The 72,089-nt window shown below is 43.6% G+C and overlaps 3 protein-coding genes across 4 annotated transcripts; 1 reads left to right on the forward strand and 2 right to left on the reverse strand.

Moving 5' to 3' along the window:
• Positions 1 to 21,461: 21,461 nt before the first annotated feature.
• Positions 21,462 to 33,817, reverse strand: LOC124662327 (putative disease resistance protein RGA1). Its single transcript, XM_047200177.1, has 7 exons — positions 33,677 to 33,817; positions 27,570 to 27,745; positions 27,362 to 27,471; positions 26,906 to 27,270; positions 25,579 to 26,718; positions 23,017 to 25,205; positions 21,462 to 21,573 (listed from the first exon to the last, which is right to left on the reverse strand). Exons 1-7 carry the CDS (start codon positions 33,815 to 33,817, stop codon positions 21,462 to 21,464), a joined length of 4,233 nt encoding a protein of 1,410 aa, XP_047056133.1.
• Positions 33,818 to 47,057: 13,240 nt separating this feature from the next.
• On the forward strand, positions 47,058 to 58,184 carry LOC124662328. The gene is made up of 5 exons (XM_047200178.1): positions 47,058 to 47,265; positions 49,904 to 49,989; positions 56,994 to 57,206; positions 57,325 to 57,471; positions 57,813 to 58,184. The coding sequence occupies exons 1-5, from the start codon at positions 47,058 to 47,060 to the stop codon at positions 58,182 to 58,184; spliced, it is 1,026 nt and encodes a 341-aa protein (XP_047056134.1).
• A 1,613-nt stretch (positions 58,185 to 59,797) lies between these two features.
• On the reverse strand, positions 59,798 to 68,213 carry LOC124660092 (PH, RCC1 and FYVE domains-containing protein 1-like). 2 transcript variants are annotated; one of them, XM_047197883.1, is made up of 10 exons: positions 68,145 to 68,213; positions 66,539 to 66,625; positions 66,363 to 66,452; positions 65,636 to 65,716; positions 65,313 to 65,507; positions 63,011 to 65,134; positions 62,549 to 62,695; positions 61,775 to 62,136; positions 61,247 to 61,652; positions 59,798 to 60,741 (listed from the first exon to the last, which is right to left on the reverse strand). In XM_047197883.1, exons 1-9 carry the CDS (start codon positions 68,211 to 68,213, stop codon positions 61,559 to 61,561), a joined length of 3,249 nt encoding a protein of 1,082 aa, XP_047053839.1. In that variant the 3' UTR covers positions 59,798 to 60,741; positions 61,247 to 61,558. The 2 variants fall into 2 exon arrangements, with proteins under 2 accessions (XP_047053839.1, XP_047053840.1); XM_047197884.1 differs by lacking the exons at positions 59,798 to 60,741; positions 61,247 to 61,652 and having other exon boundaries at positions 61,788 to 61,936; positions 62,014 to 62,136.
• Between the last annotated feature and the right edge of the window lie 3,876 nt (positions 68,214 to 72,089).

Below are 72,089 nucleotides of genomic sequence, written 5' to 3' on the forward strand. Positions count from 1 at the left end.
TTAGCCATTAAGATGGGCTCAGCAGTTTTAATGATGCACTCGCAAGAAATAGTATTTGAAGCAAAAGAGAGCATCAAGAGGCAAATTCAAAACACATTTAAGTCTAACATGCTTCCTATGCATAGGAATCTTGTAAATAAACAAGTTCATGAAGAGCAAAGTAACAAGCATAGGAAGATAAAACAAGTGTAGCATCAAAAATTTCAGCACATAGAGAGGCATTTTAGTAACATGAAAATTTCTACAACCATATTTTCCTCTCTCATAATAACTTTCAGTAGCAACATGAGCAAACTCAACAATATAACTATCACATAAAGCATTCTTATCATGAGTCTCATGCATAAAATTATTACTCTCCACATAAGCATAATCAATTTTATTAGTTGTAGTGGGAGCAAATTCAACAAAGTAGCTATCATTATTATTCTCATCAAGTGTAGGAGGCATAGTATAATCACAACAAAATTTACTCTCAGCAGTAAGTGGCATCAAAAGACCACTATCATTATAATCATCAGAAATAGGAGGCAAAGTATCATCAAAGAAAATTTTCTCCTCAATGCTTGGGGGACTAAAAATATCATGAAAACCAGCTTCCCCAAGCTTAGAACTTTCTATATCATTATCAACAATGGTGTTCAAAGCGTTCATACTAATATTACTACCAGCATGCAAAGAAGATTTCATAGGTTTTTTAATTTTCGCACCAAACAATCCATGTTTTAAATCAGGAAATAGAACAAGAAGCTCATTGTTGTCCATTATGCCAAACTAGTGTAAACAAGAAACAACAAGATGCAATTGCAGGATCTAAAGGAAATAGCTTTGAGCACACACACGACGGCGCCAGAAAAATACTTTACACGGGACCGTAGTATGAGAGCCTTTTACCTTTCCTCCCCGGCAACGGCGCCGAGAAAAGTGCTTGATGTCTACGGGAGCTTCTATTCTTGTAGACAGTGTTGGGCCTCCAAGAGCAGAGGTTTGTAGAACAGCGGCAAGTTTCCCTTAAGTGGATACCCAAGGTTTATCGAACTCAGGGAGGAAGAGGTCAAAGATATCCCTCTCATGCAACCCTGCAACCACAAAGCAAGAAGTCTCTTGTGTCCCCAACACACCAAATAGGTGCACTAGTTCGACGAAGAGATAGTGAAATACAGGTGGTATAAATAAGTATGAGCAGTAGCAACGGTGCCAGAAAAGTGCTTGGCGTGTAGTTGATGGTGGTGGTATTGCAGCAGTAGTAACGCGATAGAAACGAGTAAACAAGCGAGTAGTAACTCGAGCAGTATTTAGGAACAAGGCCTAGGGATTACACTTTCACTAGTGGACACTCTCAACATTGATCACATAACAGAATAGATAAATGCATACTCTACACTTTTGTTGGATGATGAACACATTGCGTAGGATTACACGAACCCTCAATGCCGGAGTTAACAAGCTCCACAATAATGCTCATGTTTAAGTAACCTTTAGTGTAAGATAGATCAACGCTACTAAACCAAGTACTAGCATAGCATGCACACTTGTCACCTTCATGCATATGTAGGAGGAATAGATCACATCAATATATCATAGCAATAGTTAACTCCATAATCTACAAGAGATCATGATCATAGCATAAACCAAGTACTAACACGGTGCACGCACTTGTCACCTTTGCACACATGCGGGAGGAATAAACTACTTTAATAACAAATCACTAGAGTAGCACATGGATAAATTGTGATACAACATGCTGCAATCTTAAAGAGATATAAATAAGCACCTCACTATGCCATTCAATGAGTAAGTATTCTGTGAAATATGGCCTAAGAGACCCACACGGTGCACACACTGTCACCTTTACACACGTGGCACGAGGAGTCTCCGGAGATCACATAAGTAAAACTCACTTGACTAGCATAATGACATCTAGATTACAAGCATCATCATATGAATCTCAATCATGTAAGGCAGCTCATGAGATTATTGTATTGAACTACATAGGAGAGAGATGAACCACATAGCTACGGTACAGCCCCAGAGCCTCGATGGAGAACTACTCCCTCCTCATGGGAGCAGCAGCGGTGATGAAGATGGCGGTGGAGATGGCAGCGGTGTTGATGGAGAAGCCTTCCGGGGCACTTCCCCGCTCCGGCAGGGTGCCGGAACAGAGACTCCTGTCCCCCAGATCTTGGCTTCGCGATGGCGGCGGCTCCGGAAGGTTTTCCGTATCGTGGTTCCGCCCATCGTGGTTTTCGATCCGGGGGCTTTATATAGGCGAAGAGGCGGCGCAGGAGGGCTGACAGGGGGCCACACCATAGGGCGGCGCGGCCCCCCTCCGGCCGCGCCGGCCTAGGGTTTGGTGGCCCTGTGGCCCCTCTCTGGTCCTTCCCGGGTGTTCTGGATGCTTCCGATGAAAATAGGAACTTTGGCGTTGATTTCGTCCGATTCCGAGAATATTTCGTTACTAGGATTTCTGAAACCAAAAACAGCGAGAAACAGGAACCGGCACTTCGGCATCTTGTTAATAGGTTAGTTCCGAGAAAATGCACGAATATGACATAAAGTGTGCATAAAACATGTAGATAACATCAATAATGTGGCATGGAACACAAGAAATTATCGATACGTTGGAGACGTATCAACGGGAGAGGCCAACTGTGCAAGGGCCACCACCACCCAATCCTAGCCTATGGTTAGGGAAGGGTAATGACGGGGATGACGGTGCTGCTGCACGTCGAAAGAAGGCCAGGGTAGGCAGGGGGCCGGACTGCCGGAGTACGTAGAGGAGGGAGGAAGGCGGAGGGCGGGGAGACAAAACCGCAACGACAATCCATATCTAAACGACATCCACAACCGTGTATATATAAACGTACTATGCATGCGCCCTAGCCGCAACGACAATCCATATCTAACAGAGCCTGCACGGATCGACGGATCAAATCACACCTAACTAGCAATGGTTGCAGAAAACATCGAGAACCCCGGTTCCTCCGATGGCGCCAATGGAAACCCTAATAAGGACGCAAAGGTTGCGATGGCGAAGCCCTGCCTGTTGCCCACCCAGTTTCGAAGGCACCCTGGCAAGACCTCTGTCGCGGAATACAACGATTTTACCGACAACGGTACCTACCGGTGCCAATCCAGCGTCCACTCTCCGCTTTGAGATTGGTGAGACTTTTGACATTTATCTAATATAAAACTAATAATTGAAACACAAGTAAAACGGTTTATGAAACTAAAGTGATACATGAAAAACATTGTGATAAAAAGTGAAACTGATGATGTCACTCCGGTTTATTTCACAAAAATATTCATTATGTTTTAATTGTGTTTCAGATTTGTTTCATAATTTTATGAAACAATTGATCACTGACATCACTGTTGACGTCACTCATGTAGGTGAAGTTGCCTTTAAAAAGAGGTTTTCGCTGCGTCGCGGGCCTGGGCATGGCAATCGCCATCGTCGTTTATATGGCCTCCGCGTTTCTGTTGGGTACAAACTACAATTCTCCGATCCATCAGACGCGTGCTACCGGGATCGCCATGGGGATCATTGATGTTGTTTCTGTAGGCTCTCTGATGGATATTTTCTTCACCGTATGCGATCATATACCTATCTTTAAACAGCATATGACGATATGCCTTCTTGTTTTCTAGTCCCCTCTCGCTCCACCCCCTGTAAAACAGATCTTAGATACATGAGAGTTGTACTCAAATTCAAGAAGATTTATTATTAATTTGTGTGTCTCAAGAAGAAAACGTGTACATCTACGCGGCGAATGCCGATCATTTTGAACTTGTGGATTCTACATAGTCAGCATTTTTTGATTGGCCTTTTTTCTTTATATATGGCCTCAATGTTTTCTCTATTTCTAAGTAAGAAACCAGTTGTTGTTAGAGAATGTCCAATACCTAGCGGTGATAATTTTCCTTGGCAATGTCTAATATTCTAACACAAGATACATACTCTTGCATGGTCACACCATGTTCTTCCTGGGTCACCCCAATCCTCTTGCCTCCTTAGTTCTTCCCTCATGTCCGCACCGCAAAACTAGTCTGCACAATGCTCGCATGTACTTCACCGCCTATGCCCCACACGCGCGACACCGCCCCTTGCCCGAAGGGCTAGAATTTTATTTTTCAAGCAGCATGGCTGGGATATTTTTTTCAAGCAAGAGGATCATGTGGATAACAACACTGTTTTTCATGACATATACATAGCATTACTGTACGTTGCTAAGTGCGGCTAGTTGACAATATGATTCCTCTTGTTATAAGAGGGAGTACGTGACAGGATCTAGTCTTATTGGCCTTAGAGTTGGAAAATTCAGAAGCATATACTACTTTGTACCCTTCGTATGCACTCACCTGGCTTAAAAAACATTCAACGGGCTTGCCCTGCCGCCTGCCGAGGCCCATGCTATCAAGTAGGAGTAGGAACTAACCCTCAAAAAAAAAAGTAGGAGTAGGAACTTTCTCATCTCCAGATCCGTGGCCGACGCTCACAAACTGGTCAAAAATCTTGAGAATGGAAACGAACTACGCCTATATCCCTGGGAAGCTACGGCATAGGGGGGCCCCGGCTCCTGCTGGTCTCCCCTAGCTCCACCAGTGCATCGAGCAGACACGGACACCACACCTTATTTTGCTTGCGCCGTGATTCTGCAAGAAGCACACGATACTTCTGCCAAGGGTGGCCGGCGCTGCTACGTACGAAAGTAGGCATATGTGCTACTGTCACGTTAACCTAGTTAGTCAATATACTAGATAGACTCCAAGTACTGGCATTGTACCCGCACTATACACCCGCACCCGCTTGGCTCGCACGTTGCGCGCCCCAACACCATGTTCGTCGGCCCCGTCTCCCCCACAGGCATGATGCATGCTGGACAATCTCGACCGTTAACTCTGATACTCAGCACGACAATTATATGTTTTGCCTTGCGCAAGTTGTTCCTCTCCTCCGGTCCATCTGCTCATGGGTTAAAAAAAATAGAAAATATTTAGATTTGAAAATGTTTGCATCTGAAAAAAATTCAGATTTAAGAGTTCCAATTTTATAAAATGTTCAAATTTAAGAAATATTCAAAATTTTAAAAAAATACTTAAAAAAGGAAACAAAACAAAACAGGAAAAAAAAGAAACTTGATAACAGGAAAATGTTCACATTTTTAAAAGAGCTAATTACACCCCAGATTCGTACATTAAGATGCAAATTGTGGAACCGCCGTCGGGATCAAATTAGTCCTAGCCTATCATGATGTGCCGCGTGTGATGCTATGGTGGCTAAATAAAAACTTTCAAAATTTATTAAAATATTACAAACTACAACAAGTAGAACACAATCATATTAACAATCTTTATAATCTAGCTTCCCTCGCTCCTCCGAAGTTGCGCCCAAACCATCTACTTTTGTAGGGGTTTCGTGTCTCGAAAGGAATACGGTTACCTCGGCGAGATCCTTGATATTACCAGACCACAGGGGGCTAGAAGTAGGGATGTAAACGGATCGGATCGGATCGGATCGGATTGGATCGGATAATGCTCTCTCTATATCCTTTACAATATGTTTTTGCTAGATTCGGAGTGGAGCGGATAATGACTCGATGCTGATTCGGATAAGGATTATATCATACTACGAATGCGGATGGGAAACAAGGCGAATTCGGAGTGGAAACGGCAAAATATATCGGATAGATACGCGCAGGACGACATATTTTCACCATTGCAAATATATGAACAAAAAGTCCCTCAAAAGAATAACATAGAGTGGTGAATAGTTCAAAATATCACCAATGTGAATATCTCAGTACTTATTACAAAGACGAAAGTGGTTACCAACACCTTCGTCCTTGTCCATCATATCGGCCGGATCGCCGGAGAGATGCGCAGCGGCGCTGATGTATGGATAAGGAAATGATATGTCATGTGATCATCTGATCACAACACCCTACTATTAGTAGTAATTAGGTGATGTAATCACTGGCTAGGTTATAATATACATAACCATCGGATAATAGCCATACCATATCCGCTACCACATCCGCCGGATATCTGCATGATCAATATCCGTATCCGTGTCCGCATTCGTCGGATTTGGAAAATTGCATACCATATCCTTAAACACGGATGCGAATGCGGATTTGGAGCGGAAATTATCCGTACCATTTACAACCCTAACTAGAAGCAACTTTCCAAGCTCACCACGGCCATTGCAACGTCGAAGAACGGCGATCGTAGCACGACAAAGAGGGACACGGAGTTACCCAGGTCCAGGGCCCTCGTGGTGAGGTAAAACCCCTAAATCCTACCTTGGGGTGGTATTGATATCTATCCGAGAGGGAGTATGGTGTTACAAGGTGGTTGGAGAGAGATATCCCTAAATCTAGATCCAAGTAGTCTCGTCGTAGGTGGAAGATGATGGCATCTAAAAGGGATCAAGCTAGCCTTGGAGGAAGATGGAAAGGAAGGATCCTCTCTACCAGCCCTCCTCTCCAAGAAAACTTGGTAGAGGGGTAACCACAGGCGTGCCTAAGGGGATGCCAGTTGTCCCTAACTAAGCCCATGGGCTCGGACCATGGCCACTCCAAGCGTCTTGGCCGGTCCACAGGGAGTGGTTGTGCACGATGTCGACACTCCCTGTTGTATTGCTAAGGTAAACAAAGTTGAAGTTGCTAGATTCATGATAAAGGTCAGTGGGAGGTTGGGCTTTGCCAAGTAGTTACCAATTTTCATACCACAGATCATCCGCCTCCAAAGAGCTCTCGTCTACCCCCACCCCCCCCCCCACCCCCACCGCTCTCGTCGCTAGTGAACCCTTGAGAGTCACCCTCTCTCTGCCTGACGAGGGATCACCTCACCAATGCCTACGGATTGTAGACTTGGGTTTCGAGAAATAGCGACGATGGGGATTCCGAGAGTGAGATTGGGCACACGATATACCCAGCTTCGGGTCCCTACGTGTTGCTAGTAATCTAGTATATGATCACAAGTATGTTTGCAGGGGGCCGCCGTAGGTGGAACTATGTTGTCTATATTGTTCTATCTTGCGCTCCTCTCTATCCGGTGCCCTGGCTGGCTTTATATATGCAACCAGCCTAGGGTTTTACAAGAGTCCTAGTCGACTACTTCTTCGGGTTGCCTTCTTGGACCTTCTTCATATTGGGATGAGCCGGGTATGGTAATAATTGATACCCGAAAGGTATACCTATGACAGTAGCCCCCGAGAGTCTAGGGAAGTCGAAGACTTGCGTAGAGACTCAAATCATAATCATCTCCGAAGTTGAATAAATACAAGACGAGGCTATTGATCCGGAAATACATCATGTCAATGTCGCAAATGATGTCGATGATTTTCGAAGTTATTTTTCTACCGGGTGCGCGACCAGCGCACCCGATGGGAGTAGCCCCCGAGTCTATGGGCAGGTGCTTGCACCTGGGCATAGACTCAAGTTTTACTACTCAATGAAGAACTTCACTATATTCCTGGGTGCAACCGCTCTTTTTATCGACTCCTGCCGGAGGACTTGATATAATTGTCGAGTCATGTTGGAGGAGTTGATGAAATCCATGTGCTCCCGATGGGAGTAGGCTCCACTTGAGTCGCAGAGTCAAGTTGAGTCTACAAACCTTGATTTATTTACCATGGAGATATTGGATCGTAGAATTGGGTTGAATATCTAAAACCTGACTTTTCTTCTTGGTTTTTTCTACTTCAGGCCATTGCTATTTTTATTCGATATCTATATTGTACAGGGATATTGATAAATGAGGCTGGTTCATCTGGCAGACTAGGTACCAGTTAATTTCTCTTGTGGCAAATTCAAATAATCCTACTTCAAGTTCGAGTCCTCGAACTCGAACCTGGAATACTGGCGTAATTTAGGACGTGCCGCTTTAGGACTTATCGAAAACTGAATTCCAGCTAAGTTATTGGGTACCTAACGCGTCCGCTGGGATTTCCTTCACATCTGTTGATGTGAATAAAGTGAGAGAGGCATTCGGGTGCGATGTCACGCCACACAGGACAGATCCTGGAGTCTTACCTTCGTGACCCTTTTACAAGTCACGGCATTCAGAGTTTTTACTGCGGTGGACGTGCTTTGAGAATTTATTGTCGAGTGCCTTTGTTCAGCTGACGGAACGACCCATTTTTCGGGTTCTTCTATATTGTCGAGTGCCTTCTATATTTTTCTTGAGCCGAATGTATTGGGTTCTTCTATATTGTTGTCGGGTACAACGTCGGTGCTCTCGATCGGAATAAATGACGAGTCAATGGACCTGAAAAAATTTCCACTTTTTTTTCCGGGTTCCTCGTTGAAGAAATTTTCGTCGAGTTCCTTCTTGAAGAAATTTTCGTCGGGTTCTTCGTTGATGTAGTTCTTCCTAGGTGCAGTTCTTATTTTGTCGACCTGAGATGTAAAGTGAATTTATACAACGCATCCCCCGAGTGTCGGGTGCGACGAAAGTAAATGATAATTAATTCGCTCGTAATCTTGCGCAAAACCCCCTATCACTTTCTACTATCTACCCGCCTGTCCCCGCCGCTGACCACGTCCACTCCATCCACTCCTCGCGTCCACGTTCGCATCCCCATCCACTCCTCGCAGTGGCGACGGAATCCTTCCCCGTCGCCGGCGTCCCGTCGCCGCCGCTCCCCTACCCGTCCCCTTCTCCTCCTCCTCTCCGACGCGCCTTTCCACCACGCTTCGCCGCCGCTCGCCATCCTCGTCCCCTTCTCCTCCTCTCCGCCATATCCAGAACATCTCCATCTCCACACCAAGTCTGGATCCGTGAGAAAGATCCAATTTTTTCGACATTTTCACCTCCGCCCCGTCCCGACCTTCTCTTCTCTCCTCTCGCCTAGCTCAGCTCGTCCATGGGATTCGGACCGCCTTGACTTTTCGCGTCCATGTCCATGTTGAGTGCCGCATCCGCAACCCCCGAGAGAGAAGAATCCCTCTTGTACCCGGCGCCGGCAATCTTTCGTCCTTGCTTGCCGTCTCTTCTTGCTGCCCGGCATTGGTGGAGGTGGTGGGCGATGGGGAACTCGCGCGGCCGGCGGGGAGACCACGGTGACCGCGGCCGGCGGGGACGAGGACGGCAAGAAACGGCGGAGGAGGTGGAAGGCGCCACGGGAGGACCAGCCGGGGATGGTCCCCGGCCGGATCTTCTCCAACGACGGCCGCAGCCGCACCGCCTCCGTCTTCACGCAGCAGGGCCGCAAGGGGATCAACCAGGACGCCATGCTCATCTGGGATGTAAGCTACTAACCGATTACCCGAAAACCACTCCCTCCCCTCTTCTCCTTCCCGTTTCGATGCGGTTGCCGATTGACTCGCTCCTCGGTGATTGATTCGGCCGGCGTGGTCAATGGCCTTCGTGTCGGTCGTCCCCAGGGAAGCCTTCGGCCTGGCGACTTCTTGATTTTCTTGGATTTTCGATACGAGTACAATTGCTGGACAGCAGACCGGCGCCTCAGCCTCGAGTTCGTTCCCACCGTTGTCGGGGACTTCTTGATCCAGGTTTTTGGGGATAACAGAGCCACTGCGCGATTCACCATTGTTGCTCACACTGAAGCCGGAGTTGGTCCTCTTATTCTCTTATCAACGCTTGATACATCAAACCAAATGCATAATTGTTGTTTACGGATGAATCATGTGTCTCAGCATGGTAAAGTTAAACCACACTTCTAGGATAATGTTAAAACAAATCACTCCACACTATCTAAAATTCTGAATGTAGCCTACATTATGAGTTCCCGTTGTTCTGTTTATGACCACCTTTTCTTGTGCCATCCCTCAAAGGCTCAAACACACAGTCCGTTGAACATGCTAGTGTTGGCTTAATTAATTGGTGCTTTTGGAATGTCTTACTAGTACAGTACATGTGGTGTGAGATTTCATTATCATAGTCCTTCGTGGTCCTTGTTATGCCCCACTTACACTGTCTAAAATGATTTTTTACATTCCAAGCTGAGCTTCTTCAGTTTTAGTTCATGCCCAAGATGAGCAATGTCACACTTTACAAGTTTGTTGTGTATTGATGATTCTTACGGTGCTCAAACGGTTTGACATTTATAGTTCGAGTATGAAGAAAATATTTAATTACTCAATGAGGTTCAGGTGCTAAACCCTGGCTATGCAAGCAACATTAATTTACTTTAGATGTTGGTTTTCTTAATGACAATGCATTTCTGTAAAGAGGAGTACATTTTGCCAAGATTACCCATTTATGTCTTCCCATAAACACCACAGGTTCAGACGGAGCTGCCATGGGCGAGCAAACCAAGAAGCCTCCCTAGGCGAAGCCATCAACACCCTCAGAGCCGATTGTTCCCATCAGGAGATCTTCGTTCAGCTACACACCTTCCCATCAGAAGTACAGCACGCCTCCAAAAAAGGGTGAGGGTGAGTTTCCACCTCCGATGTCCCTGGAGCAGGCAGTAGATGAACCCGCTTGTCCAGAAGATTAAATCAAGCCATATTCAGGTGCTCGTTAGTTGGCGTTGTTTTTACAGGAACATACTACTCCAGTTCAGTACTTACCACTTTGTTTTGTTGTTATGCTCCTTGTCAGGTTAAGCAAACCACAACTAGTATTGGGACTTCAGTTAATGTTAGCCAAGTTGGAAGCGACCTGCCAAGCACAACAGCACCGGCTAGCTTATCTCCACTTGGTGGGACTAAAGATTGGCAACCAACTCATCATCGTTATATTCTTAACATTCAACCCACAAATATCTGCAAACAAAATTGATGATAAAGGCCTACGGCTAGCTAGATGTATGCAAATCCGTAGATTTCTTGCGTACAACTAAAATTTTCTTATCTAATGTGCTTTTTTAATCTGTCTGATTGTCAAATTTATTCACTCTTATTTCTGCTAAGAGAATGCTTCTATCTGCCATAATACATTTCCGCATGGTATCATGTCATGTTTGGCCCATAGCTCTAGATTATGAAAAACACAAAACACACCACTAGATGCTACTCTACTCAAGATGCTTGTTGTGCTGCTTCTGCTTCTGCTTTTTCTTTTGCTCTTGCTTCTGCATCTTCTATCAACTGCTTAAGCTGCTCTGCTTTTGCTTGTTTGCTGCTTGTGCTATTCTCAATAGCTTGTGCTTCTTCTATAATTTTTAATGTCTCTGCAACTAGATCAGCCTTGCAAGTAAGAAAAATAGGGAGTCTTCCTTCCTTTATCCTTTTGTCTTTACCCATGTGTTGGATGTCACAGCAATTTCCTCCTTGCTTCTTCATAGTCTCTCTCAAGCATGTTTGCAATGTTAGAAAGCTTTTAGCTAGCTTATCCACCTCATAGTTCTCAAATTCTTCTTGCACGACTTCAATCAGTTCTCTAATATTTTTCGGCGCTCTGCAATCGGTGAGAGATTGAATAGACCGAAAGAAGCATAGATCTAGAATGTTCATATCAGGACTATTAGGTGGTTGTTGCGAGTAACACAATGTTCAGGTCAGTTTGTGCAACAACTTGTAGGAAAACAGGGTCGTTAGGCTTGATGTGTGGGGTGGCATTGTCTTGTTGTATATAGATAGTTCTCCCTGCGTCCTCATCTGGCCACTTGTCTAGTATAGCAGGGATTACTTTATTGCACATGAAATCCCTCATTACATCTCTGTTAACTTTCATTGATTTGAGTTCAAGAGTACCCTTTTCCCTGTTTTCGCTTCTTCTAACAGCCGCAGTTTCAGTGACAAATGGCCATGTGCCTATTTTTCCATCAAAAGTGCAAACCTTTTTTCCATCAACAATGGCAAACCTTGGCTTAGCGACAGCGATTAAAAACATAACCTTCCCTATCTTGTTCTTATTATGCACTGTCCGATATGGGGTAGGCTCTCCAGGGACTAGATAGTACACATTGTTTTTCTGTGTCAAGTCAAACCATTTTTCGTCGATATGAACAAAATTGTCCATTTCCTTGAAGAAAACACTCATATCTGTCATTGTGCACTCTTGGAGCATAAACATACAGAACTTCGATCTTTCAATTCGTTAGCTGGCTTTAGAGGTGGCTTCAAAGTGTTTGAGCAGCGATTTAGTTCACCCCATTCTAACCTTCTGTGCAAGGTTGTTCGGCTAACATTGAGTTCCCTTGCTAGAGCTCTGGTTGTTTTTCTTCTATTCAATGGGATTGAGGTTACCCTGGAGAGCTCTAGATCTTTTCTCTTACGTCCAACTCTGCCTTTTTTCTTCGATGAAACATCTACGTCTTGCCCTGCTGCAATTTGTTGTCGTGCATCTTTCCAGATTTTTTCAACTGTACTTAGACTTGTCTTTAATAGACTAGCAACAAGCTCCTTGTCTTTTTTATCCACCTTTCCATCTCTGGTCTGTATAAATTGCATTGCAAAGTAAGCTCCAAATCTTGCTTGGTCTGATAGGTCTTTTCCAGATGGCTGCCCAACACCTCCTGCATCATTGACTACATGGCCATTATCTTCTTCGCGTACTTCCACTTCAACCATGATGGAACTGCATGACAAGAAGAACAGATAAGTACTCCCTCCGTTCCGGAATATGCTTGTGCAAATCTGATGATGATGCTTGTGCAAATATGCTTGTGCTTATGCAAATATGATGATGATGCTTGTGCTTGTAAGAACTATGCTTGCAAATCTGCTGATGTTTGTGCTTGTAAGAACACATGTATGGATTGAGTTATCACAGTAATAGCATTGTGACCAATAAAAGAGGTCCACTTGATTAATGGCTAGAGGTTTTTCTTTTTGTTAAAACAGAAAATGGTACTGTACCCGCGCCAACACTAATCAACTTCCTGGATTAACGTGTTGTACAGATGTTTTGCTGTTGGAAGTACTGTCAGCCTTTTGGAACCAATTCTGCTATGCAATGATCTGATGTGAAATTTGGGTTGAAAATGTTGCACGAGTTATGTGCTCTGAGGTTACTTTGGTACAATAGGTTTCACTATCTTTGGCTGTTTTACTCCTTAAATATGCTTATCCAGTGCTCTTCGTGTCCAACTGATTTCTGTAACTGTGGACTAGCCATGACTAAACATAATTGTGTATGAGTAGGAAAACTCACATAATTATGCATCATTATGCTACCTATGACAATTAACAAAATATGTTTGGCTATCGTCGATAGAATTGAAGCACCAAGATCTGTAACTTGCAGCTTGCAAACAGACTCTACAAATTATATGGTTGGTGTGCTTTAATGATCTCAACTGTATGAGTAGGTTATTTGTAAATTTCCGAAATCAACCTGAACAATGCATGAGTGTCTTTGATTATTTGCATGAGTTATACACACAACTTTACACTACGGTGAGCAATATGTTTTGTACCAGTACAAAATTTCTTTACAAGATTTGAATTGGTAACCATGTGGCACTTGCAATTGTCAGAATATAACCTTGACGAGTTGCCACTGCCGGATGAAGATGAGCTGGCGCTGCTGGATGAAGACGAGCTGCCGCTGCCGCAAGACGAGCTGCCGCTGCCGCTGCCGGATGAAGGAGCGTGGCGAGCAGTGTGGCGAACCGGAGGCCGGCGAGCTTGAATAAGGGGAGGCGGGCGGCGGAGCCAATCCGAGGCAAGCGGTTCTCCAGGAGGGTGTCGACGAGGAGGAGGCGGAGGCGGGTGGCGGAGCCGTCGCTCCGGCAGCTGTCGAGCGAGAGGGGCCCGAGGAGAAGCAGGTGGAGGCCGTCGAGCAGGAGGGGGCCGAGGAGAAGCAGGCGGAGGTGGGTGGCGGTGCTGCCGAGGTGGCCGAGGAGAACCAGGCGGAGGCGCTCGGTGGAGCCGCCGCTCCAGGCAGCTGTCGAGCGAGGAGCCGGGCGAGGAGAACCGAGCATATGTGCGTGGTGGAGCTGCCGCTCCGGCAGACGATGGCGCCGGAGGCTGACGATCGATCGATCGATCGATTCCAGCTTGACGGATCGATTCCAGCTGCCGCGCATGGTGGAGCTGCCGCGCGTGGTGATGGATCGATTCCAGCTCCAGCGCGTGGTGGAGCTGATGGATCGATTCCAGCTCCAGCGTGTGGATTCCAGCTCCAGCGTGAGTATTCCAGCTGATCGATCGATCGATCCAGCGGACGGCGAATGGATCCGGGACTGACCGATCAGATCTGAGAGTATTTTTTTGTTATGTTTTGAAATATGTAGGACTGGACTGTAAAATGACATTTGTGAAACGTTTTTCTCCCCCCAAGTTAATTAAAAAGGGACGGAGGGAGTAGGAGTAGGAACTAACTCTCAAAAAAAAAAGTAGGAGTAGGAACTTTCTCATCTCCAGATCCGTGGCCGACGCTCACAAACTGGTCAAAAATCTTGAGAATGGAAACGAACTACGCCTATATCCCTGGGAAGCTACGGCATAGGGGGCCCCGGCTCCTGCTGGTCTCCCCTAGCTCCACCAGTGCATCGAGCAGACACGGACACCACACCTTATTTTGCTTGCGCCGTGATTCTGCAAAAAGCACACGATACTTCTGCCAAGGGTGGCCGGCGCTGCTACGTACGAAAGTAGGCATATGTGCTACTGTCACGTTAACCTAGTTAGTCAATATACTAAATAGACTCCAAGTACTGGCATTGTACCCGCACTATACACCCGCACCCGCTCGGCTCGCACGTTGCGCGCCCCGACACCATGTTCGTCGGCCCCGTCTCCCCCACACAGGCATGATGCATGCTGGACAATCTCGACCGTTAACTCTGATACTCAGCACGACAATTATATGTTTTGCCTTGCGCAAGTTGTTCCTCTCCTCCGGTCCATCTGCTCATGGGTTAAAAAAATAGAAAATAGAAAATATTTAGATTTGAAAATGTTTGCATTTGAAAAAAATTCAGATTTAAGAGTTCCAATTTTATAAAATGTTCAAATTTAAGAAATATTCAAAAAAATTTAAAAAAATACTTAAAAAAGGAAACAAAACAAAACAGGAAAAAAAAGAAACTTGATAACAGGAAAATGTTCACATTTTTAAAAGACCTAATTACACCCCAGATTCGTACATTAAGATGCAAATTGTGGAACCGCCGTCGGGATCAAATTAGTCCTAGCCTATCATGATGTGCCGCATGTGATGCTATGGTGGCTAAATAAAAACTTTCAAAATTTATTAAAATATTACAAACTACAACAAGTAGAACACAAGCATATTAACAATCTTTATAATCTAGCTTCCCTCGCTCCTCCGAAGTTGCGCCCAAACCATCTACTTTTGTCGGGGTTTCGTGTCTCGAAAGGAATACGGTTACCTCGGCGAGATCCTTGGATATTACCAGGCCACAGGGGACTAGAAGTAGGGATGTAAACGGATCGGATCGGATCGGATCGGATTGGATCGGATAATGCTCTCTCTATATCCTTTACAATATGTTTTTGCTAGATTCAGAGTGGAGCGGATAATGACTCGATGCGGATTCGGATAAGGATTATATCGGACTATGGATGCGGATGGGAAACAAGGCGAATTCGGAGTGGAAACGGCAAAATATATCGGATAGATCCGCAGGACGACATATTTTCACCATTGCAAATATATGAACAAAAAGTCCCTCAAAAGAATAACATAGAGTGGTGAATAGTTCAAAATATCACCAATGTGAATATCTCAGTACTTATTACAAAGACGAAAGTGGTTACCAACACCTTCGTCCTTGTCCATCATATCGGTCGGATCGCCGGAGAGATGCGCGGCGGCGCTGATGTACGGATGAGGAAATGATATGTCATGTGATCATCTGATCACAACACCCTACTATTAGTGGTAATTAGGTGATGTAATCACTGGCTAGGTTATAATATACATAACCATCGGATAATAGCCATACGATATCCGCTACCACATCCGCCGGATATCTGCATGATCAATATCCGTATCCGTGTCCGCATCCGTCGGATTTGGAAAATTGCATACCATATCCATAAAAACGGATGCGAATGCGGATTTGGAGCGGAAATTATCCATACCATTTACAACCCTAACTAGAAGCAACTTTCCAAGCTCACCACGGCCATTGCAACGTCGAAGAACGGCGATCGTAGCACGACAAAGAGGGACACGGAGTTACCCAGGTCCAGGGCCCTCGTGGTGAGGTAAAACCCCTAAATCCTACCTTGGGGTGGTATTGATATCTATCCGAGAGGGAGTATGGTGTTACAAGGTGGTTGGAGAGAGATATCCCTAAATCTAGATCCAGTAGTCTGCTATAGGTGGAAGATTATGGCATCTAAAAGGGATCAAGCTAGCCTTGGAGGAAGATGGAAAGGAAGGATCCTCTCTACCAGCCCTCCTCTCCAAGGAAACTTGGTAGAGGGGTAACCACAGGCGTGCCTAAGGGGATGCCAGTTGTCCCTAACTAAGCCCATGGGCTCGGACCATGGCCACTCCAAGCGTCTTGGCCGGTCCATAGGGAGTGGTTGTGCACGATGTCGACACTCCCTGTTGTATTGCTAAGGTAAACAAAGTTCAAGTTGCTAGATTCATGATAAAGGTCAGTGGGAGGTTGGGCTTTGCCAAGTAGTTACCAATTTTCATACCACAGATCATCCGCCTCCAAAGAGCTCTCGTCTTCCCCCCACCCCCACCCCCCACCCCGACCGCTCTCGTCGCTAGTGAACCCTTGAGAGTCACCCTCTCTCTGCCTAACGAGGGATCACCTCACCAATGCCTACGGATTGTAGACTTGGGTTTCGAGAAATAGCGATGATGGTGATTCCGGGAGTGAGATTGGGCACACGATATACCCAGCTTCGGGTCCCTACGTGTTGCTAGTAATCTAGTATATGATCACAAGTATGTTTGCAGGGGGCCGCCGTAGGTGGAACTATGTTGTCTATATTGTTCGCTCCTCTCTATCCGGTGCCCTAGCTGGCTTTATATATGCAACCAGCCTAGGGTTTTACAAGAGTCCTAGTCGACTACTTCTTCGGGTTGCCTTCTTGGACCTTCTTCATATTGGGCTGAGCCGGGTATGGTAATAATTGATACCCGAAAGGTATGCCCATGACAGTAGCCCCGAGAGTCTAGGGAAGTCGAAGACTTGCGTAGAGACTCAAATCATAATCATCTCCGAAGTTGAATAAATACAAGACGAGGCTATTGATCCGGAAATACATCATGTCAATGTCGCAAATGATGTCAATGATTTTCGAAGTTATTTTTCTACCGGGTGCGCGACCAGCGCTCCCGATGGGAGTAGCCCCCGAGTCTATGGGCAGGTGCTTGCACCTGGGCATAGACTCAAGTTTTACTACTCAATGAAGAACTTCACTATATTCCTGGGTGCAACCCCTCTTTTTATCGACTCCTGCCGGAGGACTCTATATAATTGTCGAGTCACGTTGGAGGAGTTGATGAAATCCATGTGCTCCCGATGGGAGTAGGCTCCACTTGAATCGCAGAGTCAAGTTGAGTCTACAAACCTTGATTTATTTACCATGGAGATATTGGATCGTAGAATTGGGTTGAATATCTAAAACCTGACTTTTCTTCTTGGTTTTTTCTACTTCAGGCCATTGCTATTTTTATTCGACGTCTATATTATACAGGGATATTGGTAAATGAGGCTGGTTCATCTGGCAGACTAGGTACCAGTTAATTTCTCTTGTGGCAAATTCAAATAAACCTACTTCAAGTTCGAGTCCTCGAACTCGAACCTGGAATACTGGCGTAATTCAGGACGTGCCGCTTTAGGACTTATCGAAAACTGAATTCCAGCTAAGTTATTGGGTACCTAACGCGTCCGCTGGGATTTTCTTCACATCTATTGATGTGGATAAAGTGGGAGAGGCATTCGGGTGCGATGTCACGCCACATAGGACAGATCCTGGGGTCTTACCTTCGTGACCCTTTTACAAGTCACGGCATTCAGAGTTTTTACCGCGGTGGACGTGCTCTGAGAATTTATTGTCGAGTGCCTTTGTTCGGCTGACGGAACGACCCATTTTTCAGGTTCTTCTATATTTTTCTTGAGCGTGATGAGATAGCCGAATGTATTGGGTTCTTCTATATTGTTGTCGGGTACAACGTCGGTGCTCTCGATCGGAATAAATGACGAGTCAATGGACCTGAAGATTTTTCCAATTTTTTTCTAGGTTCCCCGTTGAAGAAATTTTCGTCGAGTTCCTCCTTGAAGAAATTTTCGTCGGGTTCTTCGTTGATGTAGTTCTTCCTAGGTGCAGTTCTTATTTTGTCGACCTGAGATGTAAAGTGAATTTATACAACGCATCCCCCGAGTGTCGGGTGCGACGAAAGTAAATGATAATCAACTTTGTGTAAATTAAAGGAACACTAAGCTTATTGGGTACGGCGGAGTCGACGTGGAGGTAGGTCATGCAGCTGAGTCGATGAAGTCTTCGAGTGCAGCGAAGAAGTCGAGCCGAAGTAGAAACCACCAAATGGCGAAAGTGGATGCCGCCAAATTATTATTGAAGAAATAGCCGAGCTCCCGAGCACTGCTGGGTGATGTCATGATTGTTGCTTAGACGTCGTGTCGCAGTTGTGATCCAGGGCGAAGTCGTTGTTGAGACCCTGAGTGTTAGCCCTGACGTTGGAAGAAGTTGCGGAATCGCGGCATCATATAAGGTGAAGCCATTTAAGATGAAGCAATTGACAATAATATAATATGAATCCACTGAAAATTTACGTCATTGAAAATGAAATCGTCTGAAGATTAAACCATTGAAGATTACATCATTAAAGATGAAGTACTGAAGATGAATCCAAGATGAAGTATTTGAGATGAATTCACATTGAAGATTACGCCATTAATTAAATATGAAGCATATATTGAAGAAAAATCCGCCGATATCATAGAGGATGAATCCATTGATCCAAAGAAAATAAATCCAGTAATAATCATAGATGATAAATCCACTGATCCGGAAATACGTTGGGTAGTATTATATTAAAGGAAACCAATGATAAGAAAAATCGATAAACCGAAAAAGATAAATTCACTGAACCGACGAAGATAAATCCACTAAGCCGAAAAAAATAAATCCACTGAGTCGAAGAAGATAAATCCACTAAACGGAAGAAAATAAATCCACTGAGCCGGGGAAGATATATCCAGAGCCGAAGAAGATAAATTTATTCAATACCCAAGTAATCGAGTATATTTGTGGTAACGATGTAATGACGTAGCCCCGAGTGTCGGGTGTATTTGATGTAACGATGTAATGGTGCTCCCGAGTATTCGGGTGTGGAAAAAATAATAATCGACTCTCGAAGGATGAACACTTGGCTTTTTTTATCGGGTGCAGTGAAGTCAACGTGGAAGAAGGTCAAGTGATGGACGCAGTCGACGAAGCAGACGTAGTCGATATGGAGGACGTAGTGGATCGGCGAGTCGGTGCGGCGTATCCTAAAGTAGTCAATGCAGCGGATGTAGTCGATAAAACAAACTGGATCGTCGAGATCACAACGGGCAAGCCCCCGAGCGTGGCCGACGTGCGATGATGAAGTAACTGAAGCTTGTTCCGATCTGCAGTTGGATTGAAGTGGACAAATTCTGCGCACAAATACCGTACGAGCCAAAAAAATATTTGGCCAAATAAATTTTACGAATAATAATTAACTAAAAATATAGCACCTGATTATTTTTGTTGGCTCGAAGCATCGGCCAAAAGCTGATATTTTGGATGCGTAAAAGCTCCGATTGATTTCCATCTATGCTTCCGAATCTTTTTCATCATAAACTCATGCGAGATTAAAACCTTCAATCCCATCTGATTATCTCTATGTCGGATACCAGGAAATTCGCGAGGGACGTTCGCGTCGGCGAGTCCTTGCGGTGGATTATTCCATGTTGGGTGAGTCACTGGAAATTTTTGCCGCAACACGGTACGTGCCGGCTGTACATCACAATTTTACTGTGTCATATGGGACATGCAAACCAAGCAAATATAGGCAACCCAAGAGATAGGATTGAATAAGAAAGCACTCAAAAAATCACATGTTAGCTTCTCGACTGCCCATAAAATATGAAGGAAACTAGAAGGTCTAGTCATGTCTTATTGAGTTACGTATTAAGTATAAATACTTAGCTTGCTTGTAAAAAATATGGCTACAGTCCGTCCAATCTTGTAGCCTGCTAGTGGATTCCTCTAATGTCTTGCGCGTTGCTGCTCGTGCACTTCCGTACGAACGGATCTGATGAACGGTCTTCATGATGCTGTTTGACGATGAAATTGACGGGTGGGTCAGATTCGATCATGCTTCTCAGAGCAGTCTTCTCGGATATCGTTGATGATGAATTTGACGGATCTCGCCTGGATGATAAAATCTAGTTATCGCTATTTCCACAGACGGAGCCAATTAACAAGGATCGCCTCGCCAATCCCTACGGATTGTAGACTTGGGTTTCGGAAAATAGCAACGATGGGGATTCCGGCAGCGAGATTGGGCACACGATACACCCAGCTTCGGGTCTTCTCGGTGGAGGATCCCTACGTGAGGATCCCTACGTGTTGCTAGAAATCTAGTATATGATAACAAGTATGTTTACAGAGGACCGCCGCGCCGTAGGCGGAACTATGTTGTCTATCTTGTCTATATTGCTCTATCTTGCTCTCCTCTCTATCGGGTACCCTGGCTGGCTTTATATATGTAACCAGTCTAGGGTTTTACAAAAGTCCTAGTCGACTACTTTTTCGAGTTGCAGTCTTGAACCTTCTCCATATTGGACCAAGCCGGGTATGTAATAATGGGTACCCGAAAGGTATGCCCATGACACTGCCGGCTCCCCTCTCCCTCTCCTCCGGCGGCTTCACCGGTCGAAGTGATTGGGAGAGGGGAGTCCGATCCATCCTTGTAGATAGTAGTCTAGGTTTAGCTATTTTTTCTGTGGAGTCTTGGGGGGGAGGGGGGCATGGATGGAGCCCTTGGTGGTGTTGGCGGCCTGGTGCAGATCTTCTCCTCTCAATCCAAGAATAAGCTCGAGGTTGTTGGCATTGCTCTAGATCCAGATCTAGAGGCCATGGCCGATTCTGTTTGCAGCTTTGTGGTGGTTTCCCAAGATCTTGGTGCTCTTGCTTGCAGATCTGCGCCAAGGGAGTCTTGGAGCTGCTCCTGGGAGTTCCTCCACGGCGGTCCTGCGTCCACAGCTGTCCAAAATGGTCATCTGGTGACCACTCCCTCCTCCTTCGCCGGTGATGGTTTTATCCGGCCGGCGAGTGCAAGTCTACATCAACCTCCAGACCAAGATGTCAAGACGAAGGCCCTTCTCCAGCACCAGTGCAGTTTGCTCCCAGTACCTTGCCCCAAGTGGCTCTGTACCCGGTGGCGTGGTACCTGGCTGCGCTGAGATGCAGCGAGGAGGCAGGCCAAGGAGCCGGACCCAATTGCTTTTCCAGTTTTATCTTTAGGGTTCTTTGTGAAAAAATTTAGACTGGATTCTAATTCTCATTTTCTTTTGGTCCTCTATGTACTTTCTCATACCACCGCTGAAATGAAAGCTTCTAGGTCCCTCTGGGATAATCCCTTCTTAAAAGAAAAAGAAGATCATCCGCCTCTGACTTCATGGTTATAGAGCCTAGTGTGCGTATTGTCTCGCTCAAACTACCCACTGAACTGCAACATAAGAAAAATTATTCGATTTAGTTCAAGTTCACAAGACTGACAATTACTCTACGTAAGGAAAATAATATGTTAAGATTAAGGAAAAATGGCCCCGAGTGCAATATGCATGGCATGGGTGCTGAATGAAAAGAAAAAAAAATCCATGAGCTAATGTGCCTTTGCATTGGTGCCGGAAGACAGTCACTAATACTCATTTGTGCGTTCAGGTCAAATGAGAGAAAAAAACATAAGCCGGTCTATTGTTGGATGATTTGGTGCATGAGTTCATTCCTCCTTTTTTTTTTGGTTATCTTGTGCTTACAACTGAGGTGGCGATGGACCAACTCATTCTGTTCTGCAACACAACGTGTGGGTTAGAATTGAATTTACAGCGAACAGCCCATTCACCATCCATTTTTCAAGCAAAGCAAATCCAGAATGTCCATGGCAGCGGCTTCAACATTGTTCAATATCAGTGGATGAACTCTGCCGCTCTACATGTTTTAGTACCTTCACATTGTCCCTTTTCTGCTCCAAGGAAGAAATTGCTTATCGGTGCACTAGAATGCGACTCATCCTTTACACCACAGCTCATCATTCCTAGTTAGGAATGAAAGCTTATTGTGCTCTCAGCTACAGTTTGTGCAGGTTCAAGCCCGAGGACTTCTGACACCACAGTCCTTGCAGGCAACTCAAGGTTGATGCAGGACGTTACAAAGATCTTTGGCGGGAAGGTCCTATCCATGTTCCCTTCGGAGTCTCCTGGCGTGCTGGCCGCTGTGCAATTCTGGGCTGCGTGTGCATCAACATCAAGAGGACTTGATGGAAACAGATGGTGTCGTGCAATTTTCTTTTCTTATGGAGTCTCATTTGTGAAGGCAGCATGGCATGTAACTGATTTTCACTGTTTTAATCCAGAAGCATCGTCCCTAGTTGGGTCCTTATGGCCTTAAAAATAGAGCAAAGCTCCAACAAAGTTTCTAGCGCTGGCCACGGCCAGACACCTTACTTATTAAGAAAACAAAATGCAACCTAAGAAAAGATTTCAGGCCATCCTACTGGTACAAGGTGTTCGGCGCATCTACCAATTTGGTCAAGATTTATAGTCAATCCGTTCTGCTAGAGGTTGTTGTAATTGGTTGTTTGTAAGCTGTACTAACGCATTTCTTCGGCAGCTTCCAGTCTAGCAGTGTACGGTCTTTCTATCATATTTGATATCTCCTTTCTAAGAAAGAGTCCTATTTGAAGTTCTTCTCAACCTCCCAATACATATATTGGGCATACGTCAGGCTACTAAATCAATGCTTTACACATGACATGTTGCTGTTGGACAAGATAAAATATGTGCAGCCGTAGATGTTTTGCACCAATGGACGCTCTAGCCCTCTAGGAAATGCAAAACAGAAGGTGTACTGCAAAAATCACTACAAAATATTAGCTTGTCAGGGTAAATACCTCGACCATATGAATTCATCTTCTTCTAATTGCCAGGGTAGCCCAAGGGAGTGCAGTAGTCCTGGACAGCGCTGAATTGTCAGATATTCTAAGCTGGTAAGTTGTTCCATTTCTTCTAAGGAAGATATCATGCGTAAGCACCCCCAGATTTCAAGTTCCTTGAGATGGGTAAGTTTTCCTAACCATGGAGGCAGCCATATCATGCTGCTGCAAGAGAACAAACGTAGTGACTGTAGCTGTGTGAGTTTCCCAATGTTTGCATTCAATTCTGTTAGCGTCGGGTCTGTTATCTCAAGTTGACGAAGAGATGTGAGTTCACCCAACCATTCCGGCAGTTCTGACTGACCATTGACTCCAAAGGTTACTGATTCAAGGGAGGAAAAAACCTGCATGATATCTGGTGAGCTGGTCAGATCACTGCAATTGGCAATAGTTAAACCTGTAAGGACAGGTTGGTGGTGAAGCAATCTCCATTGGTGCAGGGGCACGTTGCAGTGTTGAACCTGCATATAAGTTACTGCACTAGAAGAGGATGAAGAACCATTGTGCGTCAAATGTTCTCCCCATGATGACATCACATTATCACTATTCGAAATTAACCAAGACACAACTCTAGGTGGATGTGGTCGCATCTTCAACTTCGGGCAGTCGCTTATTCTCAAGGTCTGAAGGTTGGGGAACATGAGCTTGTTCGCACCATCCTCTCCACTCGAAGAAGTCGTGTTCCACTCCTCCAAACTCTCCATGCCAATGAGAACTAGCGTTTGTAGATTTGGCAGCTGGCCGAGTGGTGGTAGGTTGTTGCATTTGGGCAAATTCCACATTGTAATACTCACAAGGTTAGGCAGATGGTATCTGATACTACTCATTAGCCAGGCTGGAAAGCTGACACTATCATAACCTCGTACCATGAAATGCTTTAATGTGGTTGGTGGCACTAACTCTTGCAACACGTACACGTCATCCATGAACCTCTTGGGATGCCCACTCCACTCCAAAGTCAACTCTTTCATTCTTTGTTTTTCTATTAATTGAATACGCTTCACCTCTGATATGGTTCTCAGTTCTTCGAGCCTTCTAATCCTCAGTCCATCGGGATTTGCATGCTCAAGCTCCGCAAGAGAACTGCCAGATCCACAATCATTAGCATGCACTACATATAGTGGCAAACGGGCACTTAGTTGTGCGGACATACTCAAATGAAAGCATCCATTCACATTTAGGACCTTGAGATTACCCAGTTTAACCATACTTTCTGGAAGTTGGATAAGATGGCGGTTTTGCGACAGGTTTAGTGTGTGTAGCTTCGTCAGGCTTCCAATACATTCCGGTATAGCAAACAATTCATTGCAGGACAAGTCCAAATGTTCGAGACTGGACATAGTACAGATACACTTAATGAGTCCATGCCATCCTGAGCTGTCAGATTGAGAACTGGAGCACCCTGACATATTCAAATACCGAAGTTCTTTAAGATTGCTGATGACTTCTGGTAGCTTTGTGAGACACGGGTTAATCACTCGCGAGTTACTCAATCGCGGACGTGATAAATTCAAATGTTGGAGTTTGGTAAGGCCACACAAAACATCCAGTATTCCATCAAGTTGATAGCAGTGTGACAAATTCAGATTAACCAACTCTTTGAGATCCGCAAATGAGCTTGGGAGTCTTCCATGTATGCTTGAACAATATGACAAATCAAGGTGCATCAGATTTCCCATTTTACCAATTGACTCTGGTATTGCTGAGATATTGGAAGAGCCTCTCAGGTTAAGGTAATTTAATTTTAAGAGCTTGGTAATACATTTTGGAAACATCCCATTTTGCATTCGTGGAGCATTGAGATACCTCAACTGCTTCAACTGCTCAACTGAATCTGGAAGCTTCTTTATAGAACATTCACTTAAATCCAAGACACACAAGTACTTCGCTGATAAAAAAGCAGCACCACATAGTTCAATTTTGCCGCAGTCTAGAAAACGTATTGTCCTTATTTTCTTTGGAGAAATTGTAGTTAACTTCAACGACTTACTGCAATCTGTCAGCAATGCATAGCGGCAACTGCCACCCTCCATATTTTTCTGTTTGGAAGCATCCAGAATTTCATTCACCATGACTGATCTTGCGAGGTCATGTACCAAGTCATGCATAGTGAACAATGTGACATCTTTGTCGTGCAGCCCATCAATCTGCAGAAAAACATTCATATTATGTATTTAATTAATACTCCCCTCTATTAAAAATTATAAAATGTATTTTGATTGCCAAAATTCAAGATTTGATTGTTAATTTAAAATATATGTTAGAAAAGGAGGCTAAGTCCAGGGTCTAATATGCCATTGTTTATACCTCAAAGCTCAAGTCATGGCAATGGTTTATGATTTACAGTCGACATTTTAAAATACTATGATAAAAAGTTAGTGGTCGGAAACATGCCCGCAATGTATAATCTTTTTCAAACATATGTTATTTTGATGAAAATGATGCACTATGTGCGTTGCAACAACAAGATGTTGAAGAAACAAATAAAGAATTCAATTGCAGAGGTATGGAGAAACGCACCGAAGGTGATTGTGAACGTTGAAGGAAGGACTTCCACAAAAGTTGATTGATGTAATTCTCACTAAGCTGCCTGGTGGACAGTACCGTATTCAGATCGATGAAACCAAGAGAAATCCATTGGTATATTAGATCATTTTTAACAATATTATGACCTTTTGGAAAGATTGCACAATAAGCAAAACATAACTTCAAGTATGGATGCATACTGCTGTAACTTAGCTTTAGGGAAGCAAGAACATGAGACGAGGAAGATCCATCTTCCGGAGTAGATCCGTTCCAGACATCACTATCTCTAATTGATGCCCATTCATCAGACCTCATGGATTGTAACATGTATCCAAGGGATTGAGCTGCTAAAGCCACACCTCCACACTTTTTTGCAATATCCCTTCCTATCATCTCCAGCAACTCTTTGTCCGGTCTAGTTTCAAATGAACTCTTTTGTTTTATGATTGCCCAGCACATTTCATTTGTCAAGGGTTCTATCTCATAAGAATCTCTGGTGCGAAGCTTCATTGCAATTTGTTGATCACGGGTGGTTACTACTACAACCACTTTTCCAGCATTTCTAACTGTTAGCATAGCCTTCAAATCCTCTAATTGAGATGGATCCCTCTCCCACAAGTCATCTAAAACAATAAGAATATCTTTAGCCACGAGTATTCTACCAAGGCGATTATGTATCATCTGCCTTTCAGCCAGTTGGCTTTGTTCATCTGATACTTGTGATATTATAGAGTTACCAATTTTATTCAAATCAAACTTCTGGGACACATAAACCCACACTCGAGAGTAGTCTTTGAATTGGTTATCATTGAAAACCAACTTTGCCAATGTTGTTTTCCCAATGCCTCCAATACCATGTATGGGAACAATGGTGATCTGTTCCGTGATTCTTACAGATAAAATAGCTAGCATTTTTTGTTTGTCTACACTCCGACCAATGATAAGTGTCTCTTCCATAAACGATGATGTTTCCCGTATATCACTAACTTGCCTCACAGTAGAGCTCCCGTCTGGCATGAAACTGAAATTTTGATGTTGTTTAGTGATGTTCTCAAGTCGCCCTCTCATTATCCTCATCTTATTAGCCATGACAATCTTAGGAACAAACTGAAGACAGTAGGATATGACTAGAATCTGCGAGAGATTAATTTTATTTGTTAGTTATAGCAACTATGGTTGCTATTCATCTCCAGCGGAACAAGAAACATTTTAACTCAGATGGAGAACTGGGAATGTCAAACATATATAAGCTATTTATATTGCTTAATTTGACAGCAAATTTTATTTGGTTTAGCTATTGCATACATAATTATGTACATACCTTTTGTCCAGCCGGTACTTCAGTGTTGGTTTCGAAGTCAATAACCATGTCAGAGATATCGTACATGGCCTTCTTGAGCCGTTCCAGCCAAAGGCGAACCGCTGCGTCATTGATCGACCTCTTCTCGGCGTCCTTGAGCACCGCCTCCACGGACTCCAGAGTGCTCCTCATCTCCTCCAGGTCTTTCTTAAAGTTCTTCTGCATCTTTATATTACTTCCGATGGTGGAACTCAGCTCTTGGACGACTACCTTGATAACAGCAGAGGCAAGCATGCTCCCGAATGCCGCCATGGCTGCTACTGGCGTGCGCTTGTTAGTCAAAGATGTGGGAATGTGGAACCGAGCAGTATGGATGCACGGAGGTTCTGAAGTAGGCATACATATTGGAGTTTGAGTGACACAAACAGATAAGATAGGAAGCCGGCCTATGTTCGGGAGCTAAGGCAAATTTCTCACCTGTTAAGAACTCACTTGTATTGGGCACCAAAGAAACGTCTTTAATGTTCCCTAAAAAAAGTATGTGATTTAGTTTCTTGTAAACAAGCCAGTTGGGTCCTCTTCCTAATCTGTTTTGGATCAAGAACAGTATCAAAGCTTAGGTGAACTCATAGCCCTTGTGCAAACCACACATCAACGAGGAACCTTATGGAAGAGACGAATTTACCCTGGTCCCTGAGCGGTCGAGAAGCGCCTCACCAGCAGCACGCAGAGGCCACCGAAGACGGGAAGGTCGCGAGCACCTGGATGGGGCCTAACCCTCCGCCTAGCAGGAGACGGCGAAGACCCCGGACTCCACACATCCAGCGGCGGCGGATGGCGAGATCCTGGTGATGGGACTGACTGTACCCAGATCAAGATTCAGATCGAGTTCCAGAGAATTTGGGAAGAACTATGAATATTTCTGATCTTTTCGGGGGAATTTAAGGAAGGGGCGTGCTTTGAACCAACACTGAAGTACCGGATTACCTAACCAAAACACAAGCCACGTAAAGGGTAATGAACTGATCTAAGGTGGAGATTAAAACTACGATCTAAAGGCAATGAACTGACCTGTTTACAGCATTTCTCACCTCGTTCTCCACGCCGGTCCTCCTGAGCCCGTGCGGCGGTACCGAAGTCATGGAACATGGAACTGTCGCGATTAGCGTTGTTTCTTCGGTGGCATCGCCACCCGCATGGCCGCATCTCCCCATTGCTTCGGTTTTGCAGGAGGATGTTTTGATCCACTCTGACCAGTGGCAGGATCAGAATTATTCCCGGAGAAAGAACTCTGTCCAGATCGTCAAGCTGGGTGCCTTTGATACCCCTAGACCTTTTGGCATGCATCCGGAGAGACCAAAATGGCTTATTTTTTCCCGACTTCCCGCCGTGTTGTATAAACTTGTTTTTAAAGCACCCATGAACCTTAGGAAGAACCCTGAAGGCACCTGATTTTTTAGACCCCAAAGGACCAGCGCAATTGAAAGGAACACTAACCAAATCCAACAAGATTCGCTGGAGACAAACCTCCCACATGTCATTCGACAATGCTAGGAGCATGGCCGATATGAGGAATAGAGGGTAGGACCTTATTCAATCTTCAAGGAGTCGCCACCGCCACGTCTTCCTAGTAAAACAAAAACACTAAACATACCAAGAAAAACATCAAAAAGCGAAATGTACCAGCCTCCATAGCCCTAAGGCCACATGATGCTTGGTAGATCGGGTGGTGCCATCGATGGCAGGTAGGAAGCCCTATAGGCCTGGGCTGACGGGAAGATCTTTTTTTCTTAGGGGAACCCGCACATGATCATGTGTAGGATGATTCTGCGGTAAGCATTCTTTAGGCCTTTCCGCTGAGTATAGAGCCCAAAAGCTCAACCTCAGTTGAATGGGGCGCTCCTATGCGCCGACCCGTCCGGCAGCTACGTGCTACCGCACACCTAGGCGTCCCCCGCGGTGGTCTATGAGCCGCGGCCCAACAAGACAAGTAGGTATTTTTCGGGAAAATATGCTACATGACACCGTTATTTTTGGGCATTTGTTAAAGCACCGCCCGATTGTGTCTTTAGAAGGTATCATTATAATTATGTGGCACATTTGCCAGAACACACCACCTGGCTGAAAACGGAAAGTTTTGCACTTTATCTTTAACAAAAACCAGTCATCCAAAGGAAAAGTGCGAAACTTTCCATTTCCTTTCTTAAAGTCTGAATATTTTTGAAAATAAATGAACATTTTTTCACAATGTGAACATTTTCATAATGTGAATACCTTTTATATTTGAACAATTTTAAAAAATATGAATTTTTTTGAAATTTAAATATATTTTTTAGATTGAATAATTTTTAATTAGAATTTTTTAAGTAAACATTTTTAAAATTTAAACATATTTTGAGATTTTAGCATCTTCAAAAATTAAAAACATTTTTTAAAAATCTAAATATTTTTCGAATATGAACATTTTCAAAAATTTCAATAATTATAAAATTCATTTTTAAAAAAATATTAACATTTTTATCTAAAAAAGAAACAGAAAAGGAAAACAAGAAAAGGGAATGGAAAACATGAAAAAAAAACCCACAAACTGGGTCGACCAGGCCGGCCCATACCGCAGTATTGGCTGCAGAAGACATCGAGAATCGACCCTAGCTAAAGACATATCACTAACAGCCGACCTCAATGCCATATATATACGTGCAGTTCGTGTGCCCTAGTTGGAAAATGGTCATGATTGGAAAATGTTCAAATTTAAAACAAAAAAAACAAAACAGGAAAAAAAGCAAAAGATCAACGGAAAAAAAACCAGAAGAACCAAACAAAACCGGATTAAATCAGGACACCACGGGATATGCTGTCCGGGCCGTTTAGAATGCTAGGCATGGAGGAGGTATGCCGATTCTGCGCTATACATTCTGTATCGGGCCGAGCATTTCTGCTGAACATAGGCCCGAAACTAGGTAAGCTGGACTAAATACGAGCGATCAAATCCTGGCCGGTCGACCTCGATCATGGCGTGCCATATATAAATATATACACGTACCGTACGTGCGCCCTAGCCGCAACCACAATCCATATCAAGCAGATCGATCAACGTGTTCCCTCCGAGCAATGGCTGCACAAGACGTCGAGAACCCCGGCTCCGCTGCCAGGGGCGGAGCTAGGAATGAAATGTCCCTGATGCACCTATCAAGCTTGCAACTTCGCTAGTTGAATTTTTTCCCTCCATGATGCACTTTTCTTGCTCTAACCTGATGCACTTACCTTACTAAACACACAAATAGTACTAAAATTTTCATTTTACCCTGATGCATGTGCATCAGGGTCAGCCTATACAGATCCGCCCCTGTCCGCTGCTGATGGCATCGCCGGAAACCCTAAGGACGTAAAGGCTGCGGCGGCGAAGCGCTGGCACCCTGCCATGACTTTCATCTCGTGCCTCGGCTTGGCGATAGCCTTCATCGTCTATGTTGCCTCCGTGATTCTCGTCGGGTTCATCTACGATTCTCCGAGCAATTTTACGCGTACTCTCGGGATTGTCGTGGGCGCCATTGGCATGGCTAGCGGATGGTGTCTCACGATCCTTTTCATGGCTGTATTTCATCTGTCCTATGTCTAAACAGCATATGTCAAGCGTTTGTTTTTCTTTTAGGCCTCTTCCTCGACTCTTCACCTCTATGCAGATCGATTATACAAAACAGTTGTTCTCGAGTTCAAGGCGGTTTATTTATTTATTTGGTTTTGCTGAAAATCAGGCGCAAGAGATTTAATAAATCTTAGTCATCTATAATAACTAAATTGAAGCAGCCCACTAAGAGTATTTCTTTTAACATGCAAGCTATCCACCTCACCAAGTTTCTTAAGCAATCCTAACATGCCATGTCATGCTAGCCTCCCACATCATGCACCACGTCATAATTTTGCAGACCAAGTCATTAATTTTGTTCTAACAAAATCATGCACCATCGTCTTCTCCACAATGCCTTTCATCTCTGTTAGGGCAATATGCGTGTTGTATTATCAGGGGGCCAAAGGTCACAATATATAGTACATGTACAGGTGCAAATATGCAGGAAGCCCCCCAACATATGGGGAAACTACAATATACATATATATACATCTAACACCCCCCCCCCCCTCTCAAACTCATGGTGGATCCACAACACTGAGTTTGGAGAGTAAGAAGTCATGTTGCGCTTGAGTCTGGGCCTTCGTAAATAAATCCGCCAACTGCAAATCGGAAGGCACATAATGCTTGGTCAGCTCATGTTCAGATCTGATGCATGTGCTTAGTCTGATGTGTGTGGTTAAGTATGCTTGTGCATCTGTAATCTTGATTTCGGTAATTAAACTCACACGGAAATTGCCTAATAATCCAACATTACATTTGCGTAACAATGGACATTATTTTATCAAGTTTTATTCCTTCACGGGGTCTGAAAAGGTTTACAACTTTAAAAATGTCCGTAAATTTGAATTATGTTCACGGATCTTTTTTTGTTTATTTGAAAACATTCATAAATAAAGAAAAAATATTCAACAATTTTGAAAATATATTCATGGTTCTAAAATATGCTAGTGAATTTGTAAATGAGATGGGTTGATAAGGGCCTCTTTCTTGCTACCCTCTTGTGGAGTGGGGTGGATCCTCTCAACCTCCCTCAACTCCGGATGGCAATGGGTACCCGCCACCCGTTAACCCGGTGGGTACCCGCATCAAATGGAGGAGGGTATGGTTGAAAATAAAACCCATGGGTCTCTTAATGGTAAAGAGTTTGACCCAACGGAGTGCAGGCGGAGGCGGGTATGGAGGGTGCAAACCCATACCCTTTAACCCGTGTACCCGCCTCAAACATGTGGGCTCCAATTGTCATTGGCTTAATGGAAACCCTAACCCTAACTCCCGCACCGGCCATCCCAACCCTATCGGCCCAATAATTGTTGCTGCTTGCTGCATTGCTACTTTGATGCGTTTCTGCTTGCTGATTTAAACATATACAACTTACTGCTTGCTGTTGTAATATTTGCCTCCATGAAATGTGCTAACATTTGTGTGTGGTGAAACAAGGACAAGCTGCAGTAGTAAAGCCCCAAAACTGTTGTATTGCGAGAAGCTATTGCGTGAGAAGTTATGAGAATTTGTATGGAACTATTTGTTGTATTAAAACTAGTTGCCGTCAAATTTGTATGTACATAGTTGTTATACTGCTGTGCACTAACGGGTCTCCACCGGGTCGCGGGTACCCGTCACGGGGCGGGTATGGTGGAGTTCTTGACCCGCCGGCGGGTATGGAGGCGGGTGGTGGTGACGGGGAGAGGTGGGCGGGTATGGAGGTGGCATACCCGCCTCCATACCCGGCGGGTGCCATCCGACCTCAACCCTGCTCCTACTCAAATTTGGCATCCAATGAGTTCCACCAACTTGGCGGCTCAACATAGAATCCTAAGGGATCCACAAGAGTGTAGAGGTACTCCTAGTTTGCTTTGTGATGCGTGTCCCATGTGGCCATGGGGTAAGTGGCGTGTAGGCATGTTGCGAGAGGGGCGTTGCGGCTCTCCATGACGGCTTAGTTGATGATAGTTGTTAGGGAATATGCATGTTGTATTACCGGGGGGCCAAAGGCCACAATATATAATACATGTACAGGTGCAAATATGCAGGAAGCCCCATATGGGGAAACTACAATATACAAATATATACATCTAACACCTCCCCCCCTCAAACTCATGGTGGATCCACAACACTGAGTTTGGAGAGTAAGAAGTCATGATGCGCTCGAGTCTGGGCCTTCGTAAAGAAATCCGCCAACTGCAAATCGGAAGGCACATAATGAACCGCAACAACCTCATCCTGCACCTGAGCACGTCTATAAAAAGCATCAACACCAATATGCTTGGTCAGCTCATGCTTGACCGGATCACGTGCAATACTGATAGCACCTGTCTTGTCGGACAAAAGTGGAGTGGGTGTCGTAACAGTGACCCCAAAATCTGCAAGCAACCACCGTAACCAGATCACCTCAGCAATCAACAAAGCCATAGCCCGCAACTCAGCCTCAACACTCGAACGGGAAACTGCTACCTGTTTCTTCGTCTTCCAAGCAACAAGCGAACCAACAAGAAATACACGGTAAGCAGAAAGTGAACGACGATCCGTAGGATCACTCGCCCACGTAGCATCCAAGTAGCACTGGAGCTGGAGAGAGCTGGAACGGGGAAAGAAAAGGCGACGAGTGATCGTGCCACAAAGATAACGAAGAACACGGAGGAGATGACTGTAGTGAACAGTGGTAGGAGCTGAGACAAACTGACTCAGAATATGAATAGGATAAGAAATATCAGGACGAGTGACAGCAAGATAAACAAGACCCCCAACAAGATGGCGATAATGAGTGGGATCAGGGAGAGGCCATCATGGGTATTTATTTGGGAAACCCAAAAATCATTTCCCAAAGCTTTATCTACTGTGCATTTCTTCTTTTTTGAACGAGCAAAGAGAAGCGGAGCCAAATCTTTGGGTCTCATTCCATCAAGCCAAGCCGCCTCCCAAAAGAGGGCCTTCTTTCCATCTCCAATAGTTACTTTAGTAGCCGCTGCAAAGAGATCATGGTCATGAGGAGTGCACGGGTTCCCAAGCCCAACCCAAGGCTTTTCCTCGTTCTTCCATTCGTGCCATAGCCACCTCAACCTAAGAGCTGCGGCAAACTTCTTGAGGTTAAGGATCCCAAGACCTCCCTTCTCTTTGGGTCTACACACCATCTCCCAATTCACTTTACATTTCCCTCCGGATACCTTGTCACATGCCGACCATAGGAAAGCCCTTCTTAAGCTATCAATCTTCATGAGAAGCTCCATTGGCACATCAAGCACGGTGATGAAGTAGATGACCACGCTTGTCAAGACCGCCTTGACAAGGGTGGTTCGGCCAGCCATGGTGACGTGCTTTCCAAGCCAAGGAACAAATTTAGAGGCAACCTTGTCTTCCAAGAGTTGGAAATGAATTCTCCTTAGGCGAGTGACCGACAAGGGTAGGCCAATGTACCTCATAGGGAAAGAAGTGCGAGTAGCCGGGAAGGCTTGGAGGATGTCGTCAAGGTCTATGTCATCGCAACAAATGGGAGCCACTTGGATTTTGGCACAATTGGTGACAAGACCGGTTACATCCCCAAAGTGATGAAGCGTAGCGGCCAAGAAGTCAATGTCATTTTTATTGGGAGTGACAAAGATGGCCACGTCATCGGCAAATGAGGTTCTAATCGTGGGCACTCTTCCCCGGAGTCTATGGAGGTGGCCTTGCTCGGTTGCTTTACAGAGAATGTGGTGGAGAGGGTCAATGGCCATCACGAAGAGGAGCGGTGAAAGTGGATCCCCTTGCCGGAGGCCTCTACCATGCTTGATTGGGTCACCGACAACACCATTGAGAAGCACCCTTGAGGTTGAGGAGGATAAAAGAGCCACAATCCATTCCCGAAACTTTTGTGGGAAACCCATGTGTTGCAACATGTCCACCAAGTAGTCCCATCGCACGGAGTCATGATGCATTTGGATGCCTAAGCCATAGCAGATGGCTGTTCATTCCTTGCTTGGTGTCTATTATCATAATGTATACGATTCTAAAGGTGTTTTGGCTAGTTATATAAAATACTCACTAGCTTACTTATTACTTTCAGTTGCCTCACATTTCCAAAGATCAAGCGTGATCAAAATGTGGGGAATCTCTTGTGCTTTTCATTGTAGTTCACCTGGCTAAACGTTGTGGCATTCATTTTCTATGCGACAAACAAGGAGAACTGGTTGTTGGTCGGCATAAATGGCGTCACAGCGCTGGCCGAGACCTATTACTGTGTCCGGTACTACCTCTACTCAACTGGCTGGAGGAGGACCGTGGCATGGGTGATGGGGATCGTGCAGGTTGCATTTCTCATCACCCTGCTCATACTCCAGTTCACGGTCCTCAAGGACGGGAAAAACTCCAACGTTAGGGACAATGTCCACTAGTAGAGAAACCCCCTTTAGTACCGGTACTAAAACCTCTCACTTTTAGTACCGGTTCCTTACGAATCGGTACTAAAGGTGCCTCCACGTGGACACAGAGGAGCTCGCTGGGCTGGAGGCCTTTAGAACCGGTACTAAAGGCTATTTCGTTTAACTTTTTTATCCATTTTTTCCTAATTATTTTCACTCCCTTTTTTTTTAGAATTTCTAATATTTCCGTTAGTCTAACTACACTTAATCCTTAGTCAAATTAGTTATCCGTGGTCAAACTTCCCGGTCGGTCACCCATCCTCACACTACTCCAACACTAGCACGTTTAACTTCCGAGTTCCCTTCCGTCCCACTTCCAAGTGCTTCGCGCGCATGTTGTTGATAGTAGTATCATATCAATCATATTAATATGTTGGTCGATGTCACACTTTTTTATTATTTGTATTGCAAATAATTCTTTTAATAAACAAAAGTAATTATGTAATAATAATGTTGAATAAATAAATAAAATTAACTTTTTAATTTGTATTATTTTTAATTATTTTTTAAAAATTTAAATTATTTTTTTGCCAAACCTAAAACCTGAAAATTTGAAAATCTTATAATTTGCTAAAAGTAATAGTAGTAATATTCAGGGATTCAAAAAATCTTATAATTATTAATTTTAATTTTTAAAAAAATAAAAATTCTAAATATTTGGAAAAAACCTAAAATCTTCCTGCTTTCATATTTTCATTTGGAATTTTGATAATCTAAAAATTGGCTAACCGGATAAACTCAGGTGAATTCGGATGTAACTTTTTCCCACGATGATTTTGATATATTATACGTTTTTTCCGACGTCATATGCAAAAGTTAATGCGGTTTTACCATTTTTCAAACTTTTTTTGCAAAAAAAGTCAAAATTCGAATTTCTTAATTTCGCCGAATAGTAGATTGCATAACATACAACAATCTGAAAACATTTTATTTTTTGAATTTTCTATCATTTTCATTTGTATTTTACAAAGCAAAAAAAGGCGATCCACGAAGGGGGGGGGGGGGTTGGAGGTGCGTGGGGAGCAGGAAAGTCACGAACCGGTACGAAAGGTCTACCGTGTCACGAACCGGTACTGAAGGTTTTCCGGCTGACGCCAACCCTTTAATACCGGTTCGTGACACGAACCGGTACTAAAGGGTGCAGGCGGTCTGGGCAGTGCAACCGGTACTAATGCACCCTTTAGTACCGGTTCGTAAGGAAACCGTTACTAAAGGGTTGGATGGAAGCCCCTTTTTCTACTAGTGGTCTATGGCGTCATTGGAGCTATTACAGCCTTTCTCATGTACACCTCCACCTTCAACCAAGTTGTGAGTACTGGTTAAACTGCTAAGCATTTATCTGATGTAATGCTTTTATTCTTAACTCACTTGCAATGCAGGTGTCTGCGTTCACTACATATGATGTGGCCGGTCTTGAGCTCGCATGGGGATTCCTTGCAAATGCGGCGATATGGACATTGTACTCAAGGCTGAGCCCTATGGACCTTTTCCTCCTTGTAAGTAGTCTCATATTCTCAGATATGTACGTCCAGCTCATTATTATCACCTTAGAATATTCAACTGCTGCTATATTTTAGTTTGAGGTGGAAAACTGAATCTTTACTTTTGCCGCTGAACTGGGACCATAACAATTATCAGTATGGTTGTGATATATATGTATTACTCCCTCCATTCCTTTATATAGTGCCTATAGATTTTTTTATCTATTTCGTCCCATCAAAGTATTTTTTTTTTGTCCATCAATTCTTGAATTCCTTTGCTAGCTTGCTTTTTTTTTTCTTTTTCTCGAAATGGGGAAAAAGCCCCAGCCTCTGCATCAATCGATGCATACAGCTTTTTATTGCATTATTAAAGTACGGACATGCACAAAAGTTTTACACATCACGGGTCACTCAAGGTTTCCATAAAAACTAGCCAAAAGAAAAAAGAATGAAAGCACAAGGCGCCACAAGATCTTCATGTGAGTCGCCTATCAGAACGCCAGCCGCACTGGTTGTATATATCCCGTGCTACCATTGCCAAACGGTTGCACCCAATATCCATGTCGTTGCGCACATCCTCTGGCTGTAGATAGGACCACGTATGGATCCAGTGGGTAGCCAAGGGAATAACCTGCATAAAAGATGGAAAATTCTTTCTGTTAAAGATAAAATCATTGCGGACCGTCCATATAACCCAGAATAAGGCGCACACCCCAACTCTAATATGTTCCTTATCTTTCTTTGGAACTCCATTTAGCCAATTACCAAACGTATTCGTGACATTGGTTGGTGGAGGAATATTAAAAGTCATGTAAACAATACGCCATACCATTTTAATAAAAGGACATGAAAAGAAAAGATGTTGTATTGTCTCATCTTGATCACAAAAACAACATTTAGAGCAACCCTGCCAATTTCTTTTTTTCAGATTATCCTTAGTAAGAATTACCTTCTTGTGAAGGAACCACATAAAAATTCTGATTTTAAGTGGAACCTTAATCTTCCAAATATATTTCTTTAAGAAAACAGTATGACCATCAAGTAAATCAAGGTACATAGACTTGACAGTAAAAGCGCCAGATGAAGTGAGTTTCCATCGAAATTTATCATCTCTATCGCACAACTGGATACTCATAAGTCTCATAACTAGATGAGCCCATCTATCCCATTGATCCCCCGATAAAGACCTCCTAAACCCAATATTTAACGGAGTTGAGGCCATAACATGAGCCACTGTCAAGTTAGTATGATTAACTATACGATATAATGATGGGTATTGATCACAAAGCGGCCTATCTCCCAGCCAAGAATCTTCCCAAAAACGAGTAATCTGTCCATTTCCTATCTCCATCGATCCTCTCATAAAAAATACATCTTTGACATTCATCAATCCTTTCCAAAATGGAGAGTCCGTCGGTTTTGCTGAAACCTGGGATAAGGTTTTTGATTTTAAATACTTATTTTGTAGGAGTTCTTGCCACACCCCTTGTTCATTCATAAGTTTAAACAACCATTTGCTAAGTAAACTCTTATTCTTTAATTCCAACACCTCAATTCCTAGACCACCTTGATCCTTCGGTCTGCAAATGATGTCCCATTTCGTGAGTCTATACTTCTTTTTATGACCATCACTTTGCCAGAAAAAACGGGATCTGAAAAAATCTAATCTTTTTCTAACCCCCACTGGAATTTCTAAGAATGATAACATAAACATTGGCAAACTCGTGAGTATGGAATTTATGAGAATTAAACGGTCACCATAGGATAGCATCTTGCCAATCCAGCTACTAAGCTTTTTCTCAAACCTATCTTCAATTGGTTTCCACTCTCCATTTTTCAGCTTTCGAAAATGGATTGGAATCCCAAGGTACCTAAACGGCAGTGCTCCTGAATCACAGCCAAAGAGAATTTTATAATCATCCTCCATCTCTTTAGCCTTCCCGAAACAAAAAAATTTCACTCTTATGAAAATTTATTTTGAGCCCGGACAGCTGTTCAAAAATGCACAGGACCAACTTCATGTTAAGTGCTTTATCTAAATCATGCTCCATGAAAAGAATGGTGTCATCAGCATACTGCAATATAGATATCCCTCCATCAACTAAATGTGGAATAAGGCCACCAACTTGACCATCATTTTTTGCTCGTTCAATCATTATGGCTAACATATCCGCAACAATGTTAAAAAGAATAGGAGAAAGCGGATCGCCTCGGCGAAGCCCTTTTTGGTCTGGAAATAATGGCCTATGTCGTCATTTACCCTAATACCTACACTCCCCTTCTCAATATATCTCTGGACCCAATCACACCAAGTCGGATCAAAGCCTTTCATGCGCATTGTTTGTTGCAAAAAATTTCAATTCACTTTATCGTAAGCCTTTTCGAAGTCTATCTTAAAAAGAACACCATCCAATTTCTTCCTATGAAGTTCATGAATGGTCTCATGGAGAATCACTACACCCTCTAATATATGTCTTCCTGGCATGAACGCGGTTTGTGTTGGCTGAACAACTCTCTCCGCAATGCCAGTTGCACGATTTGTCCCAACTTTTGTGAACACTTTAAAGCTAACATTAAGGAGACAAATTGGACGGTATTGTTGAATTTGGGTAGCATTTTCCTTTTTAGGCAATAAAATAATAGTCCCAAAATTTAGATGAAATAAAGGCAACTCACCTTTTTGAAAACTAACGAACATAGCCATTAAATCATTTTTTATGACATTCCAGAATCGCTGATAGAACTCAGCTGGAAATCCATCAGGACCGGGAGCCTTGTTTTTTTCCATTTGAGAGATGGCCTCAAAAACTTCATCTTCTGTAAAATTTGCTACTAAAATGGCATTCTCCTCTGCCGAAATCTGAGGAATGTCTTGTGTGAAAGACTCATCCATAACACAAGTATTCATATCGGGAGGCCCGAATAGAGATTTATAGTACTCCGAGATGTAGTGTTTTAAATTATCTTGGCCTATTATAGTCCCTTCTTCCTGTTCTAGTTGGAAGATCTTTTTTCGCCTATGTTTTCCATTTGCAATAAGGTGGAAATATTTTGTGTTGTCACCCCCCTCCTGAATATGCTTGACCTTAGCCCGTTGAGCCCATTTGGACTCCTCATCTCGCCGTAATTTTGCGACAGCATTCGGGCAGTACGCATAGCTTTTCGCTCATCCTCATCTAAAGGCGTAGTTTCAGCCTTAAGGTCGAGAGTCTCAATAATACTAAGAAGGTGTTCCTTTTCTATTTTGTAGGTGCCACTTAAATTTTTTGCCCAACCCCTTAAAACCTGTCTAAGGTGCCGGATCTTCTTTTGCCAAACCACAATGGGATTAGGTCCCGAGGAGACAAAAGCCCACTCTTTGGTAACCATATCAACAAAACCCTCATTTTTTAACCAAGCCAATTCGAAGGAAAAGTGAAACTCATTTCCTTTAAAGGCATGAGCTCCCGAATCGAGAAGGAGCGGAGTGTGATCCGATCCCGATCTAGTAAGTGCCCTGACCGAGACCAACGGAAATTTTTGTTCCCACGACACGCTAGCCAGTATCCTATCCAACTTCTCATATGTCGGCTTTTCACGACGATTGGCCCAAGTAAATTGTCTGCCGGAGAGAGCTATCTCTCTCAAATCCAGACTCTCAATAATAGCATTAAACATGAACGGCCAGCGTGCATTAAAATTATCATTGTTCTTCTCCTCTTTACGTCTAATAATATTAAAATCCCCTCCCACTAGAATTGGTAAAGGTTCTTCCTCACAAATTCTAACTAATTCAGCAAGAAACTCCGGTTTATGCTCATCTTGTGCAGCTCCATAAACCGCCACTAATGCCCATCGAAAATTATCTTCTTTTGATGTTACATAAAATTTAGCACATCTGTCCCCTGCTATAATATTTTGAATGGTTAAGGATGCTGCATTTATTCCAACCAAAATCCCCCCAGATCTCCCAAGAGGGGGTAGGCAGTACCACTGAAGGTCCTGCCCTCCAGATATATGGCTGAGAAAGGGAGTTGAGAAATTATCTCTACCAGTTTCCAAAATTGCAAAGAAATCCAATTTGTGTTCTTTAATAGTTTCAGCAACAAACCTATGCTTTGCGGGATCTTTAAAACCGTCACTATTCCAAAAGCTACCTCTCATTGAAGTTAAGATGCAGGTTTTTTTTTACTCAAGCGTTCACTCCTCCGTACAATTTTTGGAGCAACTTTCTTTTTTCTAGCATAAACCTTCAGGGGTTTAGTCTCACGGATGGGACTCTTCTCCTTTGAGATGAGTTCCGCATCATCGCGGAGGTCCGTTGATAATAAACTAGCATGTTGGATAATTTCACTGGTATCCATCTCATTGTTTTTATTGGTCTCATCTATGTTTTTTTGGATCATAATTAGGGTCCTTTTGTTATCCACTTGTTTGATGGTATGAATTGACATTTGTACTTGAGCAGAATTTCCCCCTAAAGAAACTCCCAACTTATTCGCTCTATGCAAGAAAGTATCATCCGAAAGAGAAGAAAGTGAGAATCTGGACGGTTGGTTTGTACCTGGAGAGAGAGCAGCATCCTTGGCCTTTGCCAGGTATTTAGCCCGCTCCAATTGAGTTGCATCAGCATTACCCTGCTTGCGGATCCGCTCACTTGAACGTGCATTCAGAGAGGGGGAAGGGATCCCACCAAAATTCACCACATCCTCAACAGAGCATCGGCCACCAAGAAAAACACCAGTACCCAACTTACTGTCACCTCCTTGTGACAGAACAGGGGTAAATACATGCTGACCTGAACCAGGCCCTTCAATAGTAGATGAAAACACGTAATCAGAATTAGGAAGAATTGAGACAGAGGTCCAAGAAATATTATTAGGTGGAGACGCTCGCTCCTTATCATCAATACAAGGTATACCTGAGTTTGTATTATCAAAGCAATGCGTTTTATGTGAAGGCTGTCCAACATTAGGGGCATTTTGAGGTGTCATAGGCAGTTGAGTCTCTTCAGGAATAAAAACTGTGGCGAGAGATGCCTCTGGAATCTCTGCCGCAGCATATGCTGTTTGTTTCTCTGTCACATCCCCAACCTCTGCAGATATCTTGACATTCTCTGCCGCTACAGACCCGACATCAGCATTTTCAGAAATAGATACTGTGATTTGAGAATCAACCAAAACAGAGGGAGATTTTGTCTCAGTATCAACAGACTGCAAAGATAAACGCGGCAATGGTGAGGGAAGGCTGTCTTCATCATCATTGTCACTGTCCCCCCAAAGTCTACGAGGTGCCAGATCCATGACTCTGCTCTCAGACCGAAATGGCATTACAATAGGAGTGGTATGACAATCAATCTGTCCAACACGGATCATAGGTAAAGAAGCATGAGCCTGCTTGGGTGGAACATTGTTTGTCTTGGGCTGAATTGGATTAGGAGCTGCAGTTGGCTTAGTAATCGTACTATTTGTATCAACACCCTTTGGTGCCTCCTCAACTTTGTCCTTCTTATTCTCAGATTCATCATCTGGGCTAGCATCATGCATAACCGCATCAACTTTTCCTTTACCTTGGTCATCTTCAACCTTGAAGATTAAACCATACCCCTCTCCATCATACGTATGATCAACAGTAGTAGTGGGGATAAGCTCCACTCGAGTTACTTCAACCTTCATGCGCACCATTGTGTGAGCTCTAGTAAATTCCATATCCACTTCCTTGGTCTTACCAATCAATGAACCAACAGCAAAAAGAGATAAATAGTCACATCTCTCTTTATAGCAACAGCCATGCACTCGCACCCAAACCTGTGAGAAATAGAATCTGTCAAGATCAGCCGCTGATCATTCCTCAAAGTGTAGAAACATAGATGTTTCAGGTACTGGCACGTTAATGATTTTTGTCATGCGTGCAAGATCGGCCTTGGAAGGGAAAAGAGCCTTGAAAGCACCATCTTCAGTCGGTCTAAGATCCCACTGATGATTACCCGGAATGATCCATTCGAGCTCTTTAACAATCTCTTGTGGTTCAAGGCTCCCACCAGTAACAGAAATCTTCCCAACCTTACCGCTGTCATGTTTAAAAGTAACATCCGAGGATGCAGGGACCTCATGGAACATAAGCTCGTTGCGACTTACTCCGTATGTTACAGCAACAGGTTTTGGCATAGAAAGTAAAGGACAATCTTTAGATGCATGTGAGGTCTTCTCACAGTATAAACAGAGAGCAGCAGAACAAGAATCAGAAAAGTGACCATTTTCACCACATCTTAAACAAAGCACCTTATCAAGTTTCTTTTGAGCACGGGAGGATGAAGGATTTTGATCCACCGAAGAAGTATCCATATTCTGCATGCCAAGAGAGCCCTCTGTCTCTCCCGAAGCAGATTCTATCATCCGTGTGGTTGCAGCAGGCTTAGCAGCCGGGAAAGTCATAGGATGTTCATTGTTGTTAAACCGTCGCTGATATCGGTTACCACCACCATTGAATCTGTTGTTTCCCCCATGAAAAGAATTGTTATATCCCCGGTTGAATGGTTCAGATGTATGGCCCTCTTTTTTATCCAGCTTTGCTTATGTAAATGTGTTGTTGTGACAGATCGCAAATGCAATAGGGGTGGGCGGGTGGCCTCCACAATCTTCCAGTGTGGAGTTTGGCTCACGTTCCGCAACCGCCAGCCCCAAAGCCCCGCCGCCACGAGACCGTCAGCCATGAGACAGTCAGCATCAGCATCAATGCTCTGAGGGAATAGACAAGAGATCACAGTTTTCGTGCCTAATTTATTTACTCATTTCGGAAACAATGTGCATTTGAAGAGATCAAACGTGAGTCATTTGTTTATGGATAGGCAAAGAGACCTCTTTAAAAATTGGTAGGAGCTCCGCGTACCCGGCACTTGGAAGTGTTTATGTATTATTTGCACTGAGTGTTGGAGGCAACATGCTATCTGGCTTATTTTAAACATGGAGATAATTCCCAGAACCACCAAAAACACAAAGGCATTGAGCATCTCCAGCCGTTTGGGCTCCCCACGCCCAAATTCGGCTATATTTTCGTCCGGATTGGAGGAAACTTTGCCAGCCGCGAGCCCAGGATGGATGTAACGAATTCAGACAAAATTGCCGAGTTCGTTCAAACATAAGCGAAATTTAATGATATTTAACATATAGAGGCGAGTTCGTACATAAGTAGGCCGAATTCGAACATATATTTTTGAATTCGGCGATGGCAAACTAAAATTTAAACTACAGAACGGCCTACTACATGCCGAAATGGCGGTAGAACGACGTGTAGTCGCCGCCGTCGTCGTCGTCGCTGGAGCCGGCGTTGTCCTGGGGCGGCGGAGCCTCGTACCAGCGGCTCGTGCCCTGGCCAGCGTCGCCGGCGCGTGGCGGCGACGGACGGTACATGTCGTCGTCGCTGCTGTCCTCGACCTTGACCACCTCCCTGGGCGCAACGTTCCTAGCGGCGGATGGTGTGGCGGCGCGGGCGGCGCGTTGACGCGCGGCAGCCAGATCCAGCAGCCGCCGTTGCTGCTCCGCCTCCTCGCGCTCCCAGTCCCGCCTGGACCACTCCAGTGCGGCGTCTTCGGGGAGGGCGTTGTCGGCGGGCACCAGGTCCTTCAGCGACCTGGCGATCGCCTCCGCCACCGCGGCGTCCTCCGCGCGCCTCGCCTCCTCCTCGGCCAGCTGGTTTGCGGCGTCCTCCTTCTTCGACGCCTTCCTCTTCCGCCCGCTTTGCGGAGAGGACGGCTGGTCGCGGATGACGAGGGCGCCGCTACTGCGCCGTCTCGCTCGGCGGTGGCGACGACGGTTCCTTCTTGATGGTCGAAGGAGCCGCCCACTCCTGCTTGACGGTGGCCGGCGTCGACCCGCCGGATCTGGATGCCGACCGCGAGCCAGAGGAGGAGGAGGACGGCGCCATCCTCCTCGGCATCCAGGAACTACCGTGCCGGCGCGACACGGTAGCCGCCACCGGCGGTGGCATCCCCAGGACGGGGAGTTTCCGTCCTCGATGTGTGCGAGCACATTCTCGAGGGTGCGGTTAGGCGCGCTCCACCATCGTTTGCGGCCGGCGGCGTTGTTCCTTGCCGGAGGAGGAGGAGGACCGTCGTAGGAGGCCAGTTCGCGTTCGTACCTTCGCCGGAAGAACGCGATCCACGACTCGTGGTTGTCGGGGAAGAAACGAGGATCCGCGCGCTGCTCGTCACTGAGAGTGACGAGCACCTCGCTGATCGCCCGTTCGAGTGCGGCACCACCCGTTGGCGGCGGCAGGATCGGCACGCTGCCTGCGCTCAGCCTCCATCCCCCCGGTGCGCGGAAGTCCGGCGGCGCCGGGTAGCCCGCCGCGTAGAGGAGCCGTCCCTCCCATTGGTGGAGAGAGCGGCGGCCGAAGCCGTTGTTGGCCGCACCGTCGTTCGCCATTGCACGTTCGAGTTCGGGGGAGATTTGGTGGAAGGCGAGTGAGGTGAATGCGGGGCAGACGCGGTAGTTCGGCGACAAATAGAGGTAGGCGCGCGTGATACCGAGGAGACGGCATTAACTCGCCGCGTGGAAGCTACGCGGCCGGCGAATGCTGACCGGCGGCAGGCTTTTACAGCACGCGGAAGACGATGCGATGAGGACGACGATCGGTGTCTCTCGCCGACAAGTTGGGGCCACCAGACGCGCGGGAAGTTTCCTCGCCGTTTCGCGCGCTTTTGTTTCGTCCGGAGTCCCCGAGAGCTCCCCGGGGGGCCGGGGATGGCGTGGGATCGCCGGTGAATTTAGGCCCAAATCCGGACGAAAACGAGGAATCGCGGGCGCGACTGGGCCGAATTACACCGTCCGGATGGAAAAAACGTCGTTCGGGGGCCTCGTCGGGGAGACGAGTGGAGATGCTCTTATAATCCACAGAAATAAAATGTGTGAAAGCTTCCCATAAAGAAATATAAGCCAATAGCCGAACCACATGGTTCATCACGTAATTTGACATGGAGAAGCCAAACACATCTACACTATGACTCTCAGTATATGTGCGAATACCAGCAATCTGAAAAAGTCACAAAGTAGCTAGACTGCTAATTGAGCAAAGAGTAAACACAAATGCCTCACGTGAAGCCCACGGCCAGTAGCTAGTGAACATGTTAAGCGTCGCTTCCTTCTTGAAGGCATCGTCGTCGCAGTCTGCGGTTACTCACTCGTGCTGCTCCGGGAGAAACCCAAGATTCAGCCTGGATCGGACGATGACGGCGCTCCCTGCGTCGCGCTACCTCTTGGGGCATCGTTTTTGAAGCAGCGGCTGGATAGAGGTGGATCTTGGTAGAGTGGTGTTCATCTACCACGTTATCGTCGATGATTCTCAGCGGCGTGGAGCTGCGGGGTATCAAAGACGGGCGAGGACTGTTAGACGCGTGCAGGATGGTGGAGCTGTCAGGCGTCATGGTGACATCGACGGCAGGGCTAGCACGGTCAATGCGTTGATCTCACTTGGAGATGGGTTCGAGATACATGGCGGTTGCGAACTCTGCGACGTGTGCAATGGCACACCCTCATGGTTTTGCTTTTTGGATGATGTGTGTTGGTGTACCGTCAGGGAGTATGACCTTGTTCTTGGTCACCCCCTTCATCGTAGGTATAACGAGTTGTCGCTAGGAAGGTGACTTCAAGTCGATCATTGTATTCTCCTTGTAAGGCATTGCGAATAATTTAATAAAGCAGAGAGTTGTGTGCATCCTTTGGATGCAGAGGCTGGGGCTATGCTCGTTTATCAAAAAAAAGCTACTAGGTAATCTAATGCAACAATTAGCAGAGAATATACACAACTAAATTAACCGATTGCCTGTATATGTTTTCACAAAACAAACTAACAACTAGTAATAATTGACTACTACTAGCAATTAGCAGTGCACATAAAACCACGAATAGAAGGGATTGAAATTTCTCACAAATCAATGGTACACAAAACCATTAAGCAGCGTGGTGAAGCACGACGAAGTCGTTGTCCCAAAGAACAATTACACCCCGTCCAGCCGCGGGATCCTAAGCGTGTGTTCTCGGAGATACGAGACCACTTAGATCGTGGCGAGCCGATCGACGAACTTGAGGCCCAGGAGATGCAGCTCAGTGCCACCGAGGGAATGCAAGAGCAGGCCAAGCCCTCGCACGCGCACAGAAGAAAATTTCACCGGATTGACTGCAGCAGCACCACTTCAGGAGGACGGCGCTGCAGCTTCCAGATGTTGCGTTGCCGCGGCACTGCAGTCGCCGAGCCCCACGCTGCAGCCAACAAGATGCGCCACCGATGCGCTGCTGGAGTTTCTCCGTATCAGCTCTGGAGGGGAATTGCTTTTTTTTAACAGGAAAGGTCTCGAAGGACGTAGGGCTTCATATTACCAGCGGCGAGGTACATTTTACAGATAAGGTCTGAAAGAACTGGGAAATTACAACCTGGCCCATAGAAATTACACTGAGGACCTCGAAATAAAACGCTAAACGCGATCAGGTCCAGCTCCTTCTTCACCGCGACAAATATCACCGGAGTCAACCTCTGCGCCGCCGGGGACGAGACCACTTGGGACGCTGAGGTGGGAGCCAACTCTGCCGAAACTGTAGATCCTCCGAGCCGGCAAAGGCGGCTTGCCAAGGTTGTTGTTGCCTTGAGGACGGCCTGTCGCCGCCACACGAGGATGGAGAGGCCGCCCTTCGGCCATGGAATACGGCGACAGAGGCGCCGTGGTAGTCCTCCGATGGAGGGGCTGCCTTTCAGCCATAGAATACGGCGACAACGGCGCCGTGGAGATCCTCCGAGAAGAAGCCGACGAGCTTCCTGCTGCAGATCCGACGACCAAACAGAAACAGCAAGCAAGAACTCCTCCCTCTCGCCACCTCGACGAGGAAGAAGAAGCAGCTTGCTGTTGTATCCGTGGCCACCAGATCCGCCAGTACCAGCCTTACTTATGGAGATCCTCATCTCCCTCCGCCGCCAAACCTTCGGCTCCGACCGCCGGAGCTCCATGAGGTCGAGGAAGAAGACGTTGCGGTGCCAGATCCGGCTGCTCGAATCCGCCACCTCTCTCCCGGCATCGACGCCATACGCCACTAAGGGACCAAAGCTAAACCTAATACTAGTAATATACACTCCGGCGCCATCTCCTCTCCATCTCCGGCCGGCTATCCTGGCGGAGAGGAGGAGGGAGAGGCCCGGCGAGGAGGAGAAAGGGGGCAGGAACTGTAGCTAGTCTAGAGCGGTCGGGGGGGGGGGATGAGAGCGGTTGGAGGGGAAATGCTGAATCGCTCTGTAGCCAGAGCTGTCCGTCGTTTTTTTCCTGTCAAAGCAAGCCCCTCTTAAGGGCTTGTTTGCTACTAGAGTTTTAGTAGAAATTAGCGGGGATAATTCGCTCTAAACTTCAAATCTCCACTTATTCTCAATACATGTTTGTGCTAGAGTATGAGCGAGTTTAATCCCCACTTATTCTCACTTTTCCCTAAATTTTAGTGTACTTTTTTCAATCCTTAATACTCTACCCCTACCTAGTGAATTGGGGATAGAGTTTTGTGGAATTGGGTGACAGCAGAGATTCACTAAATACTCTAGAGTATTATCTCCACTAGTTGAATGCCCGTGCGTTGCCACGGTGACCTCTTTTGTTCATGAACATTCACATGTATAAAAAAAACTCATACTATTTTATAGATATTTAGATTCCAATTCGCTTGAAGATTTCACTTAGGTAGTTACGAAATGTTTGTGCATGAAAAAAAAATTGTATACATGCTTTAGTTGATTTCTAATTGCCCTGTGACTTAGTTCGCCCTCTTGTCGTCATCCTACCATCTCTTCTGCTCCGCCCTCTTGTTGATGCTTGTCGTCAACATCAGATATCTTTTCTCAGACTGGTGTATGGATTACCATTTGTAATTGAAGATGCATATCATAATATTTTCCATCTACAAACATGAAAGTGCAATATTAGTACCTTGAGATGTTTTTCAGATAAGTATAGCACCACCATTGGGAGATACAGATCTTAACAATCATGTTTAGCAAAAATCAAGCCACTATCAACTGAACCAAACATCTCCATTCTACCAAATATATCCAAGAAAAATCAATGAATAGGCGGGCCACTTGAGCTAATGATTAGGGAGGCAGGCGCCGTAAGATTAAGATGGTAGTAGTTGGGATTTAGGGCGGGGTGGCCCTTGGCAACAAGAACTGAGGAGCCAACTTCGCCAACAGCTCCACACAATTAAACTCCTCAGGTTTAGATTTATGAAGAGATTCAACACTCTTCTCCATATGGCCATTCAGAATGATGTAGGTACATACAAAATGATGATATGGGTAAAAAAATCTAGCTCAAATACTTTGTAAAACATCTACTCCCTCCATTACATATTTCTTGTCATGGTTGTAGTTCAAATTTTACCTAAAACTACGATACAAATTATGGAACCGAGAGAATAACATTTTACATTTTCCTACCAGAACGGAGGGGCAGATTTCTAGCTGAGTGTGTTTTCCTTCCCTAAAGTAGATCATGATATAAGGTATGGATTTTTTTCTAGACCATCCAGTACATTCTTCCACCTTTGATACATATTCGCAGTAGGCTTTGCAGTTTCAAAAAGAGATCCATATGAAGCAAAGATTTTAAAAAGTCAGCATGATGTGAGATGATTTAGCACAAGCGAACACACATACAAAATCAAGTTACTAAATCAATGCTCTTACTCAAAATATTTGGGTTAGTAGAAAACATAAAGTTGCATACATACTTGCAATCAATTATCTCAATCACCGTGACACCTAGGGTGGTTCTAATATCCATTTATTTAAACACAAACTTAAGAGATACATAAATCCGAATTAAGCACATAATTGTGAAACCTCACCCTGTTCATGGCCAACCAGTAAATTAGGGAAATCAAACGCATAAAGAAGTTTTCTTTCCATACCCCCAAAACCGACCTAGATGAGAGGTGACATTGTTTATGTTTAGTTAACAACATATGGTATAGCTTAAAAGTTAATCATTTAATCTGCATATTTATCCTGACAAGTTGAAAACAAAGAGTTGTATTTTGTTCTACGTTCTGGAAGGTGATCTACATGAACTACTGTTCAGTTGAAAAAACTTGATAATACCTTCATGCCAATAGCAACCATCAAAAAACGAAACACATGCATCCTAGCTTATGCTTCTGCACTTATCTCTTTTGCCTAGACATAGGAAATGGCAGCACAAAGAGATCAAAACCTCGGCCATAATTTTCAGTTAACAGCCATGGAAAATCCTGCATATGGTTATAGCTGTATGATTTTGAACATAAATTGTAGAAGACATGAGCTGCATGTGGATGCAACTCGTTTTGAATGTTTTGTATATCGAAGGCAGTATATGCCAATGGAGCCCAACATTATACCCAAACGGACGAGCAGTTTTAGAAACTTAAAGAACACTAAGAGATTAGTCCGCCAGATCCACAACTTAGCATATAAGCACACATACAAAGCTCACACCTTATTTCATTTGACCATTAATACTTGACAGATTGGAAGACTAAGAGATTACTGCTTTTACCTGATGAACTCTATGGCCAGTTTCCAACTCATGTGATCGATGCAGAAAGAACTCAGGTAAGATGCATTTGGGTTCAAGGAGACCTTTTGGACAGGCAAGAAATCCATCAAGCACTTCTTGAAACCTGGTCATGAATACAGTGATAATTCTCATGGTAGCCGACAGGTTCAGTTTATCTTCAAATTGATGCTTCAAGAAAGAATACTCACAAACTTCTTAGCTCAAAAACGAGCTGCATACCTGTAAGATTACAATAAATAAATTTTAGTATCATGCATTGTGAAAACTATTTAGACGAGGAAATTTTAGTTAGGATATTAGGCCATTCATAGATGTTAAAGGAAGCTTGTAATATTTTTAGTGGAAAACTATTTCTACTCAACTGACAGGCTAAGAAACAAGGTAGTTTTCATCAAATAACTTCTCGACAATCATCTGCATTATAGATTTTGGAAGCACGTATGTTTGAAAAGTTCATTACTACGTAACCGATGGAAATATGATGAAGAGTATTCACTAAGAAATCCGAAGTGGCGATATTCACTCCAGAAGTACCTATCAAATGATCATGACGAAATTAGACTTAGAGTTAGAGATATAAAACTGGTAGGAAGATATCAAGACGATGCCAAACATATTTGTTTCAGAAAAAAGGTCTCTAATAGACACCTACAGGAGTACTCAAAATCAACATAGGAAGGAAATTACTATAGTGAAACAGAAATAAAATTTACCCATTTTCAATACATGCAAGTGCAGACTATCTAAACACACTTGGACATGTTAAATGATCACTGATAGTAACTAACTGATAACATGAGAGGACATGTTAAATGATCACTGATGACAACTAAAACAAACTGAACAACATTGTAGCCTAGTAACCAAAGCCAGTTGGACGAATAGGCAGCTCCGTAAATTGCGAACCACCTCGCCAGCATGAATTACCCTACCTTCAACTCTAGCCAACAGTATAAGCGACCCCATCCGAATTCTCTCCGTGGACTGCACCTTCTTGGCATGCACTTTCTCCGGTATATTTAGTTTACCCCAAATCGACAACCCAACACGAAATCTCTCTCTCACACGCCAGCGCAGGGGCGCATGCCTCCTACACTATGGTGAAGCCTCTCTGACCTGCGCTCACCGACAATTCACCCTCACCACCGCGTTCCTCGAACTTGCGAGTCACTCCTCCTCATCACTTCAGTACAATATTTTTTACCTAAGACGGAAGCTCTATACATAGATGCTTTCATCTTGCATGCCTTTGAATTTCTTCCATTGTCGCTGGTTTGTAGTTTTGTACTGTGCATTTTTTTTTAGTTATAATGCAACATTCGAAACAAATTGAAAGCAGTTTTTGTTTGACATTTCCGAGCACATATATAATTTAGTAATATATATTAGAACTGCAAGTGTTGATAATCCTTGTAAAAATTTTGGTAAGAGAGTGCACTTAAGTTATGACATACATACATTTATACTTTTCTGATGATTGAGGTCGGTTTAACAATTTACAAAAATAATGATGGTTATACTGGATATAAAGACTAAAAAATAATAGGGAATGCAAACTGTGATTACCAGCATATGATTCTGGTCCTTCGAGATAACTGCAGTACTGATATTCGCTCATCTTCAGAATACATGGATTTAAATTATAGCATTTGTCGTCTTGAAAGAAAAGAGAAATTCTGAACTGAATGAAATTAATTCTACATTAAAGAATCAGTAATCTAAGTAAAATAATTGACGGAAATAAATTTCGAAAATTGGATATGAGTAATAAATAGAGATACAAATGGCAATTTATATCAGCAATCGTCTACATTATATACTGGATTCAGCATCACCTGGATACCCATCACGAATTGCTCATCCACGTCTGTTTTCAGATACTCGTCACCGTTAATCTCCACAGCTGAACAGATCTTAACAATATTTATCAACTCTTGGCTTTGGTTATTTGTCTAGCAATGTAATAACTAACAAATTCTGTGGAACAACCGAACAAGTTAATCCCTAAAAAATTACGAAGAAGGTTAACAGAACCAGAAAAGCTAGCTTGTCCTAAACACAGGCAACTGGAGAAGACAGGGCGGATATCGTCAAAAGAACTTGCTGACCTTTGGCTTCCATTCCATGACGGAGAAAAAAAGGATCTGTCTCAAAACGGGTGGTCGCATGAGCGCCGGAAGTTGGGCTAACAATCTTGCTGCCTTCAGGCCACGTCGCGGACATTCACGAGAGGAGATGCAGTGCGGCCCCGATCCCCGGCTTGCCGCCGCCCGTGTCCAAGGAGATCTGCGCGAAGAGGGGACGGTCGAGGCGGCGACGTCGGTTCTCTCAAGCTTGGAGTGATGGGGGCGAGTCTGGGCATGGTTAAGATCTGAAGCGGGCAAGGTGGTTCCAGAAATCGGGGAGATCTGAAGCGCGCCAGTTTTCTTTCGCGGATCGGGTCGATTTTTTTTCCCTCAGGGTGGGAGCGGAAGGCCCGACGTACCAACCAACCACACCACCACCTCTAGACATTTAATATAGTAGAGATCATAGATGTTAAAGGAAGCTTGTAATATTTTTAGTGGAAAACTATTTCTACTCAACTGACAGGCTAAGAAACAAGGTAGTTTTCATCAAATAACTTCTCGACAATCATCTGCATTATAGATTTTGGAAGCACGTATGTTTGAAAAGTTCATTACTACGTAACCGATGGAAATATGATGAAGAGTATTCACTAAGAAATCCGAAGTGGCGATATTCACTCCAGAAGTACCTATCAAATGATCATGACGAAATTAGACTTAGAGTTAGAGATATAAAACTGGTAGGAAGATATCAAGACGATGCCAAACATATTTGTTTCAGAAAAAAGGTCTCTAATAGACACCTACAGGAGTACTCAAAATCAACATAGGAAGGAAATTACTATAGTGAAACAGAAATAAAATTTACCCATTTTCAATACATGCAAGTGCAGACTATCTAAACACACTTGGACATGTTAAATGATCACCGATAGTAACTAACTGATAACATGAGAGGACATGTTAAATGATCACTGATGACAACTAAAACAAACTGAACAACATTGTAGCCTAGTAACCAAAGCCAGTTGGACGAATAGGCAGCTCCGTAAATTGCGAACCACCTCGCCAGCATGAATTACCCTACCTTCAACTCTAGCCAACAGTATAAGCGACCCCATCCGAATTCTCTCCGTGGACTGCACCTTCTTGGCATGCACTTTCTCCGGTATATTTAGTTTACCCCAAATCGACAACCCAACACGAAATCTCTCTCTCACACGCCAGCGCAGGGGCGCATGCCTCCTACACTATGGTGAAGCCTCTCTGACCTGCGCTCACCGACAATTCACCCTCACCACCGCGTTCCTCGAACTTGCGAGTCACTCCTCCTCATCACTTCAGTACAATATTTTTTACCTAAGACGGAAGCTCTATACATAGATGCTTTCATCTTGCATGCCTTTGAATTTCTTCCATTGTCGCTGGTTTGTAGTTTTGTACTGTGCATTTTTTTTTAGTTATAATGCAACATTCGAAACAAATTGAAAGCAGTTTTTGTTTGACATTTCCGAGCACATATATAATTTAGTAATATATATTAGAACTGCAAGTGTTGATAATCCTTGTAAAAATTTTGGTAAGAGAGTGCACTTAAGTTATGACATACATACATTTATACTTTTCTGATGATTGAGGTCGGTTTAACAATTTACAAAAATAATGATGGTTATACTGGATATAAAGACTAAAAAATAATAGGGAATGCAAACTGTGATTACCAGCATATGATTCTGGTCCTTCGAGATAACTGCAGTACTGATATTCGCTCATCTTCAGAATACATGGATTTAAATTATAGCATTTGTCGTCTTGAAAGAAAAGAGAAATTCTGAACTGAATGAAATTAATTCTACATTAAAGAATCAGTAATCTAAGTAAAATAATTGACGGAAATAAATTTCGAAAATTGGATATGAGTAATAAATAGAGATACAAATGGCAATTTATATCAGCAATCGTCTACATTATATACTGGAGTAGTGAAGTCATGTGTGTGGGCTGTTGCAACCAGGTCCCGTTTACGAACCCAGCAACGCCTAAATTTTTAGATATTCCTACACAAGGGTGAATCTAATAGCTTGTCTTCCTCTCATTCTCAAAACCTTGAATGGTAAAATTCATACTACGTATTCAACCATATTTATAGGCTCTCGAGCCACATATATTAATGGTAGATACGCATGCAATTGATCCAGAATATTGGATTCTTGATAGGCGTAAAAGCACCCTATTAAATTGCATAAGATATGATGCAGATACTTAAATTCTTGTCACTTATTACATAAATCTCAAGGTTTTAATGTCCTATAAGATATTAAGAATTTAATAAGAATAAATATTCATTCTTGTCGATACTTCAATGATCTAAATACACCTGTAGTCCCAATAGTTGTTCATGATGTGCAAATTAGTCCTACTACTTGTAAAATGGGACCAGGTGGTCCAAGAGTTGCTACACCGTGCAAAGATAGTCCCAACATGTGGCATCGGTATTTTTCCAAAATTATCCTTATTAATGTGGGAATGAGCTTCTTAGTTATATAGAATTATAGCATCGGTTAATGAGATTTACAGAAAGCTGCGCCAACCTCTAGTAGTAAAGTCATGTGTGTAGGCTGCTGCTGCGACAAGGTCCTGTTTTCGAACCCTGCAACTCCTTAAGTTTTAGATATTCTCTTTCCTCCTTTTCTGACTGCTGGGCCCCACATTGGTATGTCATATGTACTATATGAAAAATTAATAAGGTTAATTTTGCAAAAATACCAATGCCACATGTTGGTACCGGAAGCATTTGGGACTAGCTTTGCACGGTGTAGCAACTCTTGGAACCACCTGGCCCCATTTTACAAGTAGAGGGACTAATTTGAACATTATGAACAACTATTGGGACTGCGGGTGTATTTAGCTCATTGAAGTATCGACAAGCAAGAATATTTATTCTTATTAAATACTTAATATCTTATAGGACATTAACACCTTGAGATTTATGTAATAAGTGACAGGAATTTAAGTATTTGTATCATATCTTATGCAATTTAATAGGTTGCTCTTATATACATATCAAGAATTCAATATTTTGGATTAATTGCATGAATGGCTGCCATTAATATATGTGGCTCGAAATCCTATAAATATGGTTGAATACAGAGTATGAATATTTTCCATTCGAGGTTTTGAGAATGAGAGGACGACATGCTATTAGAGCCGCCCTTGTATTTTCATATCTTTTTGTAGTTAGCATAGGAAAAGATGCAAGAACTATAAAACAACAAACAAGTACTAGCCAGATCCTCATGTATCAACAAGACAATAAAACCATATTGGTAAGAACATTATATATATATATATATATAGGATATATATATATATATATAGGATAAATACTTCCTACTCCCGGGTGTAACTACACCCACGTCTTATATACTACCATACGGAATATATATATATATATATATATATATATATATATATATATATATATATGTGTGTGTGTGTGTGTGTGTGTGTGTGTGTGTGTGTGTGTGTGTGTGTGTGTGTGTGTGTGTGTTATTTTATTTATTGTGCATTGTTTTATTTGGCTAACATTTAAATAAAACATCAAACTAGATGGAAGGCGGAGATACATATGACTGCATTCATGTGAATTTGCAGCCAGCTCTTAACCATCCACTGTTGAAATATCATAAAATCCAGGTAAATTACTTTTGCTCAAACTGACACCGATTTGTGTTTTGGGACATAACTATATTTTATATGTTCCCAGATACATGAATATTAGAGAGCAACCTATTGTGGAATGGATCTAGAGTTTTGGGATAATTCCGTGTTTTGAATTAAATAGTTTATTGGATAGCTTTGTCTGCCCGTTAATTTTGAATTATAATTTTAATTTAAATAGCTAAGCATTACGATATATGTGCCTCATCATTGATGAATAAAGTTAGAAAAAGATATACATGCCACTATTTATGGGGAACATACAAATCCCTATGACCATGTTTTTCCTCTCAAACAGATGGAACCAAGTTCTGTTCCGATTGGGTCGAATGTAAGATCTCAGTCTGAACATGTTGTTTTAGAAACACACATGCCTATCGTGGAATGTCCACCAGGAATGGTTCCTATACTGCGCAATAGTCGAAGGGGACAAATGGTGGTACATAATACTGGTCAAGTTATTAAAAAAGATGATCAAATAGGGGTGAGTTTTCTTTATATATGTTTAGTTTGATTCTGCAATTAGGATGAGTTCTTGCATGCCTCCCAAATGTATAACACAGTTGAGTAAAGTTTTTGCGATGTAATCCTTTTTAATTTTACAAGATTACTCAAGTGCTAAGTCATGTTTGTAAGCTTACATTTAATCCCTAAATGACTATTGTAGGATGAAATATATGTTTGTTCGTTACCGCTAAGAAGACCAGTCAATTTTACTCCCTCTTTTTTTTCAGAATATAAGGTGTATTGTGTTGCACCACTTGTCTTGGCCATTTTAAGGGAATAGTTTACGTTTCCTTATCTTATGCAAAATCCTCTATTTTCTCACAACAATTGTTCGGTGCAGTCTCGTCCAATCCTCGTGTAGTTTCCCGCAATGTGTGTTCTTTAATTTCCTTAACAAAAATTATATGGCTTATATCAAGGAAGGTAGTAGTATAAAATCATAATTTAAAACATATACAAAGGTCTTTTAGAAATTTTGAGTAGTTAGAATGTAATTTTATACCTTCAAATAGTTGTTTCAACCAAACAAAAAGCTTTCTATTTATGTTCTTTCGATCGTACATGAATGAAATTTATTTGTAGTACCATTTATCTGCAATAATTTCTTGAATGTTTGGTATGTACGGGTCACTCTGACGTTGACAATACTTAGTTATAGTAATTTATGCCATAGGACATATGTAATTGAAATTATCTCTATATATTTAATATTCATTGATCACATTAATTATTTTGGTTTGTAGGTGGCAGGAATCAGATATTATAATGATTTATATGGGGTACGTGCTGTAATAAATGTTTATGAGCCAAAGGTGAAGAAAAATAGCAATGATCTAAGTCAAACAGGGATTGAAATTAATAACGGGCCAAAGGGCCTAGTAGACAGTATAGTTGCTTGCTATTCGGTATCTCCAAGCTCATATGGCGATAGCTTTGCAAGGTTTCATGTTGTTTGGGTAATACATTATGTTTCACCGGATACATTATGCTATCAAGTATTTAAATATCATAATGTGAGGTTAAAACATAATTTGATATAGTTTTCATTTACTTTTATATTAACTTGGGTAACAGAGCAACGGCATGCTAAACACGTCATGTGTTGATCACGATTGTCCTGGTTTCGTGCAAACAAGCCACAATGTTGGTCTTGGAGGAAGGGTTCAACCTGTTTCAGTCTACAATGGACCGCAATATGTAATAACCATTTTTATTTTCAAGGTATTCCCTTCTTTATCAAATTTATGATTTTTTATGTATGTTGTATATGCGGTGCGTGTACTTATATTTACTTATTTGAATTATTTGATGTGCATAACCAATTTTGGTAGTCCGCTATAATATTACTTAATAAAGAAAAACATTTGAGTATAAAGCATCCACACATACTTTTACTCCATTTACATCCCGTATTTAGGAAAGAGGTTAGAAAAATAATATCATACTCTATATATCCAGCTGAACTGAAACAAATGCATGCTGGAGTGTGGATTTCAAATGTGGGTATTTTACATCCTCCTATGTGTTGAAAAGGCTTTCATTGACATTTTTATTTATTTTAGGATCCAAAGACAAAAAATTGGTGGTTGGCGTATGGTGAAAATAATACACCAATTGGATATTGGCCAAACTCACTGTTCTCTACCTTTGGTGATAAAGGTAAATTTTCATTCTGGGGTGGCCAAGCTTATGGCTCAACAGCTTCATCAGACTCACCACAAATTGGTAGTGGCCATTTTGCCTCCGAAGGATATGGAAAAGCATCTTTTATGAGAAACATCCAAATTGTTGATCAGAACAACAATCTTGTTACTCCAAATGAAAACAAAGGCTTTTCTGTCACCACTGATAAGAGGAAGTATACTGTTGATGGTTATAAAATCAATAAATCTGGTATGCATATGTACTATGGTGGACCGGGTAATTTAGTATGAGAAATGTTCTGCAAATTACAATAAAGTTGGCATTATGTTTCTGAGTTCTTTTCTTATATATTTACTAGATTTATCCAACATTGACGTATTTCTAGTGGTGGTAGTGGTGGTGGTCGGGAGTAATCAAGAGCCCTAACTACCTAAGGGGATGCTAAATGAGAAAATACATGTGGAAAGCACATCTAAGAGTCACACATGCAAAAAAAATGTTTATCACGTATAATTTGTAGGATCTTACTTGACAATCAATATCATATAGGTACTAAAGAAACTTGTGGTGATTGCAAATGAAGTAAACAAGAAAATATTTGAGATCTTCAAACTCTTTAATCTTTTATGATACAATCTTGTACTTTTATGAAGACAAACGAACACGAAGATACAAAATCACTGACCTATACACATTGACGAATTGGGGATAGAGTTTTGTGGAATTGGGTGACAGAGGAGGCTGTTCCTGGGCGTCCTGCTTAAATCGTTTCCAGCGCGGCAGCCGTAAGATCCTCGATCAAGTGGTCGCGTGTTTATCGTTCACCGGCGAGGTAGCCGCTCGGCGACAACCTGCAGTTCGTTGACCCAGGCGCAAAAATATGAAGCCCCTTCAGGTAAAGCAGGTGTTGGGATGCTGGTGTGGAAGGAGATTCTTTGAATGTCCCTCGTAAATCCAGCCAAAGCAGAACGACGGAGGAGTTGCCGCCCGCGCGATAGAGAAAAGGGGCGGGGGGACGGGGGCGTCTCCACCCCCTCCGCCCGGCGTGCTCTGCTCCAGCTCTGCATTCCGACGAGAGAAGATGGAGGGCGGCGCGGCTTATACGAGTCGATTCATATACGGTCTGTATTTCCGAATTGCTTTTCTTTTCACTTTGTAGATAAACCAAGCGCTAAGGGGAAGCGTCGGATGTGGGACAGGTAAGCGGGCGCACCGATGGGCGCATTAGTTGGGCGGGCGCAGGCAAGCCCTGTCCACCAAACAAGGCCTAAAGGATAAGCCACTGGTTGTTGAGGCCTTGGAATTAGGATTTGGCGACCAGGTCCAGGTCCTTCTAAACGTTGCAGCTAGCAACTCATTTGGTCTTATCCCTTTAGCTAGCACAGATGACAAGTACGACTGTCTCTTCTCCTCTAGCTTCTATTTCCAATTTATTTTTCAGAAATAGAAACCCAACAATTAGAAATTTAATGATTTTTTTTACACAGAAAATTCTAACACTAAGAGCTATGAGAAGTTTTCTGTATTATCATGCACTGAGAGCTATGATGCCAGAATGTCCTTTTGCGGTGCAATCTACTATTGATTATTATTTTAACCAAGGAAATCTGGTTACATGAAGCATGTTTGCGGTGCAATCTACTATTGATTATTATTTTAACCAAGGAAATCTGGTTACATGAAGCATGCACACGGATCTCCGCGCTGAATACAGATACAAGTGACAGCAAAACAATGTTCTGTGATACTGAGCATGTCACATTAAAACATTCTTCAGAAAAACACCCTCTCTGATCTGCTGACGAGGCTCATTATTGTTTGCACATGTATAAATGTTGTTCTGAGCCAAACGATCGCCTAAACTTATATATGTTTAAGTTTTCCGATATCTGAAATGATCACACGAGTAAGAAAATATGTTTGAGGAGAACTTTTCCAATTGCAGCATATAGACAATACTTACACAGCAGAACATAGTTTTTGAGATATCAGAAATACAGAGGTTGTGTAACTCCATCCCAGCTAGCCCAGGAAACAGAACAGCCTACGCAGTACAAAAATTTCTGAACATCGCATACAAAAAAGAAAAACTAAGAAACCATCCTTAACCACGATACAAATAAACCGAGATATTACCACTCTTCGAAAATGAAAAGAGTAGGAGATGTCTAAACTCTTATCCAACCTTGCTGAATACCTAAGATCATAACCTATAGAGGCTCAGCAACATTGGCCGGGAGCATCCTCGGTGGCAATGCTGTACATGGAACTTCTGGATGTCGAACAGAGTCCTCTCGATGCCGCGGGTGACAAACCTGATGGCAACTCCCTATCTCCAAAATCTGCCAGTGCGATGGAGGTGTTTCTCAGGCTGAGTCGGCAGGTCGTAGTTGATGACGGTAGAGACTTGCTGGACACCGATACCACAAGCCATCCGGTCAGTGGCGACGAGCACACGAGAAGACCCAGATCTGAACTCCCTGATGTCCCTGGTGTTCTGGCCCATGTGTCCGTGTGTAGCAGAGACTGTGGTCCCTTCCCCTCATCTTGTTGTCCACCTTGCGTTGGGTGTTCACTAAGATGACACTCTGGGTAATAGCCAAGGTATGTACAGACCACAGAGGGTAATCCAGCTTCAACTCTTCCTTCTCCACATTGACATAGAATTGCTAGATACACTGAAGGGTAAGCTCGTCTTCCTTAACAAGAATCCTCACGGGCTTGCGGGTTATCTCAAGGGCTTCAGGAGGCATGGTAGCACGGAAGCTGAAAATTTTCAGGAGGCATGGTAGCACAGAACACCGCAACCTAAACTTTTTATGGAAGAAGCTGGAAAATATCATAGATCTGCACAAAGTAAAGACTTAAGTAAGTTCAACCTATGCAAAAACAATCCGAACGGTTAACAATGTCAGTGAAGATGGATGTCAACAACACTCTATCTGATAAAGTAAGATAGCTTATGATACTTTAGCAGAGATGCAAATTGCGACAATTGTTAAGATCAGTTGCAAGGTGCAAGTTACTTTTTAGCATTAGCAGGAGATCACACATTGCATCATGAGAAAACAATCTCTAATTGAGAAACAGGGTAGGAAAATTTACAGGAGACCCCACATGAAACCGGTTGGCCAAAGCCATGCAGAAACCAGAAAGTAGATATTACGACTGATGAGTAAATGATAGAACACTTCAGACAAAAAAAGGTCTTCCGAACAGACCAAAACACAAGTGAAGTAACTACAAACACAACTCCATGCATGTGGTACTACTACATCATTGCTTTAACATCCAAGAGAGTACTACCACAATTACAAGAATGCAAATTTATGCGGGGAAAAACAAAACTCACCGCAAGACGGTGAATGGAACAGTGAATGTTCCTCCCCACCAGGAACCTTCACTGCAAAGCACGCCGTGTGCACATTCCTCCCCACCAGGATCCTCCTCTTACCCTTCTCTCCGCCTCCAGCGGCAGCACCTATGCACCACCCAAATCAGAAAGCACACTGAACACACTATGATTAAGAAACAGCACAGTGAACACACTTGTATCAAGCAGTTCAACGACATGCAGCACGAGGTTGGTGCCATTTCAGACAGCGTGTGGTGGGGCGGAAATGTTTTCTTGTGAACCGGCATAACATCACTATACAATCGCGTCCTAGTCAACCATGCGAACATTGTACTTCAGATATACCCTCGCTCTGTTCCCTTGCCACCATTTTGCTGCCTGTGTCTCACTGAATCTCTTCCGGCTGCATCCACAAAAGCAAATATTGGAATGCTGAACCAAGTCAACACGAATGGATGACAAAGATGAAAAGGTCCAAGTCTAGCTATACAAGTTTCCTTTTAAATAGAATTCAAAGGCATTTACCTGAACCGAACCCGCTTGAGGTCTCTGGCCCCTCCAGGTAAAGCAGTGAGAGTAATAAAAACACCTGGTTCATCTTGCTCTACCCATTCAGCCTCATTTTGGGATTCTGAATCCTGTGGTATACCCCCATTATTGGTCATTTCTTGATGGCTTGCCTTGTTCCTAACAGAACTTGGTCCATTAGAAGCAAACAATCCATTACTACCATCTGAAATTTGTTCTTGTTCTCCGGAACTTACTGGGCTGCCCAAACTTTCAGCAACCATGGCATGTATATCACTTGGCACAGAAATTCCAGAAAGGGGTGGTAACTTCCCGTTCTTGGCTGCTCCTCCAGGTAACATCTCTGCCATCTCCTTCAACTATTATGGAAGAGAATATGGCAACACTTAGACAACAGCCATAAACATGTGGCATGAGTGACAATAGCTCTTTCTTTTTGTTTACCAATGCAGGCTAATAGAGACTTGGATAATGTGAAATTTTGACTTTTAACTGGTTCTAAATTACTAGATTTTCCACTATATCAAAACCATTCAATTCCGGTTTTGTCTCGGCTGAGCATACACAACATCAGATATGAGCTAGATATGGATCACAGTTGCACATATTTCCCTCATCCATAAGATTCATAATATAATACATAATAGTAGAGGAATCGATTCAGCATGCACATAAAATTCTCGTGAATGAGATAAATAATAATGTTAAATTGATTGTATGGCCTTGTACGTATATAATTTTTGTGCATACAAACAGAATAGGCAATCTTACTTGTGCAGTCAGTGACTTGATTACTTCCTTCGCTGCGTTGCACTTTGCGGTTTCCTCCCCTGCAATGGCAAGAGCTTCCTTCAATTGCTTGGTAGTTCTCTCCAACTCAACTTCGAGATGTTGAGACTTCCTACTAAGATTGTCCACCTGGCAGTGAAGAGCTTTACTATATCAGCAAAGAAATCATCACTTCTAAGAAAGATACTTGCATGATCGTACTTGAAGAGATAACATGCAGTGTACATAAGTTGTGCTTAGAACTGCCTCCATATTTAAGCAGATCAGTAGCTAGTAAGTACTGAGTTATCTGGTATGGTTGAAGGAGTAATATCTATCATATTACTGTTACAGAACTGCTCCGTGTTAACACTAGAAATCGACAGATCTCTGTAACAAGCTAATATATAATACTTCCGATCATTGGGTTGGACAACAACGGAGAAAATGCAGAAAAATGTGTACCTGGGACCTCAAATTTAGAACTTCTTGAGTCCGGCTATCATTTGTTGGCTTGGCGCCACTGAGGACACCTCCAGAAGTTAGACCCCCCAAAGTAGGTGTTGGTGTTGTAGAACGTGGAGGACTCGACCTTCTTGAAACAGGTGATGTGGCCCTAGAAATGATTCTGGATCCAGGAACAGATGCTGAGAGAAACTTTTTTGAAGACCCAAATACAGGATTGAAGGATCTTGAAATGTTGAGTCCACTCCAGTGTGAACCGCTGTTTGGAATGGGGGAAACACGGGTGCTATTAAAATCAAACTTCTTGTTTTTCTTTGAATATCTACTATCCATGTTCTTATACGATTCCATTGAAGACATTCTTGATAGTTTAGCGTTTGACCTTGTTTCCAGCTCATCCTCAACCGTGTTGCTAAATCCCTGTACAACAACAGCTCCCTGCTTAGCTGAAGAGTACATGTCTGTTTCGAGTGGCTTGGTCAGTTTACTGTAGCAGCTATCACAAACACGATAAGGTTTGCTAGGATTTGGTGCCAATGAAGCCCTCAGAGATTTTTTACTGCTGCAGGAATGGCAAAATATCAGAGCACAATTGTAGCAATTATGACGTTTTCTCCTCAAGGTAAAAGGCTGACGGCATCCTGAGCACATTGACTGATCAACTCCAGATACCCATTTATGAATGCATACTGCTGCAGTGAAATTAGTTCCACAAACAACACTCCTGACTTGCTTATCTTTTAGTGCTTCAACCAATGTAGGAGTATTCTTATCATCAGTATTCCCGTGACCTAACCGACCATTTGCACCTTTACCCCATGTGTAGACCTCAGTCCTAGAGGTCAAAACAGCCACATGATAAGCACCACAAGAGATCTCCTCAACAAAGTTTTTGTGGAGCTTCCCTTCAACACGTACAGGAAGCATACCATCTGCTTGTGGATTTCCAAGTTGGCCAAAACCAGCACTCCCCATTGTATACACATGTCCTGATGTTGTAAGAGCCACTGTCAAGCAATGACCACAAGCAACCTGGCAAAAATTGGGCTCCACCAAAGAAGCAACACATGTTGGGACAAGCCTCGATTCCTTGTCACCATGTCCTAAATGGCCTTTATCACCATCGCCCCACGTAAATATCTTTCCAGATGAACAATTGCTAGAACTTGAATTCCCAACCATTACTTCTACAACTGCAGCAGTGTGCCAAACACCACAAGCAGCCCGCACCGTCCGAAGCCCTTTGAGAGATTCCACTTCCTTGGGGACAGAGAGACTCTCGCGGTCTCCATGGCCTAGAACTCCAAAAGAGCCATCTCCAAATGTGAACAGCTGCCCAGCGGAAGTTACTATGGCTGTATGCCAAGGGCCACAAGAAATTGATGATACATGTATACCCTCCAATGGCCCATGCAGCTTTTTTGGTACCCAGTGACTGACGTCATTGCCATGGCCCAAAAGCCCAAATTTGAAGGTGCCATCCCCCCATGTATACAAATCTCCAGATAGTGTAACAGCACAAGTGTGGTATTCACCGCAGGATACCTGCTCAATGTTCATATGAGTTAGAGCATCAATGAGCTTTGGATGTGCGACATCACAATCAACACCATGACCAAGCCGCCCACCAGATTCCTCGCCCCAGGAGTAGATCTCGCCTTGTTTACTGACAAGTGCAGCATGCCTTCCTCCACAAGATATGTTCTGCACATCAAGTCGCACAGCAAACTCTAATGGTTTAGGTACAAGACAATCCATCTTTGCACCTGAGGAGCTTCCAGTCCTCGAGCTACCACCACCAAGAACTCCTTCCCCAATTCCTTTTCCCCATATTAAAACATCACCTAAAGCATCACCATCGTCATAGCCAGAACCGTGACTTGATGAGCTAACAACACTTGAATAACTGACCCGGAAAGCATCCATCGGGATGCCTCTCGAGTGCCCATTTGTGTTATCTGATTGTCCAGATGACATAGAGTGGACTGATCCAGTATTAGAATCTGATGGGAAGAAGCCCTTGGGAGGAGCTGCATATAACACAGCATCTGAAAAGGCCTTCTCCAAGCCATTCTTTGGTGGACTCCCATATGGACTACGAAGGCGGTAGTTTTCATTGAAATCCTGTTGTAAAACATCTATCAGAACTCATGTTCATAAAGTATTACCAACATGATGAAAAGTATCATTTCGTACATTAAAAAAAAGATCATTTGAATTCCCCTATTCAGGCAAGAAGAGTAGTTAGATACATGCGACTCTAGACAAATCTGCGTCAATTAATTTCGAACGGAGGGAGTACCTTATTGACATAGTCGTTTCTGTTGAAAAGAGAGCTCAATGGAGAGCTCGGTCGCGTGTAAGTCCTTGGACTAGTTGCAGCAGAGGAAACGCTATCACTTCTCGAGTCAGTTCTCCATTTTCTTTGATGACTACGTGAAATCAAAGTTTTCAGCCCAGCAAACCACACTTCCGCCTCATCTTTGTCCTTACATATCTGGCACCATTGTGTAAATCATATTACCATCTATAGACTGACACTTATGTAAACAGAGAAGCAAAAGAAAACAAAAATTAGAAAGAGAATGGAGAGACATAAACATGGAATGTGTACTGCAAACTTACAATGTCCAGTGACCTGTCATGCGAAATAAGAGAAAATGACTGACATTCCTTCTCAGGTCGTGGATACCTTTGAAATATTGCCTAGATTTCACAAAAATTGAAAGAATGAAGGTCCAGTTAGTAAAATTACATGGCAACTACAATACAAGGGGATAATTATGAGTTATGACCAAGATCGAGTATCTCATCACAAAAATGAAACAATGCCATGATAAGGCAGTTCACGCAGATGCTAAATAACTTTCCCCAGCAGAATGATCAACTTAGAAAGTTTTATATTCATGGAAAAATTATATATTGAACCAAATAATAAAAAATGAAGCATTAATCAGACTTATTCAAATGCAACATCAAGTATTGTCCAACCTCAAAACTTTGATAAAGCTGAAACCTAACTCATCAAAGCTGAAACCTAACTCTCATCAAAGCTGAAACCTAACTTGTCTAGTGGCAGAACATCCGGAGAAGCTATTCAACTGTGCAAATCAGTTTACCACATAACACGCACAACATGATGCAAGCTTTTGTCCCCACTCCCCAGTTGTGATTGCATCCATATGCCAGAAGTTCGCTAAAAGGTTTGCTTTCTTTCAGAATAAAAGTGCATCACAAAGAGTTCGCAAGAAAACACCAACAGCGAGCCAGGAGAATTTTCAAATGCCTCTTGATCAAAAAATACTGATAGGATCAACTTGCAGAAATTTCATTGTTAGGAAAATAAACTTACAGTCCGTTGGCCAGGCATTATCCTGGACACATGGCTCAGCTTTAGATGTTTCTCCTCTTTCGCTGAAAACCATATCAATGCGGACTCGTCCTGTAGAAACCAAGAACACTCCATACATGTGAGACAAACGCGAAGGACTTGAGAGATTCAAAGCTAGGGAGTGGAAATAATCTCACATTGGATAACCTAAATGGACAAAATTTTGGCTTCCCTCTACGCCCATACTTCAACAAGTAGGCTCCTTTCTTGAGAACGGTTATAGCCTGACAAAAACCAATTCAACCAGAAAACCAGTGGTATCAGTCCTCCTCTAGCATTTCAATATTAAACAAAAATAATATAGTGATCAAGAACATCCAAGTTTCAGATGCCAAATGGGAAAGTAAAATAGCATGCCATAACCATGAAAAAGTTTCGAAGTCATGCAAGCGTTCTTCAAAACAAATACAGCCTTCACAAGTAATTTAACGGGATCCTTAATTCAAATCTCATGAGCTGTGAGAAGCAACAAAAGGGTACATGTGCCCTCTTGAACGTGTAACCCTGAGAAGCTGATATCAGGAGTATATGACCTTCATGGCAGAACTTCACTTACCGGAGAGAAGCTAACTGAACGAACAAAACGCACAAGGTATAACACAACAAACTGTTGAGCAAATAGAACACCCCAACGACTGATGTCTGAGATAAGAGGAACGACTGCTTGCTAGTTGTTGAGATTGACAGTTTTTCACAAAGCAACAGAAAAACAGTCCCTCTCTTTTTATTTGAATGTTATAAAGGTTGGTCGTCGTAGAATCTTGCAGAACCAAAACAATATACACATCAAAAGAAGCTTTCCACCAAAGTCCAACATGGCCACTGTGAATGGGCAAGCATCTGCAGCTAAATGACCACACAAACTGCTCGTCTTGACCGACCTATTCCGCGTCCCACTGAACCTGAATCCCCTCGAGAGCCTCGACTCCACAAAACATGCTAGGAGATGAGAATATAGGATTTATGGTTCCACCTCACATGCTAAGCATAACACGGCAAACTATTGAGCATGTAGAACAGGCGTACGGCATCCAATTGACCGATGTCTGGGATAAGAGAAATAACTGGTTTCCAGTAACAGAGAACCATAATTGTTCACTACGCAACAGAGAACAGTCCATTTTTCTGTTGTTGATTTTACTTTCCATTTGGATGCTATCTGGTCCAACGTTCCATCTCAAAATCAAGAGGAGTTAGAAATTGCAGGAGCAACACAATATACATTCAAAGAAGCTTTCCACAACAATACGAGAGCAACTGTAATAGTAACTACATAATAACCACACAAACTGCCCGTGGTCAGTCAGTCAGCCAGCCAACACCGACAAATTCCCCGTGTCCTAACAGGATCGTCCACTGAAGCTGAAGCCGAACCCCCACGATGCCCGCCTAACTCCCCCAAAAAAAGAAGTGTAGGAAATGAGAGTAGAGCACCTACGGATCGACCTCGCAAGCTAAACACGAGCAGATTCTACCAAGCAAGCGCCGCTGAACCAAAACCGTCACTCCCTCGCAGGTCCGCTCCGCCGCACAGAAAGAGGGTTTTTCACAGCCAGAAATTCCGCCGCCATTCCCGGTGCACCCGCTAGCAGCCCAAATTGGCAGGAGCGGGAGAAGGCAGCCGCACGGACCTCGACGCGCCGCAGAGACCCCGAGGGAAAAACAAACATACTCGGCGAACGCGCCCTCGAGAGACGAAGACAGAACAAGTGTCGGCCGAATTGAGCGGGAGGGGACGCGCACCTGCTCGACGTCGCGCTCGACGGGCGGGCCGGCCCGGACGCCGCCGAGAACCGAGGACGTGTCCGACATCGGCGCCCGCCGTATCAGCACCGCCCCATCGCGGTCGGGCGGCGAGGCGCGCGCCAGCCAATGGGGGCTCGCCGACGACCCGGGGAGGGGTGGAGGGAGCTCGCTGCCGTCGGCGGGGGGTCGGATCGAGGCGTGGGCGGGGTGAACGGGGGAGGAGTGCTCGGCAGCGGAGCTGCGGAGGGGAGAGAGATCGCGACTGGGCGGAGGAGGAGGAACAGGGGAGAGAGAGATGAAAGAATTTAAGCTTTTCTGGGTTTTCTTTTGTTAGGCTCGCTCGGGGTACAGCTTTTTGGCCGTGCTTGGGTTTGGCACGGGGTATGGGTATAGTGGAGTGGGGATTTGGTTGGGTTCGGCTTGGGATCTGACTCTGACTAGGGCTGGCCTCGCTTGTGCTGTGGATCTATCCTGTCGCTCCAATCATGGCTGATGATGCTGTGCCAATTGATGGACGGGAGGCGGTGGTGAGCCACAAGCCAAACCCTATTAGATGTACCTAGACACTTTTTAGTACATTGATACATCCGAATTTGAAAAAAAAAAACCTATGACGTCCTTTTATAAATGGAGGGAGTATTATCTGTCGCCCACACTATGTGAGTATGTGTTGAACGCTGATCACCCGATCAGTAGTCTCCTAACATCCTTTCTCAATTAAATCGGACATATATGAATTTTAATTCTCCCAAAAGGTAATAATTTATTTACGTATGTGATAAGATTCATTACAAAATGTGCAACATTTCTAGACTGACATAAGATACCCATCTAGAAGATGCCGCTGGCCTAGAAGATCACCACATATGGTTTGGTCAAACGTCTAGAGGAAAACTCACTCAAGCTGGTGGAAGATAGATTAATGTTGAAGGTGTCCGACAATGAATGGTCCTAACATCAAATGCACAAGTTCATAAACATGCATTGTTGATGTAGCTCTAATACACTGAGACTGGCCAGAAAGCTTGAGTTGGTGCCTTGGTGGGTACCTTGTAACCCTGTTTCAAGTCCCTTCATTGGCGGGTTTGCGGCTTATAGTTTCCCACGTAAGAACATACCTAGGGTGCAAGTGCTCATATGACTCTAGTTTTGTTATTCTAGCTCTAATACACTAATTAGCCTTACTCCTCCGGAATGGTGGTGCCGCTTATTTTGTTTTGCTACTTAAGCTATTTTGGGAACAATGTTTTGTTGTCCTCGATTGCTAATTGTACAAGTATGATGTAAGACTTTGTTTTGTTCAATGGAACTGGGGTGTGACCCTTTCCTCTAAAAACTGCAACACTTCAAATATATGCCTATGTTGAATTTTTTAAGAATTTGGAATAAATTTTAATATTTTTGTAAATGAAAGTATTGTTTTTTTTTTTTGCGAGATGCCCACGTAAACACTCACAAATACGTACATACGCTCACCCCTATAAATGATGCACACCCTACCTCTATGAGCATCTTCGAGAGATTGGGTCTAAGAAACTGATCCGGGTGGTCTTGAGATGGATGAAATCATCCTCGCTGTCGACGGAAATGTTGCCTCTTAAGAAAGAATATTCAACATTTTATGAGACATCAAGATGTTAAACCTAGGATTTAAACTCTAGTGAACCACTGTTTTAACTAATTCATGGCGATCCCATTTTCGAGCTAATAGTGATTTCAGATCGAGTATAATGTTCGTCGAAGGTGCGCTTTGGTACGTTCGAGATCCACCTCTCGTTGATTGTGTTGAATCGGCTTAAAAGCTACCTCTGTTTTGTTTCAAAATACAAGTCTTTTTAACTAATTTAACTTTTTTAAGGCTTATATTTTGGAGCGGAGCTAATACTATATTGAGACGAATGAGTATTTCGCATGTCTGTTTCGGCTGATACAGCAAGCATATACTTAAGGTACTCCATGCTCTTTACATATGTTAACATGATGTAGACGTCGTTAGATATCAGCTAAAATGATGTGACTAGCTAGAAAGCTCTGCCTACGCTCAACAAACCCATGCTCTTCACATATACCGGCTCTGCCTTTCTCGGCGTACGTGCATGCGTTCGTGTGCGCGTTGTATATGCAAGTCACCATCGCGATTCGATCGGACACTTTTAAAGTTGTGCAATTGGCAAAGTTAGAGTTCTGCCTACTCATTCTTTTCCGACCGACGGACGGACCGGCGGGTTGGTCGAAAACATCACACATGCATGCATGAAGTCACGATGAGTTGATCACCTCCGGCGAAAGAGACATGCACCGTCCAAACTCCAACAGATGGAGATAGCTGCAACTAATTTCATGAACCCTCTCGGTGGAACAGACCCCGGCCGACAGGTCAGTACCGTAGGAGCTAACGTGCACGAATTTGTTCGTTGGAGAATCGATCACGAACGTGACAAGCATGATCTATCTGTAGCACAGTGGCCAGTGGGGGTGGGGAGCTAGGTGGAGGAGGAATAGGAAACTAATGGACGATTTGTGGGGATGCATCACCGTATGTTCGCCGTTGCTAGGACGTACGTATGGTTAATTGGTCGGCTTGGTGGTACTAGCAAGGTTTGCTAGTACTGAGTTGCACCGTCAGAAAATGGAAGCATATGCATCCACTTTCAGGTTTGTGATGCAACCATTCTAGCTAGTGGCCAGACTCAACCTCGCACTGTTTGAGTGCATCCCCTGTTGTCCTGTTGACACGCCACTAATCGCCCACTGTAGACTGTACTCACACACCAAAAGGATAACATTCGTGCAGGACCGACTGGGCGCATGCATGGAACCCGGCCAGCACTAGGCCACCAGTAATCCAGCAACAGTGTCGAGCTGAAACCGACCTCCCAATCATGCCCACAAGCCACAATCTACTGCCGCGTCGTTGTGCATTGCTAAAGCGCGCCAAAGGTAAAGCCAACGCAAAGTTAATTTGCCCTACCATTTGTGTCCATGCCCGTCGATGTGACAATTCATGTAGCACTACCGAAAGTGCGCGTCGAGTTCTTTCGCTCAAATCAAAGCACATCATCGTGTGAAATTAGAAAAGGTCTATTTTAAGCTCTAAACTTCTAAGAGCTCCTTTAATTCATAGCATTTGCATAGGAATAGTGTAGAATTTTGATCCCATGAGAATTTTTTCTATGCTAGTTGTTTGATTCATAGGAATATATCTCATAGAAACTAATCCTATTGGAATCTTACATTGCAAATCCTATGGAAAGAAAACATTAGGGTATACCTCATGGAAAATTCATTTGGTACAATCAATTTCTCTTCACATAGGATTCAGCATGAATCTCTAATCTTATGATTTTTCTATTCCTAATGGTAGTCTAACTATACAATCCCACTGTTCATCTCTTTCCTCAAGTTGTCCCCACCACCATACTGGATCCCCAAAATGCACCGTGGGCGTTGGTACCACCGCCTAGCCACATCGCCGACAGACCAGGTGAATTTATCTTTTCTGTGTTGTGGGATCTCGTCTACCGAAATCAATCCTCGGTGCACCACCTTGCCCTACCTCCCACGCCAGCGCCTCCCTTCAGCTACCTCTAGTTGTGCGCCTCCCGACCTGCCTCCTGTGTTTTTGCCGCCATTCCACTACCTCTTGTTCCCGTGCGCGAGCAACACCGGTGGAGCGGTGCCCTGTTCCCTGCGTTCGAGCAGCGTCGGGAGGTTTTGGGTACTAGTTTGAAAAAATTCTCAGAGGGGGCTGAGATTTCCGGTAACCACGGTTACCGGAGATAACCGGTCAAATACCGGGCGAAATTCTCAAACAAAATTTAAATTTCAAACTGAAAAATGTCTAAATATTTTTGAAAATAAGGTTTTGAGGAGAATAAAGTGAAAGATTCGGACAATGAGTTGGGGCATGGGGTTATAGAAGAGAGGAAACGCGTACGATTT

The sequence above is a fragment of the Lolium rigidum genome, chromosome 6 (assembly GCF_022539505.1).
Source record: "Lolium rigidum isolate FL_2022 chromosome 6, APGP_CSIRO_Lrig_0.1, whole genome shotgun sequence".
NCBI classification, from domain to species: domain Eukaryota; kingdom Viridiplantae; phylum Streptophyta; class Magnoliopsida; order Poales; family Poaceae; genus Lolium; species Lolium rigidum.

Bases quoted from the DNA above. Each gene is read 5' to 3' on its own strand.
- LOC124660092 (XM_047197883.1), bottom strand. From the start codon at position 68,213: ATGTCGGACACGTCCTCGGTTCTCGGCGGCGTCCGGGCCGGCCCGCCC. The intron at 62,696-63,010 runs GTACACATTTTT...CTTCACTGCCAG, and splicing joins TTCTAAATTTGAGGTCCCAG to GTGGACAATCTTAGTAGGAA. The intron at 62,137-62,548 runs GTAAGATTGCCT...CTTCCATAATAG, and splicing joins TCAAGTCACTGACTGCACAA to TTGAAGGAGATGGCAGAGAT.
- LOC124662327 (XM_047200177.1), bottom strand. From the start codon at position 33,817: ATGGCTGGCCGAACCACCCTTGTCAAGGCGGTCTTGACAAGCGTGGTC. The intron at 27,746-33,676 runs GTATCCGGAGGG...ATCTGGGTACAG, and splicing joins TATGGTCGGCATGTGACAAG to TCAGTCCCATCACCAGGATC. The intron at 26,719-26,905 runs GTATGTACATAA...AATCTCTCGCAG, and splicing joins AAGTACCGGCTGGACAAAAG to ATTCTAGTCATATCCTACTG.
- LOC124662328 (XM_047200178.1), top strand. From the start codon at position 47,058: ATGGAATACGGCGACAGAGGCGCCGTGGTAGTCCTCCGATGGAGGGGC. The intron at 47,266-49,903 runs GTATCCGTGGCC...AATACTTGACAG, and splicing joins AGAAGAAGCAGCTTGCTGTT to ATTGGAAGACTAAGAGATTA. The intron at 57,207-57,324 runs GTAATACATTAT...CTTGGGTAACAG, and splicing joins CAAGGTTTCATGTTGTTTGG to AGCAACGGCATGCTAAACAC.